We start from the raw sequence: 72,089 nt of genomic DNA, 5'->3' as shown, positions 1-72,089 counted from the left end.
TTTCAATGAACAAACAAAAAGTTTTTGGTTTCTGAGGCAAGAAAAGGTAGGGAAATGTTAAATTTACATCAGTTTTATATTTTCCCCACTATTTCGATAAAAATTTGTTGTGTTCATAATTTCTACTGGCAAAATGAATCACAAATTAACCAGTTGAAATTTAAATTCGTTCTTGTCCAAATATACGTATTCTCTAACTTTGAGAAGCTAAGGCTTTTTAATAGCTTAAAAATAATTTAGGAAATTTTACTCACTTTATAGGAATAACTTAATGAGATCAAATGACTGATTTAGAGAGAAAAAAAGTTATTTTTATTTGGTGTTTCATATGGTCTATAAAAGTGTTGGTCGCAACAGAGAAATATACACTGGGTTATGTTGTTTTTCTGCAATGATCACATCTTTTCAGGCCAAAGTAAATTATCTACAAGAGAATGCACCCTTTTGTTCAAACGAATGCATGTATATTTCACATGGGACTTTGCATTATTTTTAATTGTCATTTCATACCTATCAAACGAAATGAACATTAATACAGGTGATGAATAAAAAATACTTGATAATCGAATTTAGATCAGACAATGAACTTTAAAATCGGTGTTTGGCCTACTCTGTTTCAAATTAAGTTAATAACCTTTTGATGTAATCAAATACAAGCCATTTTGATAAATTAGTCCGATTCCTCATATTAATAAAGGATGTGTGACGCATGTCCATTTTTTCAGTTTTATCTGGAATATGATGGCTATGATCGAAAAAGGTATCTTTGAACGTGGTTTCTAGATTAATTTCCCTCATTTCATTACGGCTATATGGTTTATCTCGATCAAATGAAAACAGCTCAATATATTTTATACGTGGTTCGACCCATTTTTAAATTTACATAAGGAATTCTGTCACAAAGCAAATGGAACCACGTTTTCAATGCCAGTGCAAATTACTATTTAAAAAAGTACAGCTTCAATTAGTAAGCGCAGATGTGAAACCTGACAGAATACAACAGTGTACATTTCATTTGCGTATTATACAAAATAATTTCAATATGAGTTATATAAATATACGACAAAAATTAATAAATTCGTACTAGGAAACTGAGGAAACTATCCATGAGATAAATATTCTCCTTTCTTATAAATTGTGTTTCATCTTAAGAAAAATAGATGGTTGTTTTCGAAATAGAATGTTATTTTAATTAGTCCCCTACCTATGAAACCGGTGAGACAATTTAGTTTTTATTACGATTTTTTTCAGTTATTCTGTCTCCACTTCATTTTCCAGAGGGTTTTTTTTCGATAAGGATAGGGGAATCGTTTCAAACTTTCTGTGTAACTTCATAATGATGCGATACAGATAAAGTCTATATATTTTTTTACTTTAAATCAAAATGTATTCACCTAATTAAATTTAAGATATGTCTATATTTACGATCGGGTTTCATGAAGAAAGAGAAGACGGGACTTGTTATGCGAATCCTACTATACTATACCATATACATATATACCATATACATATACTATACTATCTATACTATACTATACCATATTCATATAGTATCTATACTATATCATCCAACAAAGAATTCATCACTCATCGAGTTCGATTTTTTGCGTTACCTTATATTCACTGGTTTTAATTAAAGTTATTGATTTTTTAAAACTCTCTAATTCATAATCGGGTTACTTATGTTATGTCGACGCGTCAATTACACCGAATGGACCCGGATGAACCAAATGATAATAAAGAAATGAATTTTAAACTACTCGTATTTTATTTTACCTTCTGTCCTTTAAGGGAAAAAACCTTTAAACGAGTTTTCTCCACACTTATTAAGCACGTAAATCGACGATTTTTTCAAAATTTAGTGAAGATATATTGATATGCACTACTCTCAGAAAGCTTGTTTTTATACATGTGTAAGAGAAAGAATTAAACTATGCTACATTTTTTAGTTCTTTCTACAATAATCATGTTTCATTGGGGTTTTTTTAACGATGACCATCCTTCACTTTTTATCTTTAACTTCACAATAGAAAGTCAAATTAACTATCAACATAAAAGAAATCGGTTTTATATATATAATTTTCTTTCATACAGCTAATGTATATCTGAGATCATTGACTTCATTGTTTTTAGTGATACTACTAAGTATTGTTCTTGATTCAATCAGCGAAACCTCTGACGTTAATTTGTGCTTTAAAAGTGTCATTATGGTAAAATTACGGTAATATACAAGTATGAATTTGGTTTGGTTAAGTTTTGATTAGTACTTAATCAAAAATGTACGTGTATATATAAGCTGAACTGCTATTCTATTAATTAACAACTGTTAAAGCAAGGTATGTACTGTGCTCTCCATGTAATTAAGTTTTCCTGTGCGAGTATTTTTAAACAGCTATGAAGACAGCACTCGCGTGACGATGTTAAACGGTACTCATTTGACGTGTTATCAAGTTATCAAAAAATAGTTATAGGTTTTTTTTAATATACATGAACATTTTTCAGGCTTAAGTACGAAAGCCCATTGAGCTCATGTTCGTAGGTAACAATTTTTTTTCGCGAATTAACACATTATTTTCGCGAATACCTGCGTAACTTTAGCGAATAAACGCGAAACTTTCGCGAATAAACGCATTACTTTAGCGAATAAACGCGAAATATTCGCGAATAAACGCGTTACTTTCGCGAATAAAAGCGAAACTTAAATATAGATATGTCATTTGATACAAGAACCATAATGAAAAACAATGACTGAAATCAGAAACATTTTAAGTTTAAAATCATGAAATACTTACTATTTTTATTATCATAATATCCGTGTAATGTTGATTTATGAAGACCAAATTAACTTTTTTTAAACTATACGTTAATTCATATAAAATTAATTTCAAATCTCATTTGAATGTAGATATCTTGATGTAGAATAATTTTTTTTCCACAAAAGTCATTCGAATTCGTTGCTCATAAAAATTACTCATACTTTTGTTGTTTCATTTTGATTGAGTATCTATTTTTTTCTTTATTAGAACTACACGTTTCTTCATTTTCCACAACGTTTTACATTCTCTTTTTAAAGCGCTAAGCATAGCTCAGCGCTTTATTGCCGTTAGACTTCTACTTCCGGTGCAACGAATAACCACCCCCTATGAGCAGAAGTTTACATCATTTAAACTGGTTAGGGAACCAGATTCAGGAGCTGCACGGGCTAGTACGGGCTACTGTGAATTTGATGTACAGGGCTTACATACATCATTGCAGGGGCTGCCACACAGTGATGAGGAAATATATTGCGTATACAGAAACTAAAATGTTATATACATATATCTTTTAAAAACAGAGGCTGGGTTAGTGCTTTTCAGTACTATCAGTACTTTGATTTATTATGCCACTAGGCAGTCGAGTAGGAACGTTCAATAAACTGAATGTAGGAAGGCAACAGGAACATGCAGTAGAGAGTTCTAAATCATAGTACTGAGAGTATTAATCGCCTGGTTCTTATAGCGTATGATTTGTTTATAAATTAATGTTAGAATTGGACTGGCAATCGAGTTTACATGTACTACATTTTTGAGCTGGCAAGAAGAGGGGCAGGGTTTCAGGCTCGTTCGACGGGTGATAAATGTCAAGAAAGTTTTGTTCTCCTATATTTTTTTTCTAGACAATTTCTCTTTTAACATACAATTTAACTAGCCAAATATAAATACACTGAATGTTAAAGGGGATTTTAAGTTTGCTTTTTCAAAACCACACAAAGAGGTGAGGCGTAGTAGATTACGATGAATATGTGGCATTTATGATTATAGATTGACCAACGCTTCTTCAAAAGCCGCTGCTCGAGGTCTACTAGGTAAGTACAATATCATAAATTGTCTTGTTATCTTACATATAGACAATGATAGGCAATAATCTCTTCCTTTCTATGAAGTACGAACGCTATGGTTTAATCATATTGAATTCCATACGCCATTGAATGTAATCAAATGGAACACATTTTGGCTGTTAAGTGAAAAATCAATAAAAAAAAAATAGTTCATCTTTCCTGATTCTCAAGCAAAAAAAACCCCAAAAGCCTAAGGTAAGTAATAGTTTATTATAGTAACATTGTGCATTATTTACATTGAAACCTATACTGTAAACAAAATTAACATTAAATTAAGCGGTCCCCGACCCATTGGACATAATTCACTTTATTCATTAAATCTTATAAATTTACACATGCAGAGGAATTGTTCTAGGGTTAAAGGTTGAACCTACAAATTTGGCTGATTTCATCTGGTATTCTTGGTGTAACACTTTGGACAAATAACCCGTACTAGTATTATCATTATTTTGGTGATCATTTATTTAAATAATCTATTGAAATATTTTTCCTTAGATTATCATACATTTGACAGTCAAATAAGAAAGGTTTTTCTTTTTCGACAAAGAGAGTTTGAACAGAAAACACACGTCCCTTCTCATAAAGGATCATTTTTATACCGACCAGCTTCCAGGAAGTATGCAAAATCTTAGCCGTGCCAGGGCTGAACGTTCTTGTTTTAAGATATCTGACGTAACATACGGTTCTTTTTCACAGTAACATTTGATGGAGATATTAAACTAGATAGATTATTAAAGGGACCTAGACACGATTTTGGATCAAAATTGATTTTTGTTATTTTTATGTATAAAATGGTTTGCTTTTTGCATTTTGAATGATTTGAAAGTTCAAAGTTTAACAACATTCAAGATATAGAGGAAAGAAGCCATTCTTATGTAAACAAAGCTCGAGTATTGTATTTGTTTACCAATAATGTACAGTAAAGAAATTATCATTTTTTTGAGAAAATAACTTCTGATAAACAAGATAAGCTGATTCAATGTATTTCTAAATAATTGTCTACAACAACAACAACAAAACAATGTAAGATTAGAACTGATACAAATAAAACATATATGTAAACAATAACAGGACTCGAACCTTGTTTAAAAAACAAAGAATTCTAACCTATATATCTATCTTGTTACTCGATATTTAACTTTTAAATTTTGAGAAAGCATTAAAAACAACATTACTGACCATTCTAAACATTAAGAATGGAAAAGTAAAATTTGAAAAATTTGAGCTCAAATCGTGTCCAAGTCCCTTTAAAGGTACATGTACATTTTAAATGGTGAATGTTTTGTTCCCTTTGACAGAAAATATGTCTTTTTATATCTATGTTATAATGTTAAAATTTATTAAGTAAGATTTTTTCCATTATCTCTATGTGATATTTCGCATGAGAAATGAAAAATGATTACCAAAATATAGGATTAACTTTTGCTATAATCATATTTTTGGTACATTGACAAAGCATTAAGTCCATCGACATATTTTATCCAAAATCAAATATTTAAAAAGAGTAGAAAATTAAACCTGAAAGGCAACTGAACAAATGTATGACTCAACAGACAATATAATTGAGCTAAAAATAATGAATATGCGAATGGATTTTTTTTACATTATCCGAGAGATTTTCAGCACCTTGATGTACATTTTAATCACATCGGGTGTGAGCTTCTCCTTTGGGAACAAGTTCTGTTTTTAATAATCTTTCATTAGCTGACCATTTATATTCCTAATAGTCCTGATATTATTGCCATCGTCGGTTAATGTACCAGATGCGATCGGTTTAATATGTTGAATCTTTTTGATGTAACGGTTAAAACTAACCAGGCCAAGGACTAGCATGGTATAATAGTTCTCTCTGCAACATTGGACTAACTTTTGTCGCTATTTTATTCATTATATTCTCCAAGGAAACCTATAGATAACAAACGACCAACTGTAGAAAAACATGCAGCGGTAGGAAAATTGCAGATTTTTTTTATATCAAGGATTCATGTTCTCAAATGCCGTGGGTTTAGGTGTCTGACATTTATATCTTTAGGCCACTTGCATTTTTCAATCAACTGTTAGTTGGCTTGGCCTCTGCAAAGAACATTTCCTTTTTAGATTACACCAGGAATGAATTAATTACTTTTCAAAAAATAATTAAATGATAAACAGATCGGTAAATGATTTATAACGTGAGCTGGAACAAACACTGGACAAGTCCCCCTCTTCGGGTGACTTAGTTTACTTTCTATATGCGTAGTCTACTTAAAGAATAGATAAACAATGGCAAACTTTAGCTGCTAATGTACAGCTCATTTTTCTTTACTTGTTATATTTAATTTAAATTTTCGTTATTTAAAATTTTTATGAAAACTTTTATGTTCATATTTTATTAAGGCAATCGTAACATTAATCTCGCAGCAACGCATGCACAAACGTCAAGATTTTAGTCAACTTGCAAGTGTCTAAAGAACGGTCGCAAACTTTTTGCTTTTGTGATCAAAATTAAAAAATGAAACCACTTTTATTCAAAATTAAAAAGGGTCAAGTTTTTGCATTCATTTACATAAAAAATCAGGACAAAGCTGTGTTCACATGTATGTCATTTTATCTGTGAATAGAATATCAAAGGATCCTAAAGCTAAAAGTTTGAGGAAGATTTATTTTTTAAAAATTGGAAATTAAATAAAATCAAATATTAAAACTAATGCTAATTACAAACTTCTTTGACGTAAGATGAACATAACAACATAACAGACATAATAACATTTTCCATATCAAACGCAAAGAAAAAATTTTTTAGTTGAAAATATTTTTGGTTAATGAAAAAAATTAATGAAATGCAGAGAAACACAAAACTATTAATTTCACCGTTAAATTTTTAGCTCACCTGAGCTGAAAGCCCAAGTGAGCTTTTCTGATCAAAATTTGGCCGTTGCTTGTCGTTGGCGTTGTCGTTGGTGTTGGTGTTGTCGTTGTAAACTTTTCACATTTTCTTCATCTTCCCTAGAACCACTGGGCAGATTTCAACCAAACTTGGCACAAAGCATCACTGGGTGAAGGGGATTCAAGTTTTTATTTTATTTATCTTATTTTTTTATTGTCTTGCACTTAAAAATACAAGAAAAACTTAGTTCATATAATGCAAAGATTGAATAAATTAGCTGATCAAACCTGTCTCTCCTAACAGTTATACTACAGTCCTTCCTAGGTCATTCCGACAAGCCCATTAAAAAAAGGATATCTTTTCAGAGCATGTCGGAAAGATAAGAAGCGATTGATATGATTAATGCAGTGCCACACTGATATAATTCTTTAATTTTTTTATTTTCCTTTTTTCTTTTGACGAAAAAGCACGATTGGTAAAAACTAAGAAACGACGTTCAAGCGGGAAAATTTTAGGTCAAAGCATTGTATCGTTCAACCAGACGCTAGGCTGTCTCCATAAATTTCCAAAATAATTTAGTTGATCTCGAACTTTCCACCTATCTTTTTTTTAAACGATAAGTTTTTACTTTCATATAATACATGTATAACCGAATGTCTTTTGGCGGCCGGGAATGAAACTTCAAATTCAATGCGCTTGCGTAGATTGTAATTCTGGAAAGGACAGACGGTGCTAGAGAAATTCGAATAAGTTATGATACTGGCCTGGTAAGTTTTAAGGTCAAATTGCGAATCGCCAGGAACACTTCTGTGTATATTTGGAAGGTGTCCACTGTCCCATTTGGGCGATTAGTCCCAACATGTTGAATGCAGTTGTTCAAAATTTGAATGTTAGAAGCCAAGTTAATAAGTGAAATACAGAGGTTAAAATCTCTCGTTGTCATGTAAAAAAAAAAAAGCTCGACTTTTTTAAAATACTGTAATATAAAGAATTTACAATTTCTCTGACATAATAACTCATTGCAAACAATATAAGTAAAACTGGAAAATTAAATTAGAAAAATGTGAGCCCAAACATCAAGGTCTCTTTAATTCAGTGAAGGTACAAGATTGGTTGTATTTTCTCACTTTTGTTTCTTTGTGAGGATTGGAGTACATACAAGCATAGAATATAACTACCAACACACTCTCCACCCAAATGCTTTTTATTGTCAATCATTAAGTTATTTCCTTTCAGGTAACTTACCTGTACATGAACCCACAGATTTTATTCAAGCATAATGATCAATCTGACAATGTGCATGCCTTACAGTACATTTCCCTGAGTTCTCGTTATAGTATAACACCCCTTCTCCATTAAATATAGTATTCATTATCAGGAATACTGTTCAAATCAGCAAATTCACCACCAGTTTTTTAATAAATAAGGTATTATACACGAAAGTATTGTAATAATTAAAATACATGTCCATGAAACCTTATAACGGCGAATTAAATTCAGACCAAGGGCATATTGTTTATCTTGTTTATCTAATTCAATGCAATTAGTAGTTCCATACTGCCAGGAACACTTCATTTTAAAAAAGCATCACATCAATGATATTGATTGGATATTTCCGAACATTGAAAAATGTACTTTGAATAAGAGTAAATCTGACACTAGCAGGAAGATATGGAAGCCGCTTCTGATATACAAGCCCGGAAACGAGGCCTCCCGCCAAGGTAAAGAACGGAAACGTCCATTTTAATCCGGTACTTCGATTATTTTATGTTGAATCCATGAACATTTTAAAATCTATTTCATTCCCAAATGAAAAAATTTTTCCGCAGTTATCGTGAATTGTTGTCATGATGTCTTGAGATATTTATTAAATGCGGTGTGCATTAAAATTGCATTGACATTTAATGCATGCGCACGTATTTAACGGTTTAATTCATTTGATAGCATAAAGTTATTTCAATCACTGATGTTAATTGATATAATATATTGCAATGCATCTTTTTGTAGCCAGTGACGTTAAGTTCGATATGCCCCCCCCCCCCCGAAAAAAATCAAACAAAAAAGACTGCAAAACCAAATAAACAAACGTTAACAAAACGTAATCGTAAACAAGTGTGAAATTTAGTCTACCGGCTTAAAACTGAAGTCTGATAAAAGATTTAATATTATGTAGCTGAATATTATCAATCAGAATTGTTCAGTACATAGATTTCGAATTTGTGGCTGTGTGAGAAACTTCCTTAACAAATTGTTTTCGGTGAATTTTATTGCTACTCAACCCTAGAATCTTACAAATGAGAAGTCAGCGTTAGACTGAAGTGCGTCTAGCCTTTAAGTTGTTATCACTTCGCATTAGAAATGTGGGAAAAGAATCCATAAGACTTGGAGACATTGTTGTCATCTCTTAATTGTTCTTTTTCTCTGCTATACAGTCTTTTGTATTTATTATTCTCGGCGAACTGATCTCTGGCCATAATCTGTCATCCAAAAGTTGGGTTAGTTAATTCCTTAATTGTCAGTCTTCGATTAATTGTACTTTAAAGGACTAAAAGTGCATCCCTTCTTTACCTCGACAGAGGGAATAAGGCTGATCCTTGCAACAAGAATAGCATCTGCAGCCAGACTTTACGAGATTTTGATTGATGTCAGTATTAACTAGTTCAATGACAATATGGAAAAGATTCTCCAGTTTTAAGCTCGTCTTAGTTCGAAATGTTTACGCGTTTGTTGTTATCATTCTTAATCCTTGATTGATTTTGGGAATGGTTTGAATCTGTTAACACTTTAAGTCCTGACATTCCAGTGCATGCATCAATGAAATAAATGGAGAATCGGGTGCTCTTTTACCTCAAGACGTTGGGATACAAAGGCATATATATCACATCATACTGGTTTAATTTTGAGATATAAATTTTGATCAAAGTTTGCTTTTTACTGTAAATAAACACAAGTCCCCCCCCCCCTTCTTAAAAAAATTATATGAACTATAGGTAATGTACAATATATTGCCTTGTTTTCTGTATTTGACGAATATGCGTTCAAAAAAGTACTCGATTGAGAAAGGTTTTTTAACATAATCCCACCGTCCTAAAACCAACAAAATAAATGATCAAATATAGAAGAATTCGGATGTCCTGCATACTGACTTGACGTTTACAGCTCGTATGCGTACAAATAACTACAAGTCACCAAAACAATAGTTTACTGACAAAGTGTGACGTCATTGCCTGCGGGCAGGTGCACGTCAATCATTAACGCTTAAGACAAGGTACACTTCCAAAATCCTCCATAACGATCCAACCCCCGTGTTTGAAGAGCCATGCAAGCAAGTTTCAAAGAAATTGTTTTAGCCGTCATATTTTGTTCCTTGTGTGTAAGCGTGGAATGCGTATTTGTTGAAACCACACACGGGTGGATCCAAGGGAATGTGACTCGGGATGCTATTGCATTCCTTGGAGTTCCGTTTGCGCAGCCTCCTAAACGGTATGTAAAATTGTTATTAAAAATCACGAACAGTTGCTCAACGGTAGGACTGGCTGGGGTGTTTTATTATTTAATACATTAAATCATTAAGTCTGATGCTTTTCCTTTAGTGGTTATCTAACTAGTGTACAAAATTCACTTGAATTTATTCTATTGCTAGAAAAAAAATGTTAATACCTATAATTCTATAATATCCTATGATTACCTTATGATTGGTAACAGACTTAACATCGGATCTGACGTAAGATTAATTGATTCAATTTCATGACGATCATGTCCGAGATGTAGACAAGATATGGAGAGAGAAAAAAACACAACAGGCATTTCCTAGAGATGTCCTTGGATAACGGGAAAAACACAATAAAGGGCAACATCTGCATCTCATCTCAACTGATTCAATAAATAAGCTTATATGATATGCAAAGTGCGGATTTAAAATGTTTTTGGGGTTATTTTTTATATTAAATGCGGATGTGATTTGTATAATAAACTGAACCTTGCAATAAGTTGGTATTGCAGAAGCAGTCTGCTTGAATCAGGACAAGGCGATATTCCTTTAAGATACCTAAGATAAATGTGACTATCTCCTTAAACCTATCGTTGTACTGGTATCCGTATAAACATACATATAATTTTTAAACAACTTGCCAACACAAACAATATTCATGTTTTAAACGCTCACGTGATAAATTAAATTGCAAACAGGATCAAGTAAGCTTTGTGTCTATAAATATATATCTTTGTTTTCACTGTCTTCTTTTCTTTTTTACTCTCTAAGTTTTTCAGTTGTTCTTGTCTTTATTTTGATCCCCCCCCCCCCTATTTTTTTCTTAGTTAAAAATCTTATCAACTTTTCATACATTTTTTCTTACATTATTTATACCATTGATCTCTGATAAAGAAATTGTATTGTATTGCAATATGCATGTATGTTTCTTGTGTCAAAAGCAATAATTACTTACTTTTGACTAAAGGAGAGAACAGAAATAAGCATAATGTCTGCTGCTAGGGTGGTATGGAACATTTCCATTTTGTGACGATCTATTTATCGATATAAACAATAAAGTCAGGTGCAATTTTATAAATAATTTCTTTCCCAGTTTCGCCATATAGTAGCGTAGCGTAGCGCCGTTGGTTAGAGGTTCACTACACCAATAATTTTTTTTTATAAAAGAAGAGGATTCACTAAATAGAAAAGATTTTAAAAAGAGAGGATTCACTGCGAATCTGTAAGTCTTGAGTTCGAATCCCGCGTTGGATATTAAAATTATCATCTTTTGAATTTTTTTAAACGTATTTTTTTTTTTGTTAAATAATTGTAACAACCGGTGAAATTTGTTTTTTATTATGATGTACTATAATCCACATAAATATTGACAGATGTCCCATGCCACCTTAAATCATATTCAGATGTATCTTTATATAGTTGAGAAAACGCTTCTTAAAAATATAAATCAGTGGTTCCTCTTTTTAATCTCTGAAGTCATGGATCCCGGGCTAAGTTTTTGATTATCATATTGCAACTATTAATTAATTTATTTATTTGTCTGTTTGTTTATTTTTGAATTACTTTTTTTTATTCTTCAATTTAAATTTTAAAATGTTTGTTTGTTGGTTTGTTTATTTGTTTTAAAATAAATTCTTGTTTTTACTCTTCAATTTAATTGTTTTAATACTATGGCGACTTTTTAACTTAGATGGGAGGATCCCAAGGTTCCCACTCGCTGGAACTTTATATGGGACGCACGACGCGTGCGCCCAATGTGTCTACAGCCGCAGACGCCATGCGGCACCAAGCAGTCGATCGGCCTATGTTTACCACAGGTATTTGAATAAATAATACACGTACATACACACACATTCATATATTTATAATTTTCATTGTAAGTGTCGTTAATCATTTCTAGTGATTTACATACGTGTAGAAAAATAAAAGTCTTCTATATCTAAAACATATACATGCTATCCTTGGCATTTTCATCCACTTCACTCTAAAATCATACTAAAAGGTTCTATTGTAAATAGATGGAAAAAGATGTTATTTTGAATGATCAGGAAATTCTATACCCATGTTCTACTCTCTGAAGAAAAAATGTACGGGAAAATGTCCCTGAGTCAAAACCAATGACCGCAACGTAATCTCTGATTCAATGCGATTTCTTTTACATGTAAATACAGATGTCTGAAGATTGTCTGTACCTGAATGTGTATATGCCCCTAAACACGTCCCCTCGGAGTGGTAAAGCGGTCATGGTATTCCTACACGGCGGCGGTTTCGAGTCTTATACAGCTGGCGCAGACATCTACAACTCGGAGATTTTTGCGAGCAAGGGTGATGTCATAGTTGTAACGGTGAATTATAGATTAGGTAAGTGACGAGCTTTATCAGAAAATTCACATAGTAATTTCTTCTTTTATCTCAAAGAAATCTCCATACCGTCATTTAGCTGTAAACCCCGTCAAAAACTGATCAGAATCAATACGCTAACCACATACATGTACGTGTAACATACTAGAAACCATTGCTTTTCCATCTATGTAGCATAGTGCAGTACATCTTCATACTTTATGTTACTTTATTTAAACAATAAAATGCTTTCTTTGATTATTCATGCGGGGTATGAAGGTGGCGACATTGCAGAAAAATACATAACCTGTGTTAGCCGGTTATGTAATTTTTTTCTGCAATGATCGCTACCTCCATAACCTGCATGAATCTTCAAAGAAGATTTGTCTAGCTGTAAACTTTTATTTAGTGAAGAAAAAATTCAAATATTTTATCTTTTTAATTTGGATATTTTTCTAAATCTTTAGATAGAGCTCTTCTTATAAAGGAGATCTGTACAGTCTAAAAATGGTCACGACTATCGATCCCTCTTAAACGTTGTATGTACATGGCCAAACAAAAAGGGATGAACTTCTTTTAAAATTGTTAAACGTAAAAATGACACGTTAGTTTGAGAGTTAATGTTTTTGAATTTCTCTTATAAATTGATTGATTTTTTGCCCAAATACAGAATCATATACTTTAGAACATATAGTTCTAATGGTATTATTTTTACTATATTCGCAAAAGGAGTACTGTCCATAACATAAATCATGGAGACTATTGTTTTGAAATGGTGCGTATATACAAATGATGATCAAAATGTTTAATGTTAAAATCGGCGTATGTACATATTTCTGAACACATTAAAATTAACATTTAATTAAATATGAACTGAGTAAAAGGAGTGCTACATGTACGTTTGGACGTTAACGTTACAATTATTAGCCAGACATCTTTGTGATCCGCGGCAGACTGTTGTTGACAAGTTTCTGTAAAAAAGAATATTGAACTTCTTCAAACTTTAATAAACATGTATTAGTATGTTCTTAAACTGTCTGCTTGGCAATTTCCAATTTCCACCTTTGTACAAATGATGAACTTTGTTTGAACCAACATATTTCACTCACCTGTAGTTGTTGCCTACATGTACCACTGCGAGACTTCTGTACGAGAATGCGCTAGACTTTAAACGAGACAGCGGGGGCGACTTATAATTACCTTTTCATTTTCTGGAATGATATTTTCGATGAAAGCACTGTGACAATTAAATATACAGTTTCTTACTTCTGACAAAGTTCAAGGAAAGTGGGATATCAATTTGTGAGTCATGCAGTTGTCTTCGATGTGCTGCCAAATTTTGCCATTGTGATGAACATTACATCTGCCAATTATTCTATATACATGCAAAATCAAGAGAAACCAGAGCAACAAGAGAGTACAACGGCATTTAATCAGAAAATGAAATTAAGATAAATTAGAGCTATATTCAGAGATTTTTCAAGATGCAATACACACAAAAATCTAACGTTTATAGGGTTATGCTTACTTCTGCTAAATAGGGATACCCCGGTCCATCCCCATCTAAAAAGCTAACAAATGGGGTAGGGGCCCTGAATACCGAGGTGTCATATTGTAATTGTGAGCTGTATTTGATGGTTTGGAATACAACAGCATGACAATATGTACTTGTACAATCTACCTGTAAATTTAAAAATATCACCGTTTGACAGACTTGACATGTAGAACTTTGACATATTGGTAAGTGGGGATTGTCAGGTGACGAAGAAGAGAGAGGCTTATTGTAACAAAGTGTCTGTCGATAATATTAAAATAATCGTGTTATTAAACTGTTGTTATGTTTATTACAATGATTGAGATCAGCGTAGGAAGTGACAAAAATGACTCATCTATTTCTCTGACGTGTTAATGAGAATCGATTCTATCTATCAATAACGAAACAGAGAGTAAAGGGGTATTATAGATAACATTTTACCAATATTAATATATTGACAGAACAATTCGTGAGTTCTAATAAGAATTACCGTGCCGGGTAAGCTATTATTATGATTTGTTAAGAATACTAGTGAAAAATGTCATTTGTGCGAAATTTGGATTTTGGTTGTAAATAGGTTAATTCAAATAAGATATATATCGAAGGGATGAGTCTCAGTCTCTCTCTCTCTCTCTCTCTCTCTCTCTCTCTCTCTCTCTCTCTCTCTCTCTCTCGGTAAAATTATTTTGTCGTTATTGTCAATTAGTGAGCTAAATAGAAGGAACAGAAAATTCTTCCATATATAAAGATTAATGCAGTCCATGCAGTGACAGTGCTCCGAATAAAGGTTTCGATCCACGCACTATCAACCTCATAAGTATAAAAAGGGTAAAAGGGTACCATTTCACAATGTAACCATTATCTGTTATAAGTAAAGGTTTTAATGTTGTCACTTGATGAACCGAACACAGCTAGGTAAAAATGTGTTTAAATGCAGTTTTAACAGATTCACGGAGTATACGTACATGTATTTTCAAAGTATGATATTTTTCCTTTTTTTAATGCAGGTTAGATCATAATTATGTTTGTCAGTTTCTGTATGAACATAATCGGATTTCTTATACTCCGTACAAATAAATATAAATAAATGTGATTTCTACAAATTGCAGTTGATGTACTCCGTATGTTTATCTTGTAATTCCCTTATTCCCTTCAAAATCACTTATTATACCACACTGCGTGATAATTCAGTATAAACTTCATTAATAAAAGACGAGTAATGGTTTTGTATCATATCGGAACAAATCCGTTATTCTATTTCCATTTCTGGCGATGAAGGTCATTCATATTAAATCCTTCTGATCGTTAGTTAAGATAGAAAATCCCCGAACTTCTCTCTTTAAATCATGTCTAACACAAAAGCCTTTGATTTTCTAAAATGACTTTTATGATTTTGATGATAAATTCAAGGCCATCCATAACACACACGATGACTGTCTTTCATAATGAATTAACTCTCAACTTTTTGAATTGATCATTCTTCGTGACCTATTTGTACTGTTATTTCGTTTGAACGTTTTAGAAATTTAACGTTTTATAGTGGGAAAACCATGTTGTATATTTTTGTACCAACGTATAGGTCTACTACAATTATTGTAGTACACGTGTATATACTAGTTACTGGGTGGGCCATACTCTTCACCACAATACTTAGATATAAGAGCTTAGTTGTGTAATCTATAACACAAGCATTGGCGGATCCAGGGGGTGGGGGGGGGGTTCCGGGGGTCGGACCCCCCCCCCCTTTCTCTGGGACATAAATTTTTTTTGAAAACTTGTAATGCCTATTTAAAGGCAATTGTCCCCATTTATAATATAGATACTGTAATTATTTCAAATAAATGCTTTTAAAATTGCTAATTTAAAGAATTTTTTACAACGCACCGTAATTTACATGTACATGTATTTCTGATATGAAAAAACCCTAACGATTTTTTTTTATCGTAAAAGGTACTTCCCATCAGCATCCGGTGCTCACATCTGTGACTAAACATGTGGAAAATGTTTAAAAAATTAACTAAGCAGTGTCGCTAAAACACAGATTTATAATAACATCTACAATGTATTGCATACTCTATTTTTTTAAAAAATCGATTATAGTTAATTTTATGCAAGTTATGCTATTTTTCTGGAATGCTAGCTATACCGTACCTTCATACCCACATGGAACACAAAAGAAAGCCCTTTTTGGTTTTGTTTCCAAGAATCGGAAATTATGTTACAAAATACCGTGTAAGGGGTTTATATATAAACCATTATGAAAATGCACAACTTTTCAAAACTTTCCTGAATAAGATCGCATCTGTACTAGTGCCGGGTGATGTGGCGCACCCATTATACAGAGGCCACATCAAGTTCCCTGGGACGACTATTGCTTGTACAATTGTATTTCACATGTTCCGTCTATTCAGCAGATAAACTATCCCCATGTTTGTCATATCTTATCATTTAGACCTTTATTTAAGAAGGCAACCGATAGAAATCAAAGTCAATAAATAGTTCAGAATTTAAACATCAAAGACATAATTTTTTTTTTACTAAAAATTCATTTTTATAATAGCTTGTCGTAATAAGTCTGAATTATTTTTGGTTTCTTAGTGTTTCTTTCTACTGGAGTATTAAGCATCGACGCACGTTCTCATTGCTGGAGACTTGGATTTTTTAAGGCTGGAAATTATGCAAATCTTCCTTACCTAAACCAAAACGCTCAATAATGCAGTGCACTCTGATATTAAAATAGATGTGAAATAGATATTGATGAGATAAATGTTCATTAAATTTACGCACGGAAAACGTTCAAAAGGCCTTGTTTATTGGCAAATAATGTATTTTGCACGTATTGATTTTCATCAATTGGAACCCCCCCCCCCCTTTTCAAAATTGCTGGATCCGCCTCTGACAAGTTATTTAAGGAATGTAAATGATTCACTGCAAGAAATCATAACTGCTTGAGCTGCCTTTGCGTTTTCGTTACCACTAGAATTTAATCATTTATACAATTATTTGAGTTAGAAAAAACGTATTTTGATTGTTTTTCACCCTTTTACTTAAGAACTATTCGTCGTTTCAGGGGCTCTGGGGTTTTTAGTCACGGGAACTGGCTCAAATTCAGCTACGGGAAATTACGGAATCAAAGACCAGCGTTTGGCCTTGGAGTGGGTGAATAAGAATATTGAAAAATTCGGAGGAAATCCTAAAAACGTACGTTGATCCAAAGTTTATAATTATCTCATGTATATTGCAGATTTATTAAAGAATATACACGATTGCGGTAGAGACAATCGGGGTTTTTTTTTCTTGTATGTTTTTAAATATATAACATTTTGCATGTACAATGCAAAATGGAAATACGTTTTGATTTAATTTTTACAGCTCTACTCTCTCTATTATCCGGTAAACTCATCTTTTTTGAAATTTCAATTAGGACACATAGATACTGTAAATACGTCAGCTCGAAGTTTTCTGAATGTGTGTAACTCTTTCAAATTACTTAGTATACTGTCTTAATTACAACATTTGTTAGTTCGTGGAAACGTGTAAAAAAAGTGTATTATTCAAAATCCAGGATTAAATTGACAGCATTTAGTGATGAGACTACATAGATCGTATATTAGACAAAGGAGGTTTTTCCGCAGTTTTATTTAGGGCTTGTCACAGAACTTGAACAAGAAAAGCCTGCTCGTTGATCTCTATTTAGACGTCATTTGCTCGCTAAGCAGATTAACACTAATTTACTGTTATTTATGTAATGAATGTTTCAGATAGTAGGAACCGAATTAGATTCCTTCTGGACATGGAATCGATCTTGTTAATGAACTGCATGCACTCAATCAAATACCCCTCGATTGTTACTTTATCAAACCTTCTGTACTCAACCGTGTATACTTAACGATTTTCGACATAGTGAACGTGTCAGTGATGTAATTTATTGCAGCAATTGATCAATTACACACACTGTTCGGATGATCTCAATTTTACGCCTCGTGATGCAAAATACCACATCCCGCGCCCTCAGTTATATTCTATATGGTTTTTATTAAATATTCGTATTACTAGATATATTGTCATTTCAAGTTCCTCTGTTGCAGGTTACGTTGTTTGGACAGAGTGCTGGCGCCTTATCAGCACTTATTCATTTGTCATCCCGAAAGGCAGACAACCTGTACCAAAGGGCCATCATCCAGAGTGGTCCATTCAGCATTCCATTCAAATCTTTCCGACAAGCATACTCTCAAGGAGCTGAGTTCAGTCGCAATCTCAACTGCCCTCCCGGAGACATTGTTTGCATGCGCTCCAGATCACCGAGGGAGATTCTCGATGCTCAGGCTTCAACAGGATCCTTCGGCAATGTGCTTCAGCAGTTTATGCCATGGTCGCCATATCATGACGGTGATGAAGTACCAGTAAGTCCCCTGAAAGCGATCGAAAAAGGGCTAATAGCAAATAAATCGCTGATTATTGGAACAACCGCTGATGAAGGACTAACGTACGTGTACAATATGTTCCCGACACCCCTTAATATGATGACCTACTCGGGTCTCCTTTTGATGATCAATCAGAACGAGGCTTTCACTTGGCTCTCGAGATATTCTCCAAAGAATCCGCGAGATTCTCGTGCAGCTTTGTCTTCTCTCGCCACGGACTACCTCTTCACTTGCCCTACGAGACAGATCGCGTCTGACTTGGCCCTTTCAAGTCACAATCTCTGGTTGTATGTGTTCGATCAAGGAATGTCTTTTTTGAATGGTACTGGCATTCTGAACAACTGTCAAAACAATGCATGCCATGGAGCAGATATCCCGTATTTGTTTCAAAACGTGCGCAAAGTGTTTCCTCTGAAACCAGAAGAAATGAGTTTGGAAAACGACCTCCTTGTGTATTGGACAAACTTTGCCAAACATGGAAATCCAAATGGTGTCAGTACCAACAGTTCAGTTGCTGTGTGGCCCCAGTACCATATTACGTCATCAAGTCCAAACAGGGCAGTGATGCGCCTCCAAGCGCCAACGTCAAATGCAATAACAGATTACATGGGACCTTCTTGTGATAAATTCAAAAGAAGCGATTTTAAAATATAGTTCCCTTTTGCCTTACACTTTTGATTGATTCTTAATTTAAAATCGTATTTGGAACATGAGCGAAATATTTTTGACAGAAACAATTCGTTTTTGCCATTTAAGGTTTGTTCTGTTCAATAGAGAACGACTTGTGCCATAAGACAAATTTGAAATTACACGGGTCTGTTATAATGTTTATATATTGAATTTCTAATGAATTTTTAATGAGGAAAATATTCTCTGGTATGTACTAGTATTTTTGTAGTACTATACGAGCATATGTAAATGATTACGAATGTTCAAGACTCCATTTCATGTCTCAACATCACCCAACTTGTTTTCTCTACTCAAGACCTGTTGAGTGTGTATCTTTAACTTACACAATTTCGGACATAGAGCTCCAAATTTACTCATGCCATGACATGCATTTGTACTGAAATCGTTGTATACATTGTTAAATATTTTCCTGTCATTCACATATTAAATTCGATAAACAATTAAGTGTCTTGAGTGTTAAATTGTATAAGGTTGAAAAAAAATATACTTAATGAAACTTCAGAGGATGAGCGGTATTTCGCATCACGTAACATAGTTATAGATGACACTGCGTTCAGTTGAACATTTGGTGGTATGGCCTTCAATGTCAATTAGAAGCAATTCAAGGATGCGTTCGATACAACTGAAGTAGACCAGCTGCTCTGCTCTGATGTAACGATATTAAATGAATGACAGGACGGACCTGATTAGGTTTTTTTTTCCCATGAATAACACAATAAAACAGCAGATTCATAGATGAAATCTGCTCGTTATCCTGACGATAGCAAAAGAGAGCCGTTTTTGGTTTAAAGTCAATGACCAAAGATATGAATGTGAACTTCGTATAAGCACACTTTAACAGACATAGCGTTCGAGGGACACAATATTCAAATCAGTGGCGGATTTAAGGGAGCTCGGCCCGCGTACCTCGTCTGAAAGTTTTAAGAGGGCTGGATGGTCTTGGCCATTTTATTTTTACTTTTTAATCTCCTTTGAAAGAAGAGTGCTATAGAAAAATACCTAACTATAACATAAAAAATTTATGGATTTCCTCTTTAAAAAATAATAATTTATATTTTGTTAGATTGATGGTTAACTTGTTGACCATCAAGCCTCCTTGTGAAACATAGCTCTCACTCACAGATATGATAGACTGTTCGGATTATTTAATCTATCACCTGAAAGTAAAAAACTTTGACACCTTATGATATTTTGATCTGTGAGATGTCGTCAGTTTGTATGACGTTACTCACTTTTTTTTTCAATTTCAACTTGATCTAACATGTTTATTTAGTCTTCATTTATGAGCCTTGTAACTTTTATCACGAATTCTGTAGTTTTCGATTAGTCAATGTATTCTAATTTCACAAGTATACTTTGGAAAAAAAAAGTCCGTCACTGCTACACTGCATGAAACCGGATAAGATATTTATGGTTGCCGTGATACATAAATTTTGCTAAGTTAGCATCAATTTTTGAATTATATGAATGAATGGTTTTTCAGCCAATGACATTTCCTGCCTACCTTTGTAGCAGCAATGAACAGGTACATAGCAACAGTTTTGGAAGTGGTAAAGGGCAGACCTACCCGAAATCTTGACAAGCAAAAAAAACAACTTCTTCAATCTTCAACATCCTAACCCGTTTAGAGAGGGGGAGTAGTACCTTGAAATGTTGATATAATCTTAAGTTTCCATATAATTTTAAAAATTTTTAACAAGGTCTAAAATTTCGGTGGGAAGGAGACAGTTCCTTCACAATTTGTTTTTCTACATCTGAATCTACGACGACACCCCCCCCCCCCCAGCTCTTTATGCTATTTGGCTGGTGAGTAAATATGTTAAGATTCTTTGCATTGCAAATCTGTCGCCTTTTGTAGAACATTTTCACTTAGACTAATATAGAGGGATCAAAATAAAACACCCTGCTTCACTTCTTCAAGTTTTTTCCACAGACCTTATACGTTTCAAATTGTATTATCTCTAACTATTGATTATGAAAAAAAATAATTTTGAAAAAAGGCTACTTAAAAGACTATTTCTGGCGAACAAAATATCAAGAATCCAAAACCTCCGGGCTGCATCCATTGTTTTTCATCAGGGTTATTCTCCCCCCCCCCCCCCCCCCACCGGAGGGGGTGGGCTTAGGGCGACCCTCATGGGCCCCAACACGTGGTATGTAGCGCAAAAGAACTGTAACAAGAGCATCAGCATAATTATCTAAGAAAAAACACCCTGAAATCAATTATATTGTGGGGAGGGGTGCATTTGACATGAGTTAAAATAAGTACAAATTCTAAACATAATCAACATTTTGTTACGAATAGATGCGAGTCCAGCAGATGATCAGGACTCTTTAGAATAATTTATCATTTGACGAAATCCACACGGGCAAGTATTTTGGGCGAATCAGTCTCTCAAAACTTATCATCCAAGGTAAATGCCTGAAGATTCCACGATAGTTATAACTTTATATAGATCATTTAAAAGGTTGTACATGTATACATGCTTGTAAACTACAAATTAAGTAGCCATTTTAACAAAATAAATTGGAATAATTTGGCTTTTATTATATTAATTAATGTTCAAACTACAATTGCTACAGCGATTTTCCCATTATACTAGTACATGTATTTAAAAAATTATTAAAAGAAATTCTTAATCGGTTTACCGGTATTTTAGATTTCCAACTTCAGCAAATAAAGGTAGGTTTAAAGGGGGTATACTTCATAGTAATGAAGAAATCAAAGTACTATATAGTAAGACTTTTGTAATTCCATATTTCTTTGAACACCGTCAGAGCAATCTCTACCAATAAAGTCAGTATACAGCCAATATATCACAGTTGGTGAGTGAAATTTAGCAGCCATGTGTATCATAATACGCTAAATTTCATTTGTTGGGAATACTTATTAATCGATCCAAGTATGGTTTTCATATTTATTCGGATCCTGGCAGCATCTCAAATGAATTCAATGAAGCCACAAGCGGCGAGGACGATAATAACATAAGATGATCAATACGAAATTGATATGAGCAGATTGATAAATGTCCTCCTCTTTATACTCCGGTGATTATAGCAGGGAAAACAGTTTGCTGGATGCGTGTACTATGACATCAAAGTTAAACCCACTGGCTTCTACAAGCGTCTGAGAGAGACTATCATTGCTCATTTCCGGTGCAATTTTAAACTCATATTTTATAGTACCAGCATGAATATCACTACTATTTCATCTTCTTTTGTCATATTTCTTTTAGAATGACACCTTATTGTGTTTTTATGTTATCATTATGAATAGATTAACTACAATAAAATATAACTTGATGATTATTGTGCTTTGCAAAGTACCTCGTATAACATAGACTAAATTATGGTTCGATACAGACTAAATTCTCTTATGTTATCGACTAATTCTCTTATTTTATAGACTAAATTCTCTTAATTATACACTAAATTCTCATATTTTGTAAACTAAATTCTCTTATTTTGTAGACTAAATTCTCTAAGATTTAATTTTGACTCAGTCGTTCGTGGTTCTAGTTCCAACAAGCCAGTTGCACTTTTCCCATTAATTAATCGGTTAGGGTTGTTTATTACGTGGCTTTTTAACAAGTTTACGAGTGGAATTAAAAGTGGGTCTCTGTAGCAATCGATAAAAATTCACTTACAACTTTCTTTGTACAAGCATCGATTTCTTAGACAAATGCCAACAGTTCTTGCATACTTTTAAATGAACGTAATCTATTATAGACTTTTTTGTCTGCTTCATGCGCCCGTCTTGGATCCTTGACAGTTAATGCCATGAAGAGACACTTTCTATTGTACAGTGCTGTCCTTGCAACTGCTTTATCCCTTGGGTATGCGGCGCGACAGAAACCCAGAGGGCACCTGCAGTATTTTGGATCGCACCAACCAGCCGAGGGGGAGGTTGAAACACTCGACAAGTTCCCGACTTCTGAGGACTTCTACGAAATATATGTGGCTCCAAGAATTCCAGTCAAATTCCGCCAAGTTCTCACTCCCCAAAATATGCCAGCGTATGGTCTTTGGACAGACGCATATTTAAAGTAGGTTAATTATTAATTGTCATATAGGTGTATACAATCATTTTTTAAAAAGTTTATAAATGTTAACAGTTTTTGTAAGATTTTGTCTCTTCAAAGGTATAAAAAGATGGATCCCTATTTTTTTGGACAGCCGTGTTTTGTTGTCATACATTTATTCGAAAATATTCAGCATACATATATATCATCAAATTTCTTCGAGAACGACCCTTAACAAATCATCATTCAGGAAATGCACGGATATAAAATTACCGCAACTTAAGAATATATATGGGCAAGGAAAGATAACTTTTGAATAGATACATCTAATGTACTAAATCGATGTGTCATTTTGTCATTTCAACATTGTAAGGTGGCTTTTGGAAATTTAAAATTTAGACCCTTTCTAGCTTTAGTTACAAAACTAAAGTGGTAATGCGGATGCAATAAAATTTCTTCTAAAGAATTTCTACACGTTATGACGTATTTCTAAATTTCTGAATGGGTCAAAGGTGAATGGTGTATGGCAACAGCGGGTTCTTTTCTTTAACGAGACTCAAATCAATAAATTTAAAAGTCGACTCACTCAGTCACTAAGAATATTAGACTCATAGTCATTAACAAGAACTCTAAATAAGTATTTACATTTGCCAGTGTCTTTATCTGTACTAAAATTACGAGTCAAATGTTCGTCTAATTACATTATTGGCACATTGCCTAAAGTGGGCGGGTTCAACAGCGCTTTGCCCCGCGTGGTAATGTACTTGAAAAATAGGCACAAACGTGTTTGAATGAAAAAAATTAATGGATGAATGTCAATAATTTTACTGTACATACACTATTTGGAAATGATGTAAATATCAGTGATAATTAATCATTCTTTGACTTTCATGTTATTGATCATTACAGTAGATACATGTACATGTATCGTAAAGCCCTTCCGGCTTTATTTGATCACGGTTCCGACTGTAATGATTGGCCGATAAAAGTCGAAAAATGATTCCTTATTCCTATAATAAGTCAAATGTTCCATCATTCGGAAAATACTTGTTCAATTGCTTCGACAACAGACGCTTGAGAAGGAACAATTTTTAACATTTTGATTTTGCTTGGGTTTTCCTAATGGAAGATTAGAGACGGTTTACATATCCTGACTTAATACGAAACTGCAAGACGAGGTATTCGACCCTGCAACGTCGTGTGTTCGAACACTACCACAAGCCTGATTACGACGAAGCATTTTTCGTTTGTCTGACTGTTTAAACATGATAAACAATCCTTTATTCAAGTAAACAAAACTTCTACGAAAAACTATACAAAATATTACCAATGCAATATTTTACATGTTGATTATCAGAATTATTGGAGGGGACAAACACTCAATATTTACATGTATGTTAATAATGATTGTTATACTTTCATGTTAAATACTGAAATCTGATTGGTTAAGACGCAGTTAATAATATTTACTATTACCCTCAGCGTTAGCAACGCACTTGGCAACGGGTAACATTAAAAAATGTTACATGCGCGAAAATTATGCGCGTACGGTTCGCTGTAGAATTCACGTTATTCCTATATAAAAGCAGTAAAATTTTCTTAAAAATTTTAAAAAAGACATTCAGTATAACAAAATAAATAGTGCCTGTTTGGGAGGATAACAGTTGAAATTGACACCCCTCGAAAACCATTGTCAACCTCCGCTTCGCGTCGGTTGACAATAGTTTTCTCGGGGTGTCAATTTCAACTGTTACCCTCCCAAACAGGCACTATTTATATATTATTACTTATCTATGTAATACAGCACTACTTTTGCCCGAGAAATTATGTACGCCGAATATGGGAAGAAAGAGGATATGGACAACTCGTACCGTTATTACAGAATGGAGGACTTTATATACGACTACAATTTCAAAGATATCTACATGTTTCAAGATGTTCCAAAAAGCATGCAAGGTAAGCTTTTGTTTAACCTTTACAACAATAACAAAGGCAAAAAACAATACAATACAAAAAAACCACAATTTTGTTTGTATGACTTTACAAACTAGTGCATTTGTTGTCAATTTTTTTGTATAATAGCAGATGCTACATGCGTCAACCGACACAAGTTACATAATGTGCCTTTTTGATTCAGCTATATTGGCCATTGTTTGTAGTAACATTTCTGACAACTTTCACAAAAAGCATCAACGCTTGTCACTGATAACGCCTAAGCAACAAAGTTAAGAATAAGTCCCTAACGAATTCAACACGGAATGGATTTGAATTTCAGAGGAATTGAACAATGTTCGAATGCTAAGGTCAAAATTAAAGTATTCTTCATTGTACATGGTTGTAAAAGGAAGCTTTGCACATGCTGCATGCTCTGTTTTATTTGTACGTTTCGTTTTCACGTCTTTTTCTAGGAAACGTTAGCATTCCGTTTTGTTTGCGGTGTACGTTTGAGCGCGTGCTCCAGCGCGTGATTCTGTGGATGAGCAGCGGTGGCATTCAGACTGTTCTCCACAAGGACGTCTTTGACAGCTTCTATTGTTTACTGGATGGGACCAAGGACTTTTATCTAATTGACAGTGTAAGATGTCGACAGCTTAACTTTAATCAATATTTTTTTCATTAAAAACCTTCTGTATTTGATATTTTATTATTTCAGTGAAAATATTCAATTTGATTTTTTTTAAATTGCTAGAAACATTTTCAAAGAATATATGCCAAGGATGTTGTTTCAACAAGACTGAAATAGGAAAGTTTGGGGTTTTTTTTTTTTTTTGCTGAATTAACGATATTGATTCGGTTATTCGAACAGAGCCAGTCTGGATTGGTGGAGAAGCGACATTGGAACAAGGCCGGGGCGTACAGTGAAGTGGATGTGGAGCAGGTGGACATGTTCCGGTTCCCAGAGTTCCAAAGTCTCCCGTGGTGGAAGTCCAGTCTAAAACCCGGTGACTGCGTCTACGTGCCCAAAGAGTAAATAATATACTTAGAAGATTCATCTTAAATGTGTACATGTATACATACATGTTTGTCAATATGCTGTGATGTTTGGTACTAATAGAATACTGGTAGTACCTTTGTTCATGATTCCGTAAATATTTTGGAGGGAATGGTTTTGAGGAAGATTAAATTTTGAACTTTTATCTTATGGTCAAACAACATTTATTTTACAATAAATTAACAACCATAAAACAATGTTATAAACAGCTGATAAAAAGAATAACGTCCGGTATTTTTAAAATATTTAATGTCATGGCGAGTACGATGCCGTAACGGCCTGTTTCTCTGCATTTCAATTGTGAATTGTTTTTCTCTTTGGGGAAAAATGTTTTTCACGATTGGAATTGGCTTTTACATGGACATGCAATAAAGGAAAACCCTAACTTAAAATGCGAAATATTAAGTTGATGGTATATTATAAGGTGTGAGAATAGTCGATCAATGCTCGTGTCATTAAGTCATATTATAAACGTACCGACAGGAGAGTTTGGTTTGGTCATTGTTCTATCGTTATCATACAATAGGTGGTACCACCACACAAGGAGCGGGAACCACAGAACGCTAGCCATCAGTTACCGCTTCCTCCACCCACCCTACTTCAATGTGTCGGGCTGTCCTCGGGTTCAGAGTATAGACAGAGTTCGAAACTTGTCATCAGTAACACTTCTAACCAAGCTGGAGACGGCCAGGTAACCATGGCAAATGACACGGCATTTGTTGGTCCACTTTGCGTATTGCTGCATTAGCTTGAATATCTTATTGTATAATACAAACGTTTTTAAAACTCTACTATTTCGTACTTTACTACGATATTTTGAAGGCTTCTTTGAAAGAATTTAATTGCCGTTCCCTGATTTGTGTGAAATTACTTCATTTTGTTTACACTCTTTTCAGTACCATTCGGATTTTGGTGCAAGCCTATCGGTATATCGCATCAGTCTAGCTTTGTATTTGAGCTACATGTATATATATATATAAGTGTATGCATATGCGTACATGTACTACGGAGTATATGTCTTCAAAATAATATTCCTGAATACTTTTCTTTTCTTGACCGATAGAATGAACATGCTTCAGAAGTTTGCGGGCCAGGACGAAGTGCTGGCGTCAGATATTGAAACACTGATCAAAGCTAATCCACGTCAGGACGGGGACTATGTCAGGGTGGGTAAGCTGAGAGAACCACTGAAATAATATATACCATATCAAGAAATTACGCTTTTCAATCTGAAAAATAGATTAGAACACCCCTCTCCCAAAGTAATTAATATTGCTCGATGCCAAATCTATAATGAAAGTTTTTTGTCTGTACACAGTTTTTCAGGCTAGTGGACAGGAACCGAGACCGAGTCCTGAGCTGGGAAGAACTGTACAGTTTTGACATGAAAACCGCTATGAAAGTCGCAAATTCGCTGTTTGGCGCGGAGAGACGCGTGAAGGAGAAACCCAGTTATAAAGTCCAACTCAGTTTCGCCAGTCCCAAGATAGAGAAAATGTACCAGCAAATGCACGGACACATTCACGACGAGCTGTAGCAGACACTTACATGTAACGTGTAATATTGGGTCTAATTCTCTCATGCTGAACCACTATGTCACTTTGCTAACGCAGAACAGAACAGAGCGTCTGTGAAAAAGATGTTGACATGACACGTTTGCCATTCTTCCTTATTCATTTTCTTGTAATTTTTTGGGATATAATAACGGAATAAATCACGACTTTGCTAAATGTAATAATTAATAAAGAACAGTGTGAATACTTAAGTGCATGTCGCTGATATTGTAGAAAACGTTGGTTTTATTTTACTACTTAATTGTATGAAAAATATTTTATGGGGAATCAACCAATAACGTAATACTTGTATAACTATGTCTAACTATGTAAGGTGTCAGAAAAATGTAAATGTAAATACATGTATATACTCTTTAGAAATATCCACGATGCCATAGGCTAGCTTTCTAATGACTCGTGTCTTGTATATATGCATTATACATTTTCTGTTGTGCGACATCAATACAAGTTATGTCTCCTTGAAAAATCAAATTCTCTTGAACATGCATATATTAACATAGCATGCACTGTAGACAAATGTATGTTGTCTAAGAAATATCTCAACAAATTATTAATTTTGTCTGTCTTTAATATATCTAAGTAATAAAACATATTGACATAAATGCATTTTAGAATGCATACAAAGTGATACATAAAGTTGTATAGTGGTACAAAAAATGACAGGGTCAAATCTTCTTACATCGTTTGTTATTTTAAAAGCAACAATCACTTGCATACAAAAAAAAAATGAACTTCAAAAAGAGAAGTACGCCAGATAAATACACTTGTGAAATAGTTATGCAGTCAAAACAGGGTTATTCCTCCACACTTTTCCGACGAGCTAGCATTTCTGATAGTTTATAACCTTGGTAAACAGCACCTGCAAAACAACCTGAAAAACAAAAAGGAAATTTATAATCTTACCACAAAATGAATCCAGAAGCATTTGTACTGGCAATGTACACATGAGCAGACCTAGCGGGGGGATTCGGCCTTATCAAATTCACAATTAACATAACGTTAGGCCTAGAAACCCCCTTCCCTCCAAACAAAATTATCCATATCGGGACACTCCCTCCCCCGGTACGCAAAATTGAATCCCCTGAAAAAAAATTCTGGAACCGCACATGCACATTGGCAAATATGCATTGAATTGCCACTTACCACTTCCAACGAAAGAATGAACTGCAAATATCAACAGTACATAGTTTTTGTTTGCAAGGTATTTTTTCATGCTTTGTTTGTATTTCTCAGTGGTGGGAATAAGTATGATGGCAGTCCCATACATCATCAAGGTAGAGATGGCGATGACTTTACAGGTGAGGCATTCTTCCTCCTCCTTTCGAGACAGCTCCTCTGAGGTTGCCTCGTCTCGCTGAGTCAATACTGCAGGGGTCGCTCTGTTTCCCTGATTGACCGCCAGCGCATCTGTTGGTGGTCTGCCCTCTCTTAATGCCACCTCCCTCTGTGAACGTCTTTTTTCGACAATGTTTACGAAAGGTTCTATTAGCAAATCATATATCTTCCCCATTTTAGACCCTACAAAAAGCACAAAACAGCAACATCAATTCACAACTGAAAAAGGTCAACATGATCAGATATTTATATTTTAACCATTTGAAAGTCTTTACATTGGGATTGTTTACATAAAATTTCAGGAACAAAATGTTGGAGGAACGATCTTAATTTTACCAAAAACATTAATAAAAATCTGAATTTATCGATAAGATAGTTCAAAACAAATCAAGTGGTGAGTTTTTAACAACTCTTTGAAAAATGTTGGTTTTCATGAAATATATAATCAAAAGGGGAAAAACAATGATATTGTATACATATACAGTGCGCCGGAAACTATGGGGATCTAGCACATGTCGTCAAATAGTATGTGTAAAATAACAGTGCGTTATATTGTGACAATATACCCAAGGTATATTGTAATTATGATATTACTCGAAAATCATATTCAATGAAAAACTTTCAGAAATGCGAGGAAATTCGAAATGACAAACGTGATAGTAGTAAAACTCGTACTTCAAGTCTTAAGACTGATTATCTGTATTATTGTTATTTTTCTGTTTGAGAAGATTTTCAGTCGGAAACAATTTACCCGTATGATAAATATTATACACAATTTTAATTAATATTCAAAGAAAAATAAAATTTACCTATAAAGGCAATAGTCGGGCTCGGAGTACAAATTTAGAGGAAATTCGAGTAGATGTGACATTTCAACTATTGATAACTACTTCCAACTTCTCACCGGTACTGATTTGCGATGGATTTTAATAAGCCAAGCCAAACGTAACATATCGGTAAGCAATAGAAATCCTTTTTATTTGTTTCCAAAATGATTATCAAATGATCGTGGTAAAATTATGGTTGGTTTTAATTTTAAAATTAAACATATAACGTTATATTCTAAATGACTTAAACTAGAAAGTCCAAAACTGGCGCACATGGTTTGAGTTTGATTGAATTTAGAAATTATGAATCTGCACAATAGAGCCCATAGGTCCCTAGCCCCAAAAGAATTACACCATGCTAAGAAGGTGATAAAAAATAAATGGTGATTATTGCATCTTTCATAACCATGATAACAGTGGTATATTTAAGAGCAGATGTTTTAGTTAACCTATCAGTCTAAAAGATTTTTAGATTTCATGTTGGCAGATACATAAAAAAATTAATCTTCATTTCAGATAGATGGTGTAGTATCAAATAATTGAAAAATGAATGCCATCTACAGACTGTTTAATATTAAGTGTGCTGCATGTGAATCACAAAAAAAGACCTCAACCAATCCCAAACCAGATGTCATTGACAGCAAAATAAAAGATCAAACTGAAGAAACAAAAACTCAGGATGAACTTGAAAAAGAAAAACAGCGCAAGAGACAGTTACACAGTATGACAATGCTTGTGACAGCCATAGGATGCTTCATATTTCCTCTCACAAACACATTTAAATCTCGCATTGTTGAGCATCGGGTCCGTTCTTCAATATCTTTAGGCATAGTAGGATTAGGTAAGTACAGATTTGACTAATGGATGTCTCCTCTAGAGAGAAGAATGACATTCTTTTAAAAGTTGTTTGATTTAAATGCTAGTTTCACTATTTCATATGCCAATTAAGTAGTTGGCAAGTACTACTGTACATACTATTTTAATAGTATGTCAAAATTAATTCCATCACTTATTCTAAGGATGAAATGTACTGGAGAAGTACAAAAGCAGTGAAAAGTCAAATTGATGTATATATGATGCAAAAAGAAATTTTTTTTTTTTTCATATGTTGACAATGTTTTGACATGACATATGCAAAGGTTTACATATTTTATGTTAATATGATTTTAACCAAACAATATTTTTATTTTTGTATATTATTTATTTTATGGTAGGGATTAATTTCTTTCTTCTATATGTACATGTATTATCTTATTTGCTGTATTATTTAAATTGCCATTGCTTAGATTTGTGTGTAGATTGAAGCAGTTTTATTTTTGTTTTCTTTCAGTGTTTTACACCCAGTCTCTGTATAGTTTTTATGGAATCAATCACCCACCTCTAAAACTTCTGTACGAAAATCCAAAAGAATACAACAGACTGGACAACGAGAATCTGAAAGTTTTAATGAAGGAATTGAAAAATACTTATGTAAACTTATATCAAGAAATGAAAAAGAAACTAAGTAAACTAACAGATGAAGCTGATGAAAAGAAATGATGTGTGTTACAGTTGTTGATGTGGCTTAGTATTTTTTATTAAAATTATCTTAAAATTGACATCAAATAAAAATGAAATCCATCTTTTTATTGTCAGATATGTGATGTTTTAAACCAATACATGTATTTTTGAGAACTGAATTGTAGGAGATGTTACCGAGTAACATAGTTACACTTTTAAAAAAAAGGTGGAGACTGTTTACTGATCATGTGGAGTAGTGTTAGTGGGTTCCTAGAAATTTTCGACTCATTAATTCATATGGTAACCTAAATGCATCCCCACTCCTAACAAACAAGTTTCTAGGTCCTCTGCAAAAATTTCCTGAATCCCCAAATTGAAACTGTGAATGTTATGCATGCTTATACTGGTATGTTGTATTGCGTTTTAATGGATTATATAGGTTATCATGACATTACATGGCTAATAAGTCTTATACTGAATCTCAGTTATTACAAAAAAAACGAAGTAAAATGTTTGTTGCCATGAATGATTGATTGCATGTAATGTAAAACAAAACAGTGGAAAAAGCTTAGATGCATTCGTTGTCTTGAAATAGGGAGTAATCTCCTGATTTTCATCCCCAGGGATTTATGGTGCGTCAGACAGCTCAGTTGTCGAGCCCCTGACTAGAGATCCAGGGGAACCAGGTTCAAATCCTGGTCTGGTCCATCATAAATTCTCCCATCCTGTTACATTTGGTGCCTTGACCAACCCCTGGAACTGACAGGTTAACTCCTGCCAGGGAAAGAGCCTGGGGTGATCTTCAAGGGTGAAGATCAATTAAGAGGGAGGAAAGTGATGATCAAACCGATTCGTATACAGGGGCCATATAGCTCCGTTGGTAGAGCACCAGATTAGAGGCTCAGGGGGCCCAGGTTTGAATTCAAGCCTGGTCCGTCATTATTTCTTCCATCTTGTTACATTTGGTGCCTTGACCACTGGAACTGACAGATTAATTAACTCCTGCTAGGGAAAGGGACTGGAGTGATTATCAAGGTCAAAAAAGGTGAGGAATGTGACGGTCAGACCGGTTCATATAGCGGCTTCAGATATCTCAGTTGGTAGAGCACCTGACTGAAAATTCAGGGTCAAATTCTAGTCTGGTTCCCTATTATTTCTCCCATCCAGTTACCATATATTAGAGGAACCAGCATGTAGCACTGTCTAGAAAGGATGGGCAAATAAAAGACAGCACCAGGAATCAGACCCTGTCAGGAGTTGTACCCCTGAAGTATCCAAGATAAATACACAAGTCCATGAACCCCAACTCTGCAACTACTTCAAATTATTTTAGAAGCATAAAATTTTAATCGCTTAGAATTGTTTAAAGAATTCAATCAAGAATATATACAGTAAAACAAGGTTATAACAAACACACTATATTAAATTGCTGCTTACAGCGAAGTCATTTTCATTCCCTGAGACCTCATAACATGTTGCAAACTTGATGGATATAACGAATTATGTTTGTAACGAAATTAAATCGCTGGCACTTCGTTATAAGCATATTTATAATCTCTTTATAGGCCATTCACATGGTAATCTGAATTGCAAAGTTAGAGGACCACTTAATTTTTAATCATTATCATCATAAATGTACAGATGTATGCATAGCTTTAGCTAGCGGTGTGGAAACTTGTTATTTAGTAATTGTGATTATAAATGTTACCTTTTGGGGGGGTGGGGGGGGGGGGGGTGTTGATTGATGGTTGTAGAGAGGACACTAATGAATCCCCTTCATATTTTTAAATCTTCAAAATAAGTCTGTACCTGCGCAGTTCGACTGCTGTTTTGAGTGATTAAAAAGGCATTGTCCTGTTCTTGTATGCATACTTTTCAAACAAAATGACATGTACGTAGGACTTCATATTTATTGCTTTTATATATTTTGGCAGAAACAAGCCAGTTCAAGAAATGTTTACTGTCCTCAAATGTACAAGATGGCTGCACATCCCCCTGAAACCCTGAATTTATATACCTTATCTTTATTATTTTCAAGATTTGTTCACCATGCTTCATTTTCATGTACAGACACATAATGGAAGGAGAAAAAAAACCTTTCATCATCTTTAAATTTATTATTACTTGGACCAATGCTAGACAAAACTTTGCATGCTGCCATACAGTGGAACATTAATGTCTTAAATTATAAAAATATTTAATGTGAACGATGTTGATGTCTATCAAAATTTCAACCAATGCTAATTTCATCCCCGTCTTCTTTAATTGTGTGAGAAAAAATTCAAAAGGCTCAGGTATAAATATTTCTTTATTAAATATAATTTATCTTGCATTTACACATTTACACAAAAACAGTCAAGTGTGAGGTTTTACACACTGGTAAGCTCTTATAGATGATCAAGATCTGATACTGATTGAGCCATTTTAAAATGAGCAAACATCTATCTGTCCTCTCGCACATTATGATGGAAAATACATCACTCTGTGACCATGCTGACATCTTTAAAAAACATGTACAATATGAACTAAAGAACTAATCAAAGCAACGATTGATGAAAACATACATATACATGTACCAAACAGTTATTCACCAATATACTAAATCACATTTGGACACCACCAGCAGTTATTCATGTATATACTATTACATTTCATATCAACCACAGTTATTCACTAAATTTTAAATATACTAAATTACATATAAAGTAAAACACGCTTATAGCGAAGTCCCAGGGACGGGCAATTGTACTTCGTTATAAGCGTAATTCATTATATCCGTCAAGTTTACAACATGAAATAAAGTCACAGGGAATGAAAATCACTTCGCTGTAAGCGACAATTCATTATTAGCATGTTCGCTATAACCGTGTTTTACTGTAGATACCGACCAGTTATTCACCAATATACTAAATTACATTTAGGTACCACCAGCAGTTAATCACTGATAAACTAATTTCAATTTGTTTAACAACAGCAGTAATTCATTCATTTACTAAAGAACATTCAAAGTATAGGATATTTTATATCATTTTGTGTTTTGAGTCAAATGTTTCACTTGTTCATTTGTTCATTTTTTATAATTGACATTACATGCAAATAGAGTATATATATATATATATATATATATGTACTGTTTGGCACTCTTTCTCTAATTCAGTCTTACTGATAAAATATTAAAAGTAACAGCATAATCTTCTATCAAAATCAATAGATTTTATGGTGAATATAAAACTGTATGAATTGAAAATATAAAGCAAGTTATGTGTAGCAAGTCCTGAATTATAATTTTGTGTGTACTTTGTACTATGAAAGGAATGCAATTAAACACAAATACAGTTCAGTTCATTAATCAATAATTTGTAATTGGTATCTTAAATACATGTATATACAAATACAAGTATACGTATATATATATATCATTAATTTATTGGTAACTCCCCCTCCCCCCCCCCAAAAAAAAAACCACAAACAAACAAACAAATAATACAATATAAATTGATCTTAAAATTTTAAGAGAGGCCTACACCTGTTTTAATGGTATTCCTGATTGTATATCCAGCAAGTATACTTCACTAATGGGCATGGCTTTGATAACAAAGAACACTTAAAAAGTGAACTGGACAAGATGGATGTAGATGATCACCAGCTGAGCTCAGTCACTGCTGCCTCTTGATAACAAACACTCGTAACACTGTTAGCACTTGAAAAATTACAAAAACTAATTATGCCAACTGTATGGTAAAACATGCTCCCAAAAATAGTCTTATCAAATTCACATGTAAATTTTGAATCTCCACTTGCATTAATGTACATATACCAGGAAAAGTGAGATAACATGTAGACAAAGCCAGTTAAACTAAAATACTTTACAGGCTGATAAGTTTAATTGATAAAACTGATATAAAATGAATAAGTGTGGGTCCAGAAAACTTTTCCAGGGGTTTTCGAACGGTTATTTGACTTTGTCAGGGGTGGTCCGAAGCCCAATTAAAATTATTATTAATTTTATAATGTAATTTTTATATTTTAAATTTAAATTTTGCAAGGAGGGAGAGTGTGGACCCCCTGACACCCCCCCCCCCCCCCAGATCCCCGCATGACGAACACTAAGTAGTGTTGAGATCACAGAAACAATATATACCAGTAGGTAAAAGAACGTGATTGAGGTCAAAGTTATCCGTGAAATGATAACTAGTTGTCCTTGCATACAGGGAAACAATATACATAAATAATTATATGGAAATTGGTACATTTTGAGTTTGTTATTAATTTCTTTGGCTTTAACCAATAGTTGATCCTTTGTCAGTTGAGTGGGTTTTTAAAGAACTATATATGATAAGAGTTAAATTTTGCCCCCATAATTCGCCATTTTTTAAGTGTTTCGGGTACAATAAAATGTTAACTAATTTTTTAGAAGAGTTGATATAAAATATATTTTTCATATATTTATTTGATTTATTTGCACTCACTGGTAGTATATGACGTCAAAAGTGACGCCATTTCTACAATTCAATCAAAATCAGCCAAAAATAGGCATTTTTCTTATCTATTTACGAATGGGAAATATAGAGCGCATGCTTGAACAAGGAAAAATTTTTTGTCACTTATTAGTCTTGGCTAGATACATCTCTGATTAAAATATTTTATTTGTTCAAGAATGCACTCTATGTTTTCAGACTGAAAAACTGCTTGAAAACAAGCTGTTTTACGCTAAAAATGCAAAAATGGCGGGAAAAGGTTGTCTTTACAATGTCATATTTCTAAATTGTGGGCACTTGAACCAAAATGAATATTATGTAAACACATCACATACATATCTGTACTAATAAAACAAAGAATGATAGTAAAATGATGATGTTCATTTTAGGGGGCCATTTTAGGCCCTTATCATATATAGTCCTTTACAATAAATGTTTAAAAGTAAGAATTAAACAAAAACTTTATAAAAAAAAAAAATTCCTGTGCAACAAGCAATAAACAATTCCTCATGATTGTTGTCCACATTATTATAAAAATTACTATCTTTACAATGTATATATTGTAAAGCAAAACAAGTTAAAAATACTCTATTTAAGATTATGTAAAAGAAGCAATGAACTTCATGAATCTTAACTTTATAACTAAAAACAATGTTACATCCAATAAAATTTGATTTATAAATCTAACAAATATAATTTATGTTTGATACATTACATGCATGTACACCTAACATAAACTCAACTCCACTGAAGAAGAACGTTTTGTCAAATTATTAGAAAGTTAACTTTTCTAAACAATTTCAAAACATGTATTCTGTGAAACAAAATACAAGTACAGCCAAGTCTTCTTATCCCGAACTCAATGTGACCATGAAAAAAAAAAACTTAGATGTCTGAAGGTTCGAAATACAGAGTTTATGACTTTTTAATGAATGGCTGGGACTTCCAACTCACTTCACTATATCTATGGTATCAGAGATATCGATGTCCAAGATACCAAACATAAACTCACTTGTTACCTAAAAGACAACCTCAAAGTTAAAACAACCTTACAGTTTATAAGATTGAATCTTGGACTAGTGTTGGAATAAGTCATCAGCTAGTTCATGTAAAGAATGGTCGATAAGCAGGGAGCGAACTTTTTCCATGGAGATTCCCAACTCGACCAACAGATATGCACGATCCTTTGTCTCTTTGTCGTGGTTATTCCGGTAGTTGTAGTACAACTTGGGATGTCCCCTAAGCAACATGCCTATCACCTGAGGTTTGTCTTTGATTACTATGAGAGGGGACCCAGAGGCACCGTGGGCAGTGCTCTTTGAACAATGGAAGAGGATATGGTCTGGAGAAAGTATACAGGGGGCGTAATCCTCTTTGACTTTGCTCTCCGCATAACCTTGATTGGTGAAAAATGATATGCCTTGTTCTACAAGTTCATCTAATTCTTCCTCATCCTTAATGATTATACACCCAGGATCATGCTGTAGTTCCACACCATTTGGATGTCCAAGCACATGAAGCTTTGCACTTGGTATATTTGTGTCTTTGAGGTGAATTGGATCGGGTAATTTGTTATCCTGTATCAGTTCAAGAATGACAACATCATGAGACGGAGAGGCAAATGCTACTTCATAGGAAAAATTGGAGTTAATACTGTCTGGGTTGTCTCTCACAAATCCAAATTTAATTTGAAATTCATCAGTTATTGATTCTGTACCTATATGTACCAATTTATCTGGAAAAAGAAATAATTGTAGAGGCTTTACCAAATGTATAAGTTGCAGATACATGTATTAATAAAATACAATGTTAAATTTGTCACATATATATTCTATTCTCCAATATTAGTCCATGGGTCACAATGTAGATTAGAATAAAATAAAAATGAAGATTTTCCCAATTTATTTTTGTATTTTTGAATCCCCAAGTGATAAAAAAGTTAGATATTTTTATGCTACTCTTTGGCTGAAGATAAATGGAGTGATGTGGATTCTGGTTTTCAGTACATATATTATAAGTTTTATACTTACTCATTTTGTCAGGCTCCAATGATGATAATAGTGTAGACAATTTCCAGACCCCGTCCTCTGGCAAACAATCTCTTGTCCACCTCACGCGCTCTCTTTCTTCAACTGATAGTCTCCTATAAACCTCTTTCCAAAATTGGCCTGCAAGACATAACAAATGTTTACCATGATCTCGATTCAACATCATCTGTAAAATGAGGAGCCAAGATCTGTCTGAGATAGCCTGGCATATTTGAGAGATCTCACTTTACCATATTGACTGATTTTGTGAAGCCTTTAATCGGCCTGACAATTATTAACAATAAACAATGATATGCCCCATCAAGTACATCTAAAATAGTGTTTTCCATTCATTTGTCTATCATCACCTAGTTTTTGTTTTTCAATAATAAACAAGATTAATGCCCAATTGCATTCACTAACAATAGATATATTTATTTTACTAGTTTATGGTTAAGGCAACATCATCTCTGCAAAACAAGGGTTTCTTTAAATCACAGAGTACAGAACAGGTTGGACACCCCTTGGATTGCAGAGATGTGGCAATATGAATATATAATCTTTATCTAAAATGTTAATTAGAGAAAACCAAATACTTTTCAGTCCCAACACTTACTTAGAGCATCCTCCATTACATGGAAGGCTGTCATGACGTATTTGGTTCCCACCCTGAATCCTGTTCCGTAATTTTTTCTACCACTAAGGGTCTCTATACAACCTATCCGGTTTAAGAGTTTCTGAACGTACATTATCTCCCCTTCCTTGTAAGGATAGGTACTATCAAATATCTTCCTGTGGGGTTCACCCTGCTGAAAACTTGCTATTGAAAGAAATAAAAAAAGAAAACATTACCAGGTAATTAAATTCCATTGATAATAATTCTGTACCTTTATTACAAATGTAATATAACATGTAATACTAACCTGGCTGTTCAAAACTTTTTTCTTCGAGAGGTTTTAATGCCACAAAATGGGTTCCAATTCCATTGACACTCAGATGCCCCATGTAAATGACAGGATTCAAGGCTGTTTTTGGAGTATGATTGAAACGGATTTCATTCAGTCTGGATTGATCTGGATCTATTGTTAAGACTGTAACTGGGACATTATACAGCTGGGAGAGGGCCCGGATCTCCAAGCTCCCTCCCCACTCACCGTCCTGGATCTTTTTCAAAAATCTCTGCCACCTAAGCTCCTTTTGGTCATCCGCATTTTTCACAGTTGTCTCAATTGCCTTATCCTCTGGCTGCAAAACGCCATGGTCTGGATCTAGTGGAAGGCACAGAAAGTCCTTGTATGACATTCCATCTGAAGTGTCTGGATTGGCTTCCAAATATTTGACAAGTTGCCTTCTGAGTTCTTTGGGACTATCTGGAAGCCCATGGATATGACGATTCCGAATGAAAGTATGATACAGACAGTCTCCGTCACCGGGTACATCCTCCACTCGAAGGTCATTATGGCTTGATCTCCTTAATAATTCTTCCAGCTTTTTCAACTCATCATCAAGGCTATTTGGTTTCTGTAGAATATGATGAAAAAAATCTCTCAATCAGTTCTAACACCAGAGTATGTAATTATTTACAAGAAAACATAACTTGAACATGAAATTGATCAATCTGTTGTTTTCAATGTTGCTAAACCTATGTTGATCAATCTCTTAATATTCTGTAAAGAATAAACTTTAAAGGTAATAAATATGACACTATTCAACAATATTAACATTATTTCTTAAACATCTTTGAAAAAAATAACAATTTATACTGTAACAAATTTATTTTTTAAATTACACTGAAAATTGTCATCAATCATCTCGGTTTCTTGAAAAAAAGAGATTTTAAAGCATATTTCTCTAATATAGAGAAAATACTCAAAGGATGTTGATATACATGTACCGTATTAGTTTCTTGTCCAATGACTACAGGAATATACATGTACATGTAGTAACATGTGACATCGGCATCCACTTAATAAATTCTGCATAGAATAGGTTTCAAATATACCAAAGCCCTATTTCAGGTGATAAAATGATGATATCATCACATATTTATTTCAAACATGCCGCGGAACTACCTCAACAGATGCAACATAGTCATATTGCATCCTCATGAAAAAGATTATGCAATATCATTATGTAACGTTCACCTGTTCTTCCCAAAATTGTTTCAGAAAATATTTATTAATAACTTACTTGTTTTGGTGAACTCTTGGGTAAGAGAGGTTCTTCTTCACTGGTAACTGATGAACTGCTATCCTGTAGAAATGCAGTAAAATACTTATAAAAAAAAACCAAATCAACAGCTCAGCCACAGGAAACAGTTGATGTTCAGGGGCAATTTTGCATTTTTTTTCCTCATAAGCCAGTGAATAGGCATAAAATATACCCTTTACATATCAATGAATCAGCCCTTGGCCACTTGGCCACTATCAGCCCTTGGGCCCTCTGATCTATTTCTGACTGATATCAATGTCTTGGGTTGATTCAGAGTGTGATATGTAAAAGGGTATGTACTAAGTGTATTCTCTTGATATTGTACATTTATTGCATAATTGTGAGGGGAAAAATGAAGATTTATTCCCCCATGAAAAATAATTTTTCCCAAGGGATATATGATTTTTCATGGGGGAATAAATCTTAATAATTCCTAAATGTCATGCAATAAATTGTTTGTTATACCGAACGACGCGATAATTTAGAATACATCGGTTTCTAATTGTTTTTCAATTATAGTAAAGCAAACATGTAGTTTGTTTACCGGTTTCTTTCTATGAAAGCTTTCTTATATATTAAAATGATTAAAAACGATTCATTAATAGAATTAATCGTTTAATTACATTGTATGCTCATTCTGAGGATTTTTCATTTGTATGGAATGAAAATTTGAAGGGGAGGGATATAATAAAAAAATAAGACAATGACAGGGAAATACCCGGTATGAAGTTTTATTGCCCTTGCACATGATTGTCTTGAACCAATCAGATGTGACTTTATATTGGATAATCATATTGAGGTATAATAATATAGATTTTCTATTTACCTTTCTATGTGCCTTCGAGTAATGGTGGACAATATTTGTATTTCCATAAGTGACATTTTCTGCCTTATCTATGTAAATTACGGTTTGCCCTGGATGTAAAGAAGCAGGTATACCTGTATAAAAAAGAAAAGAACAAATATAGAACAAAAATAAAGGACACAGGATTTATGCAGAATAAAAGTCCCAAAATGACATTCGAACATCAGGTCATAATTATATACTGATTTCTAATAAATATTACTAGTACTTGAAAAGAAAATTAAAACCTATGTGACTGCAAAATTTTGAAAACTACTGAATCTTTCAAGAGGGGAAAATGATAAGAGAGGCCATGTGACAAAGTACCGGTAGTTATGGGGATGAAACTTAGATATGATTTCACGAACCTTACAACATGCAGAATAATGAACCTTAAAAAAACCTGGTAAATAAAATATTGCTCACTATAAAAAAATGTGATTGCTTAATGAAGAAAGACCATAATGCAGACCCTGTTGCCATTTTCTTTAATTCTTATGTACTGTTAGGGGTTTCTCAGACTCCCATTACAAAAAGCAGACATTTTACAATTTCTTCCAAAGAGAATAGAAGGAACAGAAAATCAAAATCAAGAATGTAAATAAATCATAGGAGAATTGTAAACCATATCTTCATGAAATGAAAAAACTGTCTGACTCAATAAATACAACTACTATAGCCCAATCCTAACACTATGCAGTAGCCCTGACCCAAAGGCAAGAAATGTTATAATTCTCATAGAAGCATTTCACCTACCAATTGTTTGCTATTTGTACTCAGTTGGTGTGCTAGTTTTTCAGGAGTAAAGATATTATTGTTAAGAAATTATTGCATGTTCAGTATATATATAACCTATAAAGCTCAGCTATGACACCAGAACCCCTGACCATGGGGCCATGGATTTTTTATATTTTGATCAATGCACATCTCACTCTCAATGTGCTCGGGTAGAATCTTTAAAATAACACTTTTGAATAAAATTATTTTTTCAAATAAATCTATGCCAATTTGGCACATGTAGAATTTCATGATTTATATCCCTCTCCTTTACAAGTGCTACTTATCAAATTTGGTCTAGATTGGTTTAGTAGTTTCTAGGTGAATATTTTCAATTGTTTTACATGCTACATAATGATGGACAAAAAATGATATTAAAAGGTAGCCTTATTAAGGTGGCTCGACACACCAATACATTATTTGATGGATCGATGAAGAATTGTCTTTGAGAAATGATTATTCAAAAATGACACCTATATCGGCCTCTGATTATTTTATATGAATTTTTTTGTATTTTTTTATAGAAACCGGAAACATCGTTTTAGCTGCGAACAAGATATATTAGAGCTAAAAATTTGTTATCAATTAATGCACAATACAATTATCTATAAATACATATCAAAAACGGCTAGATAAATTTTGAAATATTTTTGTAAAAAAAATATTTATGAAAATGAAAAAAAAGAATTGTAGATATTTTTTAAATCTATGGATAAAAACTACAGATAAACTGTTACTCGCATTTAACAATTGCTGTACAATCATATTTCAACAAGAAATTGAAACCAAATAGTGAAATTAAAGTATAAATGGAAAATTTTAAAATCGAACCGATCCCGATTGTAATTAAACTGATCCCGAACGAAATCACATAAAGATAGAATAAATCAGAATTTTGCAAAAATTTCAGGTTGTTTAGCTGTAAAATGGTTTCGTCATTTACTAACTTTATAATTTATATCAATTACTTAGAAAAAAAACTGCAGTTTATTTGTAAATTTCAATTTTAAAATAATTCTGATCGGGATCGTTTTTTTTTCAATCGGGATCGGTTCAAATTTGATAAATAGCAATTTTTCCAAAATTTCGCATTTTCATTTCAATTTCTTTGTAAATTATCATTGTTTAGTAAATAGTTTATGTGACTATCTGATATTTTTAAAATTTTATCCATAGATTAAAAAGATATTAAAGAAATACAATTTTGATTTTTAGAAATATTTTTTTTATTAAAAAATTAAACACTTGACCAAACGATCTTTGGCATGAATTTATTTATAATTATATTACACATTAATTGACAACAAGTTTTAAGCTCTAATATATTCTGTTTGTCTGCAAAACAGTTTTTCCTATTTCACTGAAAAAATACAAAAAAATTCGTATAAAATAACTGAAAGCCGATATTGATCTCTGTTTTGTGGAATCATGTTTCAAAAAAGATTCTCTATCGATCCATAAAATAAAATTTTGGTGTGTCGAGGAACCTTAAACATATGACTATTGCCTTGAAATATTTTGTCAGCAATTTTTAAATGGGTGAGGGTAAGAAAACTTTAAATAAATTCCTCATTATAATTAAGACTAATTAAGACAATTATTGCTCTTATTTCAAGTAAGCAGTAAAGAACTGGTATTTTGTTTATCCTGCAACATAGTTTTACATTATTTTCAACTCCTGAACCAACCATTTAAAAAAAAGCAAAATTTTGATTACGGTAGGTAAGCAGATTATAATGACAACAGTGTATACCTGCACTTGAAGAATGTGACATCACAATGCTGCTGAAAGTTAATAACATAGGCTATGCAAGGACATCAAATAGATATAGCTCTGGTTCATTCGGTTATCTTAGTTTGGTTAATGCAGGATAAACTTGTAGACATACCGGTATATACTAAATCCAACATAATACATACCTTGTTTATGTGGAGGAGCACTATTATTTATATTCTTGCTTTCTTCTTTCCGTGGTTGAATAGGGGTATTAAAGTCACCTGAAAAATAATCATTATTTGAATTGAATTCAACTAATTAATTTATCTATAACAAGATGTAATTATAATCGGGGCGATTATAAAGTCTCCCAAATGAACAAGGCCATCATTGGGAGTAGGGATGACCCACATGGGTCAAACTTTACAGACAAAAAGATTTAGAACTTGATTATTTTTATTTCTTAAGTTTCATGACATTCCTCAGGGTTCCTTTACTATACATCATGTGAAACAACATGACCCAAGGAACAAGAATATATATGGTTAAGGGGTGGTGATCTAAACTGTTTTAAAGTTATTTGTGCACTTCCTGTTTGAGGGGGTCAGGACCATCCCTGGGGCCCATGACCTATATACCATGTGATTCCCCTTAACACATGGAACAACAATATATACGGTTTGGGGGTGGGGTTCTTAACCATTTTCAAGATATTCGGGCACTTCTTGTTTGAAGGGGGTCAGGACCACCCCTGGGGCTTATGACCTACATACCATTTGATGCCCCTTAACATATGGAACAAGAATATAAATGGTTTAGGGGTCAGGATTCTAACAGTTTCTGAGATATATAGTCATTTCCAATTCCTGGGGGGTGGGGATGACCCCAGGGGTCAGATCTAATAAACCCTATATATTGCCTGTAACAGTCAATACATGTACCGGGTATATGATTCTGAAAACCCTATATTATTATCTTTGTCCGTTTTCAAGTTATAACCATTTACAATAGAGTCTAAGATTTTTCCCATAAGGTTCAATGTTAGACCCCACGACCTTTTGTCCCCCTAGAAAAGTGATTGGCCAACCCCAAATGAGAGAAATCAAACCAGCGTGCACATCTAGATATGCAGGCCTATCGTATCCTAGAGTTTTGTACAATTCTGTACAGCCATCTCTGAGAAACGCGACGGACAAGTTCAGAGCGGGGAAGAAGAAAATGAAGAAGAAACCGTACAAAAACAATGTCTTTAAACTTCGTTTGGGAGACTTAATTACTAGCATTCCATCCCTCATCAAGTTTAGTTGCGCCCGCCAACCTCTCAAATTATAGTTTATGACTACAACAAGGCCAAATGTTAGTATGATACAGACTAATTTCAAAGGATGAAAGGTGTAAAAGCTCCTTCATTATGTAACATTTAAATCAATCATTTTTGGTTCATATACTCACTTTATACAAACATGAAATAAACATTTTAACGTAAGCAATTAATATGGGTTAAGTATGCAATGATCTCAACTGTTATACTCCATATTTACAGCATGTTTAGTTACCTCCGATAACTACCAGTGTTGTTTCTGATTTGTCAGCTATTCTTCTCCAGCGTTTTAAGTTTGCTAAGCAGATATAGTGCCCTTCATCCTGACTTTCCACATGTTCTATTGTCAGGGAAGACGAACTTCCATCACTCTCTATCCGATAACGCCTATCATTAGTTAGATCCATTTCTTCCTCATCACCATCCACTTTCTTACACCATTGGAATTGAATATCAGAGCAGCAGAATCCTGATATACTTGCTTTCAAGTACATTCTCTGACTACAAGAAACTTTGAGGACGGATGGATGATTCATGTGGATTTTGAATTCTAAAAAAAACATGAGCTATCATCAATGAAGGAATAGATGTACTAGAAATGTCTAACAGAACATATCAATGTTTGACTCCAAAATGGTCACAAACATTCCTCATAAAAACCTTAACCTGTTTCAGACCTGAAAAGCTAAAAGAAAATTGTTAATGTTAAGGATGAGGGACATCAAATATGAATCATACATCTTGGTAGAAAGCATTTGATATTAATGAGATACAACATTATCCAGTGGTAGATTGACTGTTGATAAGACTATATGTTGTGACGTAAAATTTTATGATTATACGGTAGATGTATATTACCATTCCATTTATAATTTGTATTAAAAGTGTGTGGAAAGCTGCACATTCAAAACACAACATAAAATACAGGGTAATCAAAGGTTAATTTATGAGTTTAATAATAATGACATAAACTTTGAATGCTGTTCAACTGCAAAATCGTAAGCGAAAAATAAAATTCATGGTTATGGCTGTTGCCACATCTTTTCTATCAATTCAAATTTACTCCTTATGGTAACTAAGAGATTTAAAACACATGAAACTGAAGAAAAAAATATAAGCACTGAATCATTATATTTTGAAAGATATAGCAACAGCATGTGCAAACAAACCAATGCACATTACTCAATTTGTTAATACACACTGTTGCAGTTATGAGACTACATTTAAAAAAGAAAATGTTTCAATGCTTAAATAGCATGTAAATATAACTTCATTTGTCATAAAAAAAGAATTTTACTTACGTTTTTCCATCATGAAATAAACACCTGCAATTAAAATATCTAGTGCAAATATATTGGTGGATAATGTATATCATCATGCTTTGGGCATTTACCAAAAAAGAAATGCAAAATCATGTAACGTTAATTTTTTAGTTTTAACATTCAATTTCCAATATATACAGGTATTAATAAATGCATCAGATACCGGTATATCAATAGAATATCTTAGTAAACATTACTTTACAAAAATAAAATAACTATCTTCTTGTCCATACAAGCTAAAAAGTTGGAAAACAGAATACAGTAACTCTGATATTTACCTAAAAAAAGTAAAATGACTACCATAGAGGTAATGATAAACCCTGCAACGGCATAAACATCAACTCCTGACATTTTATCCGAAGGCGTCACACGAGGCTTGGTGGGAGCTAAGCAGAAAATCACAAAAGTTTGTAAAAAATACATGTATCAGCATATTTCAAATATTTTTTATTGAGTTGACATTTCTTTAATTCTATTTCAATTATTGATATTGAACATATCTAAATATCCCCGACTGGAGAAAGATCTCTTACAGTTCCTTGATGTGTAAGATTTTACACAATTACATCTTCATAAATATACCTACATTTACTAGCATGTCTAGCAACTTGTAATTGCAATTAAAATCCTGATCATAAATCAGAACAGATTTACTTGAATTTACCCAATGTTACAATTAAGAATGTCTAAAATGTAAAACAGAAGAGGCCCATGCATGGATAACAATCCTCAACAGAGCACCAATGTGTTATTTCAAATAGGTGCCCTGTCTGATCCCAATGGGTTATGGTACACATTAACTTAGTTCTTTAAAGCAGCTTGTTACTGGGTACTTTTTTTATTTATCTGAATTTTCCTAAATGTTAAAATTCTTAATTGAATCTCTTTTCTATCCCAATTAAAATATGACCATTAATATTATTCATCAAATAATTTTAGAGTTGTTTTTTTTTTATATACACTATTTTTTCACTACTATTGTTCAATTTCAAACCTAGCTGGAACAAAGGGAAAAAAATTATTATTCTTGTGACATGGTTTTTAAACAGAGATTATTTGACCTTGACATTTGACCTATAAAATCAATTCAACTCACTGTACACCCTTCACCAATTGACACTGTACGGTGAAGATTTTGATTAACTGTACCACAAGCTTTCTACAGGTGTCAATTAAGTGTTGTTTGAGCCCAACTTGGTCAAAGGGAAACAATATATGCTTCAAACACATAAAAATGGACAGACAAATAGACAAAGGAACAAACTGACTAAAAAGCATCCACAAAATGGAAATCTAACAAGATATCTGTGAGCCAATGCTCACTAGTGATACCCCCACTCTGATGTGAATATGCAAAATAAGCAAAGTCGACATTTAACAGAAAGCTGGCATCCGATTGGTACAGAAATATATCCCACAATATGGCATGCCTAAACAAATAGTGTGGTAAAATTTCAAGCATCTGCGATAAAAAGCTGCTGAGAAATCTTTGAGGAAAATTTGTTAGAAAATTTAGGCTAAAATAAACAAAGTACTCATTTAACAGGAAGTTGACGTCAGATTGGTACAAAAATATATCCCACGATATAGCATGCCTTAACAAACACTGTGTAAAAATTTCAAGCATCTGCGATAAATAGCTCCTGAGAAATCTTTGATGAAAATTTGTTTGAAAATTTTGGCTAAAAATAAACAAAGTCATTATTTAACAGGAAGTTGACGTCCGCTTGATACAAAAATATATCCCACAATATGGCATGCCAAAAAATATAGTGTGTTAAAATTTCAAGCATCTGCCATAAATAGTTGCTGGGAAATCTTTGACGGAAATTTGTTTGAAAATTTTGGCTAAAAATAAACAAAGTACTCAATAAACAGGAAGTTAACGTCCGATTGGTACAAAAATACATCCCACGATATAGCATGCCTATACAAATACTGTGTACAAATTTCAAGCAACTGCGATAAACAGTTGCTGAGAAATCTTTGACGAAAATTTGTTTGAAAATTTTGGCTAAAAATAAACAAAGTCATTATTTAACAGGAAGTTGAAGTCTGATTGGTACAAAAATATATCCCACGATATGGCATGCCTAAACAAATAGTGTGGTAAAATTTCAAGCATCTGCGATAAACAGTTGCTGAGAAATCTTTGACGAAAATTTGTTTGAAAATTTTGGCTAAAAATAAACAGTCGTCATTTAACAGGAAGTTGACATCCGATTGGTACAAAAATACATCCCACCATATGGCATGCCTATACAAACACTGTGTAAAAATTTCAAGCATCTGCGATAAATAGTTGCTGAGATAAACACGACAGAAATTTTTGTTACGGACGGACAGAGAGACAGACACACAAGGGTAAAACAGTATACCCCCTCTCCTTTGGAGCGGGGGTATAATTACACATATAAATGAAAGATAATCAATGAAAAACACATCTGTTTTACCTCAGACTAAAATGTCACAATGCCATTGGATAAACTCTGTCATGTGATTGCCATCCAACATTTCTGTAGTTGGCAAGTATTAACAAATAATAGATGATAACATGGCTGGTGTAATGTCTTTGTTTTACTGTGTCCTTTTTAATTTATTCAATACACAAAAAGTTTGTGTCCTCAACCAAACAAAACACTTATTTGGTTTGTTACTGACAGCACACGAAAATATTTCAGATTACTCAGGTTGTTAAAGAGTATAGAAGACTGAATTTCATCTTGCCTTCTATAACCTGACATATTTCCCTAGACAGTCAGTAAGAAACCTAATACTGGTAAGGCACAGTGTTCAACACCTTGAATGTGTACCCTCGCTACCTACCTCCAGGACGGGGTGCCTGGGATGTACCGGGTAATGCTGTAGGAGGGGTGATGGGATCTGTGATGATTGGCCTACAATAAATAAACAGTCATAATTTTAATTCTCTCTAAGGTTTTAAAAAGAGTACAAATATCCTGATACTTAAGAGGGTTGTTCAGAAATTATTGAGACAACCCATATATTTTCCATCCAATGTGTTATATCTTTGTGAAACTTATTATTGATATTGAACAAACCCTAACAAAAAATTAAGCAAAATAATATGTAAAAATATTGAGTATTTTCTTTTTGACGGTACATAAACTTGGGGTACACGGCACAGACAAATAACTCAGAGATTGGAAAAATTCAACTTCTACTCACAAAGTGTCTATAGACCTAAAGTTGCATTCAAGTTGGTGTAAAGAGATGGTATAAATATATTTACCAAGCCATATAAATCTGACTACTACGGCTTATCAAATTATTTTTAAAAAAACTGCTTAAACAAACATAGGTAATCACAGATTGAAAAGCTCACCGAGACGAGGCATTACCTTTATGAGGCATCACCTTGATGAGACCACCTTTATCATATTATATGAAAATCGCATTTAATGATCATAGCTATTCATGGATGTTGTTTTGATACAATATCGTATATCAAATGTTAAAAAATTGTATGATAATCATATATTCATTTCATACGGTATTATAAGATAGCATCTTTGATCAATACAATAATACAAAATACAATATTGCACCCTATCAAACTTACAATATATATCATATAATACAATAATATACTGTTAGATAATGGTGAGATATGATATTGTAACACATGATATGACATTGTATTGTGTTTTACATTTTTGTATTTGATCACATAATAAAATATCATTATACATAATATATGATACAATATAGTCTTAAATGATAAAATATTACATCACAATATTGTACATCATGATATCATATCGTAAAATATAGTATGATATTGTATTGTATAATACTGTATCATATTTGATACATAATATGATATTGTATCATATAATACAATATAATTTGATACACCATTGTATCATATCATATGATATAATATCATGTGATATAGTTAAATATTATAAAAATAATACAATATCATATTATACATATTGTATCATATGATATCATATGATACAATGTTATATATTACAATATCATATAATACAATTTCATATGATATTATAATATATTATATAAACCAATATCATATTTTACAATAATGTATGATACAATAGTATATAATATACAATTTTGTATCATATGATACAATATAACATATTGCAATATCATATGTAACAGTATCATGTGATAGAATATCAAATTAATGATACAATTTCATATTATACAACATTGTATCATAATATAAATACTATACATAACAAAATAAAAGTTGATACAATTTCATATGGTATCATATAACTTTTCACAATATAACATATGATATAGTATTGTATCATATTAAGCAATATTGTATTACATCATACAATACTATATCATAGGAATTTTGTTCCTTAATATATCATTTAACAATAAGCATATCTATCAAGCAGGTTTGAATGAGGTAGAAGATTTTTTTTAGCATTTTGATAATGGAGATCAGGCTCTGCATCTGAAGTTACTTCTACGAATCATTATTTCATAGTTAAATCAACTATGCAAGCTATTATCTACAAAACATGTGACCTGTTTTAAAAAACTAAACCTCCTCCAGCATCCGAAACCTATGGCTTATATTCAGCATTCAATCCTGTCTGGTGCATCAGTATCATAAGACACACCATCCATGCAAGTTTGGTGAAGTTAGGACCAATTATAACTAAGACATATTTTTAAGCATCCTTGATCAGGCTTTGCATCTGGGGCTACCTCTGCGATTCATTTGTATTATAGTTTCATCAACTATGCAAGTTTAAAATAGTACTATTATCTATTAAACATGTGACCTGTTCCAAAAAACTTAACCTTATTCAGCATCCGAAACCTATGGCTAAGATTCAGCATTCAAGCCTGTCTGGTGCATCAGTATAACAAGACACACCATTCATGCAAGTTTCGTGAAGTTAGGACCAGCAATAACCAAGATATCATCATCATCAGAGGGCACCTGTTTCAAAAACTTTAACCAGCTCTTAAAACCTTGACCTCCTCCAGCATCAAAAACCTTTGGCTCAGAATCAGCATTCAATCCTGTCTGGTGCATCAGTATCACAAGACGCACCATTCATGCAAGTTTGGTGAGCCTAGGACCAGTAGTAACTAAGATTTAATCATCAGAGGGCACCTGCTCCAAAAACTTTAACCAGCTCTAAAAACCTTATCCTCTTCCAGCATCAGAAACCTTTGGCTTAGATTCAGCATTCAATCCTGTCTGGTGCATCAGTATCATAAGATGCACTATTCATGCAAGTTTAGTGAAGTTAGGACCAGTAGTAACTTAGATATTGCTATCATAGGGCACCTGCTTCAAAAACCTTAACCTCCTCCAGCATCTGAAATTCAGGTTTCAGATTCAGCATTCAAGTCTTTCAAGTCCATAAGTAGGTCCAGATGCATCATCCATTCAAGTTTGGTGAAGATAGGAAAGTAATAACTTAGATACATGACATGCAACAAAAACTTTAACCAGGTCCGGATGCCGACGCCAGGGGTATATAGCATAAGCTCCCCCAACTTCGTCTCGGTGAGTTAAAAACTATACAATGGTAATGGGTCAAGAACTTCAATCAATAAAATTTTTGACTGACCATTTTGCTAGAATAAAAACAGAGGGACTTAATAAGAAGTAATTATAACAGCCCAGCTGATGTCAACCATTGTAAAATACACGTATGTACAGAATGAGCGTAAGAGGAATTTCACAGTAATTTGACTTTCAAGTAGCAATAACTAAAATTTTGTTCGCAAAAAATCAAGAATGGAGAGAAAATGTAAATGCTGACTTCCTAAAGTAAAAGTAATAAATGAGAAATAAAGAATTCTTCTTTTTTATTGGATTGTAATGCATTTAAAATATAGAAGTAACGGAACACGTTAAAATGTTGTCACGATGAGTTTGTGGTTGCTTCAGGTCACTGAACTTGGGCAAGTTTGTCAGCATCAAATAATGTCATTAACTAGAAGTTTTCACATTAATAAATTTAATTTTGGTTTACTTTTGAGTGAATTTTCAAGGGTTTATCTATTTTTCCAAAAGAAATAAGATTAATCGTCCCAATAATTTCCGAACAGCCCTTGTATACACACATATTTGTATTATGGTTTTACGAAGCAATACTTACATCCTGGTTGTCTGGTTTGATATGCAATTAAACTGGTTTGGTGGGCGGTAGTACCCTGGATCACACGTGTTGACACACTTATAAGCTACAAAACAGTTTGCATAATCTGACTATAATAACATTCTTTATAAACAATTTGGTAAAATACTTTATTTTACACTATCAATTCTTCTTTCTCAATGCTCTTTTAAAGAGTGTGATTCGATATTACGGATCACCACACTATCCATATCACCTCTCACTGAAATTGAAGATATGGTACACAATAAATAACGTCTGTTTTTTAGCACGTTTTAAAAGAGTTTGTCTAAAAATTGCTCTGTTAAATACTGGCTGGTAAACTTTGTACAATAATGGCTAAAAGAAGATATTTTTGTAATTTTATCTTTATATGAACACAATTGTATAATTAATTTATCATCATAACAGTAACTTGGTCCAAAAAGCCAATCTTGTTGCCAGGCCATATCATCAGATTACCCAATATTGGCGTTTTGCATCTCGTTTGATCTGATGATCCTCTCCTGGCAACTCGACACGATCAGACCCTTTGGAACAAGTAACTGTTACAATAATACATATGTATGTCTGGGTAGGAGGTTTTTTTTCAGCAAGGTGCAAAAAAACAAATATTCCAATATTATTTTTGGAAGTTGTTTTTTGTGATCGTTAATAAAAATTATGTAGATTACATTAACAAATACTGATACATATTAATCCCCTTCTTTTAGATTATGCAAAGGAATGAAAAATAAAGAAGATTTTTTCATGTATATTAATGAATGATATCATAATCTTATAATGAAAAATAACATGAAACTGTTATAGGTCACAAATCAACATACCGGGTATTTTACACCCATAAATATTTTTGATTCTATCAATACATAACATGATTATCTCTAGTCATCTTAAAACATACACTTTAAAATTCTATTAGTTTTTTAAAAATAACATAGATATGTATAAATTTTACCTGGATTTAGTTCCATGCCATTTTCACAAATCCACATGTAACATCTAGCCCCATGTGTTTTATTGTAACATGTCTGATTCTTGGGGTTTTCTATGAGGTACTCCGAAGCACGGTAGCCTTTCAGATAGTCACATTTACATTGTACATCACTAGTTGTACTACCCCTGCTGCAATACGATTCCCCTAATTCATCACATTTATTCTTCTTGTATTCACAAGAAACCTTTTGGAACTTGTTTGACATTGCCCCCTCTGGTTGGTAAGTATCATCTGGACATAACTCTGTATAAAGTTTGTCGTACTGTTCCGATATTCTTGGAAAGTGACCTACAAAAGAAAAATTAAGACTGCAGACTTTGTGAAAATAGCTAACAAACAGACCAAAGCATTCATCAATTGTTTCCTTTTTGGCCTGGGCTCATTAGCAGAGCAATCTACATTTCATTCTCATGATTTGAATGTACAATGACAGCCATTTGAACATGTATATACGGTAGATAAAGCTATCAAGGAGGTTGATCTGGGGGGTTTTTTGCGGAAAAACTACAACAGCAAAACTCTTTATTTTTTAATCATATGTCATTAATATTTTTGCGAGGTTCCAAGAAAATCGACCATCTGGTTCTTTTTAAGGACCATCTCAAAATATAGGTATATTTACTATAGGAATATATAGGAAACTGTCATTTTCCGCACTTGGAAGCAGATTTAAAAAACATGCACTACAATAGCTTTTTTTCTCAATTGTTTCATATGGTTAGTTATATCATTTCCTACCTTATTTGTAAAAAATACTAAAATCTTCCATCTGGTTTTTAGTGGGAGTCATCTCCAAATATCAAAATGCACAAAATTTTGCTAGTATATATTTGGAGCATTACGATTGCATCATTCTGTGTATAAAATTTCAACGGCGTACAATTTTTACCTTTTCTTTTATGTTATTTCTAATAGCGTACTCCTTCAAAGCTTCATTTTATCATAATTTCATAAAAGTGCAATGGCAACGCTTCCCTGCAGCACAATGGAAAAATCGTTTAAAAAATAAAATTTCCTTAAACAAATTATTTTTATCTGTATTTTGTTAATTGTGTTCAATTTTATAAATGATATCGAAAAATTTCAAACCAAGAATAAATCCACTGTATTATACTAGAATGCGCATAAACATGCGGAATGAAAACTAAAGTCAGCCTCCTTTAACAAAATGTACTTTTCAACCAGTATGCATAACAAGTCCTAAGTTCAAACATAACAAAAGTACTCAATACAGCTAGAATCAACAACTGTCCAAAAACTAATTTCTCTCAAGGAAAATTAAGGAAATAAAAAGAGTTTTTGTTAATATTCTTATAAATAAGAATTTCATTATTTGGTATAAAAATTTCAAAATTCATGTATTTTCCCCAAAATTGCTACTTTTTTCTATCCTTTTTTATTCGTACACATTCTAGGATATAAAGAATATTTATGAAGAATTGGTCAATTTGTGCTGGTTGACGAAATTTATCCAAAAGGTGTGTAGGACCCTTAGACTTTTAAAGGGGCATGGTCATGATTTTGGTCAAAAATTATTTTTTTCCAATTTCAACAGGCAATCAAAATTTGAGTGTCATTCATTGAGTAATAATTAAGCCATTTACAGAGCTTACGATTCTTTGATATGCAAATTAACCTTTTGTTTACATTTTGAATGTTGAAGTGAAAACTGCAGTTTTAGATATCAAATGAATATGTAAAATGTTGGGAACTGTTTATTTATGGTTAAAATGAATAAGGAGATAGATTAATCAGCTTTAAAAAGACTTTTCACTGGTATATTGAACCTATGTAAACAAAAATAGGGCACGAGCCTTGTTTACATGACAAAGGATTGTAAGCTCTCACGGTATCTTGCTTATAACTCAGCAACTGACTCTCAAATTTCATTTGATTATAAAAAAAAAAATGCATTACTTAAGCACTGTAAATAAAAAAAAAACAAAAAAAACCAAGAAAAATAGAATTTGACCAAATCGTGACCATGCCCCTTTAAGGGTAGCATTCCATCTTAACGAGGCCGGGTGTAATTTGTTCTGCCCTAGATTTTTTAATGAAGTTTCTTACACAAATTTCTACTGAAATAATTATCATTTTCAAACATTAAAATCAGACATTTACCACATCGTTTGTTTAGGGGGTCATCTAAAAGTTTGTGAATATTTAACATAGGACCTTATTGAATTTTGCTTGAAATGTATCAATTTTGCACATTTTTTTCTTTTTATTCAAACTTCTGCCCTTGGGATTTTTTTTCCTGTTCTATATATGAACGTTATCGCTAAAAGGCATCAAATGGTCAAATAAAAAAAAACTTTTAGCTCCTGGTTTTTTCCAGTGGTCTAATCAAAGTTTTATTTGTATGCCAAATTTCTCAGAAGTTGTCGGATAACGGCTATTTTTTATTTGACAAACGCCGAAATGGTGATCTTTATAGTGTTTTTTAAACATTCAGACATATTTAAGCAATAAAAAAATATATAAAATCACATATTAAATTAAGGTTCATAAATACAAAATACATGGATACTGTCTTGAAATACATGTATTTATCTATATTTAGTCGGGGCAAGATAACGTGACAGAGGGCTAGACTTGCTGAATCCTCTCCTCCTTACGACCTGAGCCCAAATATAGTTTATACTTCAAGACATTTATGTTTATTATACAATATAATATCAGTTTTATGCCTCAGATGAGCTATTTTCGACAAATTTTGCTGAATATCTGCAGTTGAAACCATACCGCCATTGCGTCAACCAAGAAAAGATGACGTCACAATGCAAATAAATCTGCACGAAAACGGGCATACTCCAACTGTACTTGGCCTCGTTAATTACCTGGAGGTACTTTGATGGGTTGAGTGCAGACTTCAAGGTAGTAGTCATCTCTGGTCAGTAGACAGTGGTACAATTTTGGGTCTTCGTGACACAAATTTTGTGATTCTAACTCCCATCCCGACAAACTAGGACATATGCTAGTCTCACTTCTTTTGCCTGTTCTTATTATATTCGTACTTTGTGTTAAAGCAGGGAATACCTAAATGATAATAACAGGCATTGATAAAATAAATGTAAACAAATGGCACAAATTAATAGTGCTAAACAAACAACTTTTAAAGAACATTTTTTCTAAACACTTAATATCATTTTTTGATGGAAAGGACTTTGTTAGACAGAAAACACAAGACATAAACAAAATGTGTTACTTTAACATTCAAGACAAACTTACAGCATTATCAAGATTTGAGTATAATTTTCCTAAAGAAATATACTTGAAGAAATATACTGATCAATATATATACACAAAGAAATGTGTATAACATGTACATAATTGCATGCATGCTCTCCCTTAGAATTAACTTCAGCAATTTTAATTGACATAAATGCAGATTACAAACAACATGTAATACACAAACACCAATCAACATACTGTTACTGTTAATACATGATACTCAATGCAAGGCATTAAATTCCTTAAATAGAAAACTTAAAAGATAAGCATGCTTGTTGTCTTAGAACATATTTAACAAGACTGTGCATGGGCTTTCTGTCTGATGGAACCATATGCCTTTTGCAAAACAAAGTTGAAAATGATACTGGTCTCAAGCAAAAAATTCACAGCTTTCGAATAGGGCAAATTTTGTTGATTTCAAAGAGCCATAACTGGACAATGAAACATACAGGCCTCTGTCACGTTAAAGCACGTTGCTTTTTGATTCAACTACTCCAAGTCAATGGTCTTGTAAAATCGGTTCTAAGTCTGAAGATATATTCATTACAGAAGGAAAAAGTCTCAGAAATTGTATTGTACATCATTTATTTACGAGGGATGAATATATCAATTTTCTCATCCAAAGAAGTCCATTTATTGCATAGCAGGTGTCAGGGAATATTGTCCTTCTTTAAGATAGCAAAATCAATACATTTCACCCAAGTAAGTAAATATTTGCTTTATGTTATATGAATAAGTGGTATTCGGTCTTAATAAGGTAAGCAAAATGATAAAATCCTGCTTAATCACTCATTAATAATAAACACAGTAAAAAATACAGAAATTAATACCTCATCATTTTTAGAAAATTCATTTAATAATATTGAGCTTTTTATTTCAGAAGTAGCTAAAATTTCTGTTTAGAATTTACCAGTAGCTACTATTAATCAAAAAGATTGCAGATATATTTTGGTGACCATATCATTTATTCATAACATAATACATGTACTGAATATTAAAGTCAAATAATATATATACAATAATCACAAATGATTTTGATCTGTGTAGCAAACATAAGATAGACAGTCAACCATGACTAGTACAATAAGATAGGAAACCAATAAGTACAAGGAGGCAAGACAGGGAATGATAAATATTACCAGATCTGATACAAAAGCCTTGTGGATAAAGCAAGTGTTTCTGCAATAAGACAATTGGTAAATGTGTATAATGGGATAGAGCAGTCAAATCCAGTGGATTGATATGATGATACTTGTTTAGTTTATTACAAAAGGCCCATGGGCCTTAAAGATCACCTGAGTAATAATACAACCTTATTAAGACACTTGAATATTATATGCAAAATGAACAGATAAAAGAAAATGTAACAAAACAACTTGATCATTACATTACATATCATAAAGAGGGTCTTCCATTAATCTAAAATAATGTTTTAAATTACACATAATCAAGACTTTTGTCAACGAGTTTTCATAAACGTTATTACTACATAATAAATTGGCCACTGCAGAAATTTTTCCTAATGATTCAGAGATGATTTATTCACCAAATGCCTTCTTATCCTACAGTATTAAACAAAATCTGGGCTATGTCAGTGCTAGGTAAGAATATGGAGTGGTTATATGTGGGATACATGTATGGGTTGTGCATTTGATTTCCATGGTTCGCAGATCAAGACAGATATTGGCAGACATGGTTGACTTTAAATACAAATTTTACAAGGATATACTTACTAGCATAACTAAATCAACAAATGTCAGATTTTTGAGCATAAAAAAGTTATGAGCCCTTAAATTAATTTTTAAGTTGTATATATTTAGTAGTTTGAGTCTGATAGGGCAAAATATTCATGTTTATTGTATTTACATTTGAAAGGTTGCTCTGATTCTAAGCAAACCTGCAAGCTTTTCACCAGTGGGGTGCTTTATACCAATTTTGATGAAAAGAAAATAATTTTTTTAAAAGTTAACAACTATGCTGACACCGAACATACAAATGATAGGAGACAATGGACAAACTTGATCAGAAAAGCTCACTTGAGCCTCTGGCTCACATGAACTGTAATAAGAAGAAATGCAATTAATGATGTTCAATCTTGACTAGATTTGAGTGTGATACACATATATATATATATGATGGTAAAGTTTTACTGCATACACAGAAATCAAGTGGAGGATAAGCAGCTGATCTACTGTATAATGACATGATGTAAAAGCATCAGATATATAGCAAAAAACTAAATAATAGTAAATAATTTAAATATGATGCATATGAATACTGAATACATGCATATCATTATGTTTACAGTATCATGGAGCAAAATGGCAAAACAATGTAACGATGCTCTTTATTGGTAAACAAAAATGTAATTGATATGCCTCAAATTGACAAATAAGCTAACATAATTTAACCTTAATTCACACTGCAAATAGAGCATTATGAAAAGCATATACTCAACAATACCATTTTCAAAAATAAACAAACTAAACTGCAGATAAAATATTGATTTCAACTACCTGCCAATCAGACTGCTGTACATGTACTTAAAAAACATCAATAAACTTTAAAACTCTATCACATATTTTCATCATAACTGGATGAAAGACTTATGTTATACATATCATTTAACTTCTCATTTTAAGGAAACAAACATATTAAGCATTTTCATACATGTATACTTACAATGAATGCTCCAATGATGACACATATAATATTCAAATAATTTATTCCCTGCTTCATTCTCCTGCTTCATTCTTCACTAATAATCAATCTGAAAAAATTCAATTTTTCGTTGTTACTATTCAGTTTGCAATAAACAAGATGAATTTGTGAAATGGTGACAAAGTTCCATGTAGGTGTCTATCAATGACAACTGAAAAACTGAACTTTATTTATTTTACAACGATTGATAAACAAGTTCTACAACTTATATTAATATCTCTCCTTGGCACTAATGTTAGCGCGAGGGGGTCATTGTTGTGGGAAGAAGCCGGAGTACCCAAAGAGAACCCATGTGTCCAAGCGGGCAACCGCCATACCCTATTAATTCAACCACTGTCGATCACAGGGATCAAACTCGGGTCAAAAGTGGTGAAAAGCGAGTGCACTGTCCACTACTCTTCTTGGACACCTTTTCATTCATTTATCAATGACGTTGACTTGGAGTCACTTTGCTGACAGAAACTCCGGCGCTCATCTTTTTCTCAACTTTTTTTTGTCATTCATAAGTTCTTAGAATACTTTTCACAGTTTTTCAACATAATCATTCAAGATACTTTCATATAGTTTGCAATTTAAAATCCCAGTAGAGTGTTTATCTGTATTTGTGTATTAAAATATGACAAGCTAGAGGTGGTGTAATGGTGTTTCAATTAAAAGAGAAATCTTGGAATTTTTCCACATTATTGAATGAACATCATTGGAATCTAAGGATATCAATAAATATCAAATAATAAAGCAAAATGTGATTAAAAAATATCTTAGGACAGAGTATAAGGAGAGAATATCTTTTGAAGCCTGAGGTATTCATAAAAATTTTAAACTGTGATCCCACAATATTTTATATACGAATAATTTTTCGCACTAAAGACCACAAAGAGTCTAGGATTGTTAAGATTACTCCATAGCTTAATAATAACACAAGGTATCTTACTGAAAACTACTGAGAGTGCATCCCTCACATATCTGCAACCTACTTTGCTTTCGGAGGCTAAGCAGACAAATTATCATACTGCGCTAACGCGCGGTATTCAATTTGTCTGTACAGCCTTAGTGTGTTAAAGGAAATCAGAAACATAAATAACAGAGATTGGCAACTGATCAAAATCACGTGAAATCTCACGGTCCCTATTGTACAGTATTCCCAGTTTAAATCAGTAACGTGCAAGTACCCATCATTGCCAAAAAATACACAATTTTTCTCTTTATTCTCTTCATGTAACCTGTCATGTAAAAATTTCTAGGCAAATCTCTGCACTGTTCATTTACCCGGTATTTAATTTGAGGAATAATTTTTATTTTAGTTTCATCAATATCGACTTACTTCTGGCAAAAATTAAACCCTGTCCATGACCTTCGATTTACAGGAAGTTCGAGTACCCATTATTGCAGGTCATATCTTTTCGTTATTTTCCAGTAATTAATCAGTAAAAAGGTCAAAATTTTAAAATAATCTATCAAAATAAGATAAAATGTAAGAATATAACATAAAAAATAATATCAAAAACAAAATTCAATCATATTATAAGCAATATTCTTTTCAATGTCCCTGCGGCCACATGCACACAATGTGCTTTACATGACTTGGGACAAATGATTAAAAATTGAAGAAATGCATTGTTTATCTACCGGTATTTAAAGCTTTTTAAAAATAAGTTTTAGTGTGTCCAGTAAAAGAAATAATGTGTGTAAAAGTTAAAAGCAACGCCTCTTATTTACAATGCAAGTGCCTGTGGATAAATCTTTGATTCGCCTTGTATCTTGCTTATTTTTGTCAAATATCATAACTCGGAAGTAATTATTCTTCGAATTTGGACCTAAACAAAAAATGCCTTGTCATCAAAGTAGATTACAAGTCAAAGATTCAGTGGCATGTGTCATCGCACAGATACAACTGAGATACGTTTTCGTAGGCTTACCTTTGTTAAGGTGAGTTCCGAACTGTTTGAAGTAGATTTTCTTCATTCCCAACTCTTATAGTGTCTTAACAATTCTATTATTTATTTATTTTGGTTTGTAGCCGAAAACTACGAAAAGATAGCAGAAATCTTGCTGTTTATATAACAATTGGCAATAATGGGTACTCGGCAATAATGGGTACTCGCGTTTTATATCTTTCTAATGAACAAATATATCAAATAAAAACAGCTAAATCCTATTGCAAAAACATTCAGAATATTATATTATTATTGTCTTATAAACAATATTAAAAGAGGAGTTTCAAGTGGCAGTTGGCTACCCACTGTCAGAGTTTTTGCCAGATACATAAATAACAGAGATTGGCAACCCCGCCATTGGTGTGTCTTGTAGTTGAAAAATGTTATGGGACCAACCTTACTTTGAGAACTATTTATTAGTAAACTGAGATAATGATCTTAAACCAAAAGATTACTGTTTTTATGAAAAATAGGCATAGGTTTTAGACATATTAGTTTACTACATATTAGTAAATTGAAATATTAATCTTTAAACCAAAAGTATATTGTTTTATGAAATATTTATAGGATTTAGCTGTTTAAAAGTTCTTGAAACAATAAATTGAAAAATAAGATTAATATACAGAAAATATATTGGCCAGCTATAAAACAGCCTACTGCCTCCTAAAACTTCTATTTTAATATTTTTTATGAGACATAATCTCATGGAAATATAATATTTTGAATGTTTTGGTAATAAGTTTTAGCTGTATGAATTTCGATATAATTGTTTTTTAGAAAAATATACTGATTTAAACTGGGAATACTTTACAATAGGGACCACGAGATTTTGATCAGTTGCCAATCACTGTTATTTATGTCTCTGATTTCACCAACTTTTTATAGCTGGCCTTTATATTTTCTATATATTAATCTTATTTTTCAATTTATTGTTTCAAGAACTTTTAAACAGCTAAATCCTATAACTATTTCATAAAAACAATATACTTTTGGTTTAAAGACTAATATTTCAATTTACTAATATGTAGTTCTCAAAGTAATGTTGGTCCCTTAACATTTTTCGACAACAATACATGCTAATGGCGGAGTTGCCAATCTCTGTTATTTAAATCAAAATCATGAACATCATGCATCTTCAATATATTCAGCAGTGAAAATATACAATACCTTTGACAAACACTCAGTGCACATCTTCACATAGTGGAAAATAAACAGGATATGGACTGGATTATGTTTTGGTGAAAATTAAAAAGGGTTATCTTCAGATCCTCAGTGTGACATGATTTAATCATACTTATTACAACAGTGAAACGAAAGTATGTTATGAGGTAAGCAAACGATCGAATGTCAGACACCTCGGCCCCAGGACACCTCGGCCCCAGGACTCCTCGGCCAAGACGGGTCGGCCCAAATTTTGAGACACCCCGGCTCAAGCAAAATACATCTCGGCTCAAGCAAAAGACACCTCGGCTCAAGCAGAATTAAAATAAAATTTCAATGTTTTCATGTTTTATTTTTATTTTATTATAAATATAAATTATATGATATATATAATTTGTGACTAAAATATTATTTATCGATAACAGTTGTAAGTTGTTGTTGTTGGGTTTTTTTTCAGCCACATTAAGGTGTGACCTGATGTCCGAGGGGCATGCGCCTATCGATGTAATTTCTATTGCTGTCGACGACAAGTTTTAAAAAAATTGAGACGCGTGACCATCCAATTAAACAGATACACATATTGATATTTTAAGAATCATTGTTGATATAAGATACATATATAACCTGATGAACATTTAACAATGGAGTTTTCCAATATAATATATGATACATTTCATAAAGATAAAAATATTTCTTAATGAACTTCTATATTTATGTCATTTTGTAAATTTCAAAATTTACAACATACATTTAGCTAAATTGAATCAAGACACAAACCGTTATTATTTTAATACAAATATCATTATGTACGACATAAATGACTAGATATAGTAACACACACACACACTGCCCCTGTTTATAATTTAAAATGCTAACTCGTAAAGTTTTTTGGGCCGATGAGTCTTGTACATATTTTTAACTGAAAATTTCTGTGGGTCGAGGTGTCTTGTACATGGGCCGAGGTGTCAATAGTTTTGGGCCGACCCGTCTGGGCCGAGGTGTCAACCGCCCTGGGCCGAGGTGTCGTTGGGCCGAGACGTCCGTCTACCAAGCAGAACACTTCCGGTTGATAGGTGGTAAATAGTTCGTACATCATGTATTCTCATTTCGACATGTAGAGTTGTTTTATCAGGTACATTAAACGATAATGTAACTCTACATTCAAAAATAATGTTCAATCCTTTTATGATTTATTGTATTTATCAAATGCTTCCTAATTTAATTAAAGCAAATATATAACTCTAAAGAATGAAAAATCATAAAAATGTGCTCAGAAAAAGTTATCGATAAAGATATTTTTGTAAGAACTTTTTGAAGAACTTTATAAAAACCATCAATATTCTGACATACATGCCAAAGTATCAACGATAAGATCATGCATGAATATCGTAATTTTCAGGCAGGAAACATATTTAAATAATAAGTATCTATGAAGTAACACTTTTGCCCCCCCCCCCCCCCCCCCCCCAATACAGTGAAAGGATATGAAAGATGTCAATTATAAAAGTTTCAGGTCCGTTTGGTTTTTTGTGGGTTTTTTATGGGGTTTTTTTTTCTTAATCTGAATAATTTAATTCTGGTTGTAATGCGCTTTCTGATTGGCTAAAAAATTATTTTATATCGTATAAAGAATGTTGTCTACGTCATAGTAAGATTAACGTCAAAAACGTACGCCCGACGTTACGTTTGAACTTTGTACAATTTTACGTCATTTCAAAGGTCAAATGACCGTTTTTATCTACAATGAAGAGTAAAAAAATTAAATTATAAACAATGAATTCAATATTTATAAGTTTTATACAATATAAAATGGTTTGAAACAGCTTATGCTTTTTTTTATAAAACCCTTCGCGGTTTATAAAGCGTAAACTGTCCCAAACCATTTTATATCGTATAAAACAAATAAATATTGAATTCATTCCTTAATTAAAATACAGCTCTCGCAATAGCACAAAGTTGTAGTTTCATCTAATTGGGATGTTCTATTGAAACTTGATACTGTAACTACTGAATTAATTTTAATCAAATTTACATTGCTGTTTATTGTGAAATATCATAATGATCGTAATAAGCATCTTTAATTGTTGCGGAGAGGGACATTTGAGAAAGTTTCATCAAACTCTATATAAAAAGTGTTTTATTTTGGAATATCATGAACGATTTTACAGTCACAAATTATCTTCAATACAAAATTGAAAGAAAAGATAATATTCTTCAGGCATTAGCAAACAATAAACAAAAATGAACCGCAATGAAGTACAATGAACCACTTGTCAGTTTAAATGTTGCACTGTGTCTTGCCAGTTTAAATGTTGCACCGTTCTCAATTAAAACTGAAAATACGGTGGTGCGTGTATGCCAGGGGCGTTCAATGTCGATCTATGTTAATAACATACATTTTTAAATAACATAAAGATATGGATTTCTAGCATGTGAATGACAGCAAAAAAATCAATTGGGGAGATCATTTTTTTAATTGTACTACTATTCATGAAAATAGTAGTTCTTGTGGTATTCGAACTCGTAACCTGCAAATTAGTAGATTGAAGCTACATCCATTGCACCACAGAAATTTTTCATAACCAATTTATTAATTAGCTAAAAGAAAAATGTTAATATAAACAATAAAATGCTTTCTTTGTTGATTCATGTGGGTTATGAAGGCAGCTATCAATGCAGAAAAAATTTACATAACCGCTATCGCGGGTTATGTATTTTTTCTACAATGTCGCTACCTTCATATCCCGAATGAATCACCAAAGAAAGCTTTTTATTGTTTATGTATTGCAACAAATAAATATTCCCTGAAAATCCCTGTTTTAATCCTGTTAAAAAAGTGTATTCAATGTACGTGTGCATTGAAAAAGTAAAGGGACGACACTAGCCATCTTGGATTTATATGGGGTCCTCGGTTCACCATGTTCACGCTATGTTTTAAACAAGTTCTCCAATTTGTCCAACGATATAGGACGAAATCTACGTTGGAAAATGATCAATTGACCTGTCCCTATCGTCTGACTACATCTGTACATCGCATAATAAACACATCGTTCCGAAATGTACTAGATACTAACGTAACAAACTGTTTTAAAGTACAACTTGATGTACTTTCTGTTCTGTACTGTGAAGTACAATGAACTGTCTGTATATTATTATAGTCTGTCCCAAGATATCTTGGATTCACATTTTGCTTAATTGCTTGATATTTATAAATACCTCAGGGTTCAAACGATGTTCATTCAAAAGTACAAATAATTTCCAAGATTTCTCAGTCGAAACGCCCCTGTTAGCTTATCAGGTTTTAATACAATGCTAAAAAAATGTGATGTCTACGGAGATTTTGTATTGCAGCAAGCCCGGGTGATAACGTTGAAAAATTGCGCGATGTATTCCGAGTGTATTCCGAATGGAGTAAAGATGTAAACATTCCCCATTATAAATCTCCGTAAGGAATCTGTTTTCGTTCCTGTGAATTTTTCTGAGTGCCAGTTGATAATGTGTCAATGAAATTATCTTGGAAATTATCCCTTTCAACAATTACAATTGCACTTCTTTCACAGGTATGTGTATATTTTTTTTAAAAATCGTCCAAATGTGCTGCATAAATATCTTGGGACAGACTATAGTTTTGAGTGTCCTAGACTTGATTTAATATCTTTGATATCATATACGACATAAAAAATATCATCCCTATGATATAAGTGATTATCACGAGTTATCGAATACGTTTCGGTACTCCCGTTGAGAAACGAAATTTAACAATACTTTCAGTACTCTGATTTCGGGAGGATAGGCTATAATCGGAAGTGACGTCACACATCGGGAACGCAAAAACACGGCCACATTTACGAGTAAACAGGCAGAGAGTCTTGTGGTATTTTCCGCATTTTTGCTGCCTTTTACGAATTAAGGCTTAATTCTTTTGTGTTTGTGGTAAGTGTCCGTTCTAGGATAACATAATGAGTTCTCCAGAACAGAAAATAGATGTTCCCGAGATCAGGGAAGAGCTGACTGGGGAACAATCTGTTGGAAACAACGGTGTGACAGAGGCAAGAAGCACGACCCCAGTCCTTCTCAAGGTGGAGCGACTTAGGGTAGACGATGATGGGAACAGTAGTGTGTACACTAGCGAGGACGAGGGAGGGAGCCATGATGAGCATAGAACCGCCGAGGAACCAGAGTTTGTTGCTCCAGACGATGAACTTAAAAATCGAATTATAAAACAGGTGGAGTTTTACTTTTCTGATGCTAACATTCTAAAGGACGCGTTTTTGTTGAAACATGTGCGCAGGAACAAGCAAGGTTTTGTGAGTATTAAACTCATAACTTCTTTTAAGAAAGTGAAATCTCTAACTAAAGATTATCGTGTGGTTGCCTACAGTTTAAGACACTCTGATAAACTTGAAGTGAATGAGGAGGGAAGAAAAGTTCGTCGAAAAGACCCTCTTCCAGACTGGGATGAAACAACTCCGTCTCGTTCCGTTGTGGTGGTCAATTTACCAATGGAAAACCCATCGATTGAAAATGTGGCAGAAATGTTTTCCAAATGTGGTGAAGTGTCGCTCATAAGAATTCTAAGACCGGGAAAGTCAGTGCCACAAGATGTGAAGAAGCATGCCACGAAGCATCCTGAAATTGGTACAACAACCTGTGCTGTGGTTGAATTTGAAAAGCATGAGGCAGCTAAAACAGCTTGTGAAACAATGAATGATTCTGAAGATTGGCGACAGGGCATGCGTGTTGTCTTACTCGCTGCTCAGAAGAAGAAAGAAAACAAGAAGAAAGACAAAGATGATGATTCAGGCAAGGAGGATGACAATGAAGGTCATGATAAGAAAAAGAAGAGAAGAGAACGTAGAAAGAAAAACAGAATTAATGAACTAGCTGACAATGATTCATCTTGTTACTATAGCAGTGGATCAGAAGCTGAATTTGGTGTACCACAATCTGGCAATTACAGAACACACCAAATCTTAAAGAAAACACTAAGTCCAAATCATATGGAGCATCCTGTGCTGAAGAAAACCTTGAGCCCAAATCATATGGGCCACCCAATGCTGAAGAAGACATTGAGCCCAAACCATATGGAACACCCAAAACTCAAAAGAACTATGAGTCCAAATCAAGATCATGCAATGCTGAAAAGAACACTAAGTCCAAATAATTATGACTCAAATCGATTGAGTCCAAATTCTTCCCCAAGGTCAAGTCCAAAGTCTAGTCCAAAAACCAGCCCAAGAACACAAAGGAGGAGGAATTTTCATGGAATATCCCCACTGGCTGATGACAAGAGGAGTCCAAGTACTAGTCCTAAGTTGAGTCCCCAGGGGAGCCCAGATATGGGGAGGAAAAGGTATGACAACTCTTCAGATGGAACACCTTCTAGCCCTTGGGTGCAGCGAAGACTGAAGTTGGCTGGTCAGGACAAAAGCCCTCTAACAGGTGGTCAAGTCAATGGAAAGGGTCCTGAAAAACACAAGATGCTGGGAATGGAAGGAGTTATCCGACAACCCAGAGGCCCTGATGGCACCAATGGTTTCCATTTGGGAAGAGGAAAACCTAGAAGCAGTACCTTTTCATAAACTGCTGGTGTTTTGCTAGATGCGATAAATCTTGCTCTGTTTTGTGTATATTCAAACTAGGAATGTAAGTATGCATCAATATATTGTTTTACTCACAAAGGCCTTTGTGAAGGTGGAGGTTTCTGTGATAGTATGTAAACAGTAAATGTACATGTGTCTTGGTCTTGATAATGTTTGTACTTTTTTGTACATTTGTTGAAATCGATTTACTTGTAGTAAGAATTGAGCACTTAAGGTGCCTCACTACACCATGAAATAGTTTCTCAAATCAGCAGAAAATTACTTGATATTGATAGAAAGCATGATGGATAAAAAGTATGTAAATCAAATAGGCGAAAAAATGTGCAATTCTAGATAAAAATTGGATTTTCAAAAATTTCATTCAGAAAACATAAACAAAAACCCCAGATGGATTCGAACTCATGACCTGCGGTTCACAAGTCTGATACTTTAACCACTGAGCTATGACGATATACATCTGAATCGATTGATACAAACAGTTTAACAAAACATTTAAATCGCCATCTTGTGACGTAGTGTCTTAAAAAGTATAAGTCTCGGTGTAGTGAAGTACCTTAAATCAAGTCAGAAAATACTTTTTTTTTTTTTAATTTCTGAATGTGCATTCCAAAAGTATTTCAAATGCACTGTTTTAACTCCATTTTTCGTTTATTTCGAAACAAAATGTGCAAATCTGTATAATATCTTACTTTTTCAAGTATCTTTTTAATTGTTATTATCAATCTGTTACTTCCTTAACATATTGGTTATTTCAAATTGCGTTTCTTTTAAATGTAAATGAGACTTGTCATCTTATGACAAAAGGTGTGCATTAATTTATTATGATTGTAGCTAATCATTTCAACCTTGCTACTCTGTGATGAACTCTCATTGTTATAAGTGTAAGTGCACTAGTACAGTATATCTAGGTTTTCATATGATCATGTAGAAGACATGTTCGATTTATGGAAAGAAAAAATGGTTGTATAGATTAAGTTATTTAAATTTGTCAAACATCTCAAGTGCTGAATTGTACAAGTCTCAGAGATATTGGTACCAACAGTCTTTAATGAACACATTTTATTGAAAGCTTGGATAGCTCAATTTCATGAAAAAAATGATATGTAATTAAAAAGTCAAACAATCATGAATGTTTGCCAAACAACAGATAATGTAAATTATGTGTAAAGTCTATTGAGGTAAACCTTCAGAACTTGCTCCGAATTGTCACTGAATCTTGATAAATGAGGACATGCTATTCTAACAATGCCAGGAAATATGTCAATGTTGGTTTTGAATCCCAAAAGTGCTTAAATAGCTACCGGTAGCTTCTTCTTACTGGAAGGGGCCAGGGGGCTTGATTTTCTGTTGATAAATAGAAATTGAAAAAAATTTAACCCTGAAAATATCAAATCTTTCTTGCAGTGTTGTATAATTTACTATGCATGATTCGGAGTGTAAAAATCAAGTTTAGATTACTGCAAGCTTCTATATTTCATTGGAATGTAAATGAATTTTAAATATTCATGCAAGAAAAGGTCTTAACTTCAATGTTTGGTTGGTTTTACTGAGAGGATATTTTTCTAAGTTTTAATATCATGATTAAATTTTTCCAAAGTTTATTATAGTTCTAAAATCTATAAAGTGTTCACTATATTATAAACTTGTTTTATGAAAATATATTTGTTCACCAAACAATTATCGTACACAAGCTAAACATAGTTTATTGTTTGGCTTATATAAAAACAATACTCATGAGCTATTATCACATATTAGGTGATATTGTGAAAATTGTTTTTTGACAACATCATACTTGTTAAATAAGTGAATACTGGTAAAATTAATGTTTTATTCTTTTGGCAGTACTTAAAGGTTTTATAGATGTAAAATAAATGGAGTTGCAGATTTGAATTTATGTTAGGACAACAGAGAAAATTATTTTCGCTAATTGTTTTTGGTTTCCCTTTAATTTCATGTACAGTGTATACAAGTGCTGGTTGAACTAGCTAGCATCAGAAATGTTTTCCTGAACATCTTGCCAGACTTCATGTCAATTGTTGTGTTTTAATCACAACAGGAGATTTGTTTGATGTATGCTCTGTTAAGTTTAATTTACACATAGTGTAGAAATGTGGCATTGCTCATTGGAGCTTTCTGTGTGGTGGGGTTGTAGCAAGAACTTGTAAATCTTCATTTTGTTGTATATTTTTGTAACAATAATGAGAAGAGATCTGAAATGTGCAATACCTGCATTTTATAAAACAAATTTAACAGGGAAGCATTCACAAGTAATGATCATGTTTATTCATCAGTGACACAGCAGTGAGCGTCTCTTTTTTTTGCATCATTTGTCATCTTTTCTTACTATCTTTTCAAGACTTAATCCATGTAATATGTAGATTTTCACATCGTTTGGTTTTATTATTTTATTATGTATATTCTTTTTCTAATGTTGAATTTTATATATTTTAATATTCTATTTGGATATTCTGAATTATAATTTTTTTATTTGTTTAAAAAGACACATATAGAAAAAGTATTTGAATCATTCAGGGAGTTTTCTACACAGCACTGAGATGTTTATATTGAGTTCATATATGCTATAAATGTCCATCAACAATTTGTTTTGGTAGTCATATTTTTGTTGACTGTCTTGGTTGAAAGTCCATGCTGTGTTAAGTATTTTGTAGAGTCTGTTTGGGGTGATGCTGTTTGTCTGAGTGATAGAGTACTTGTTAACTATTGCATGACTGGTGAACTTTGTTTTGAAAGACATTTTATACAGGTTCTATAAAACTTTTAAAAATTTTAAAACCAAATCTACCCGCAATCCTGTTCTGTCTCCAAAGAATCGTTACTACCGTAACTCTCTCAATGTAGCAATTATTATGCCTTATCTTTGGATAAATTGATTACTATCTATATCTGTTGTCATTTTGAAGTAGGAACCAAAATAAACTGTCTGTTGTTCATGATACAGATGTGTGTATATGTGAGAATGCAAACATATCTTTATTTATTGATAGTATTGTTGGAGAACATTCCAAAGCTTGTTTATTTTTTACATTGTATGTAATGTTTGGATGCGATTTTGTCAGCATTTGTCTTGCTGCACAGGGGGCAGACACACAAAACAGAAAACCTTGCTGTTGTTTAGATCTCTTGAAACAAATTTATGGCAATCCAAAAAGATATTTTACTGTATATTTTTGTGCAAGTATTGTAGCGCATAAAAAACTGGGATCACCTTGTCGTCATGAATTTGTAAAGGAAAAAACACCAACAATTGAACTGCTTTTATTAGGTACTGCAAAATCTGATCTGCTGATAATTTTTGTTACTTACTCTCTCATGAATTTTGTTTAATTTTTTGTTGTGCATTTAGATGCAATATTTCCCACCTTTTAAAAATTGTATTTTCATTTGTACAATACAATGGCATTGATGTCAACTTGGGTGCTGACGAAAGTCTCCTATGCGTTTTACAGATGACTGTGTTCTATTACAATATTTCAGATGTATCTGTCTGAAGTTTTGTTGTGGCTATAAATAAAAATTGCAAACGTGTTTCAAAGAACAACCATGACTTGTGTAATATTTCAGAAGACTTGTACATTATTTCAGTAGGAGATTCTTTACGAACCATGCTGCCTTCTGACCGTTTCGGTCATTTCATGGTCCAATGGTTTGCCCTTGTTTACAAAGTTCTTGAAGGGCGGTTTGTTTTCCTGAATACTTAATAAGGGAAAAATTAAATAAATTGCAATTGATTTGGTAACAGGACAAATAGAAATTATTAGATGAAAACAAGATTATATCGTGGGATCTCTGAGGTCAATTTAATTGGGCTTTTTACGCCACGTGGCAAACTCGGTAGACATGTACCTTGATCGAGCTTGTTGAACTACTAAGCCGGGGCATTGTGTTTTGGTGCTACAATATAACCATGACCATGACGTCAAGATGTGGTAAGGAAGAACCAGATTTACGTACATGCTTAGTACAAACTTTTTTGGGTTTTTTCACCTGCGATCAACATATAATAAACGAAAATATTATACTGTTTGTACACCTTTGTGTTGTAGTAAACAATTCGTCAATCAAATAATGTTACGTTGAAGTACATTAATATATCAAAAATATTTG

General features: G+C 33.1%; 5 protein-coding genes and 1 long non-coding RNA gene across 10 annotated transcripts; 4 read left to right on the top strand and 2 right to left on the bottom strand.

The window, feature by feature from the left end:
- The first annotated feature begins 10,016 nt into the window (after positions 1–10,016).
- Positions 10,017–19,655, top strand: LOC105317825 (crystal protein). Its single transcript, XM_011414577.4, has 5 exons — positions 10,017–10,226; positions 11,924–12,050; positions 12,405–12,594; positions 17,178–17,308; positions 18,196–19,655. Exons 1-5 carry the CDS (start codon positions 10,063–10,065, stop codon positions 19,183–19,185), a joined length of 1,602 nt encoding a protein of 533 aa, XP_011412879.3. The 5' UTR covers positions 10,017–10,062; the 3' UTR covers positions 19,186–19,655.
- Positions 19,656–22,921: 3,266 nt separating this feature from the next.
- On the top strand, positions 22,922–28,581 carry LOC105317821 (bifunctional peptidase and (3S)-lysyl hydroxylase JMJD7). Its single transcript, XM_011414574.4, has 7 exons — positions 22,922–23,267; positions 25,048–25,199; positions 25,652–25,818; positions 26,050–26,210; positions 26,762–26,926; positions 27,299–27,401; positions 27,554–28,581. Exons 1-7 carry the CDS (start codon positions 23,002–23,004, stop codon positions 27,770–27,772), a joined length of 1,233 nt encoding a protein of 410 aa, XP_011412876.3. The 5' UTR covers positions 22,922–23,001; the 3' UTR covers positions 27,773–28,581.
- Positions 28,360–30,018, bottom strand: LOC117688955 (uncharacterized). Its single transcript, XM_034468150.2, has 3 exons — positions 29,954–30,018; positions 28,953–29,327; positions 28,360–28,680 (listed from the first exon to the last, which is right to left on the bottom strand). Exons 2-3 carry the CDS (start codon positions 29,317–29,319, stop codon positions 28,604–28,606), a joined length of 444 nt encoding a protein of 147 aa, XP_034324041.2. The 5' UTR covers positions 29,320–29,327; positions 29,954–30,018; the 3' UTR covers positions 28,360–28,603.
- On the top strand, positions 29,967–31,595 carry LOC105317823 (uncharacterized). Its single transcript, XR_010714979.1, has 3 exons — positions 29,967–30,100; positions 30,488–30,812; positions 31,302–31,595. It is a non-coding gene; the product is annotated as an uncharacterized lncRNA (long non-coding RNA).
- A 2,395-nt stretch (positions 31,596–33,990) lies between these two features.
- Positions 33,991–62,542, bottom strand: LOC105317820 (uncharacterized). 5 transcript variants are annotated; one of them, XM_066088666.1, is made up of 18 exons: positions 62,368–62,542; positions 61,183–61,290; positions 59,228–59,315; positions 59,062–59,087; positions 56,152–56,350; positions 53,273–53,599; positions 52,297–52,381; positions 48,995–49,065; positions 46,447–46,554; positions 46,148–46,171; positions 45,082–45,396; positions 43,729–43,806; positions 41,014–41,126; positions 40,167–40,229; positions 38,900–39,497; positions 38,593–38,796; positions 37,980–38,117; positions 33,991–37,684 (listed from the first exon to the last, which is right to left on the bottom strand). In XM_066088666.1, exons 3-18 carry the CDS (start codon positions 59,295–59,297, stop codon positions 37,026–37,028), a joined length of 3,078 nt encoding a protein of 1,025 aa, XP_065944738.1. In that variant the 5' UTR covers positions 59,298–59,315; positions 61,183–61,290; positions 62,368–62,542; the 3' UTR covers positions 33,991–37,025. The 5 variants fall into 5 exon arrangements, with proteins under 5 accessions (XP_065944738.1, XP_065944737.1, XP_065944740.1 ...); XM_066088665.1 differs by lacking the exon at positions 61,183–61,290; XM_066088668.1 differs by lacking the exon at positions 59,062–59,087 and having other exon boundaries at positions 62,368–62,541.
- A 3,638-nt stretch (positions 62,543–66,180) lies between these two features.
- Positions 66,181–68,088, top strand: LOC105317819 (la-related protein 6). Its single transcript, XM_011414570.4, has one exon. The coding sequence runs from the start codon at positions 66,321–66,323 to the stop codon at positions 67,941–67,943; it is 1,623 nt and encodes a 540-aa protein (XP_011412872.2). The 5' UTR covers positions 66,181–66,320; the 3' UTR covers positions 67,944–68,088.
- The last annotated feature ends 4,001 nt before the right edge of the window (positions 68,089–72,089 follow it).

This window comes from Magallana gigas, chromosome 6 (genome assembly GCF_963853765.1).
Source record: "Magallana gigas chromosome 6, xbMagGiga1.1, whole genome shotgun sequence".
Classification (NCBI taxonomy): Eukaryota; Metazoa; Mollusca; class Bivalvia; order Ostreida; family Ostreidae; genus Magallana; species Magallana gigas.
This window is presented reverse-complemented; position numbering and strand designations above follow the sequence as displayed.

Coding starts and splice junctions, on each gene's coding strand:
- LOC105317820 (XM_066088666.1), bottom strand. CDS start 59,297: ATGAAGCAGGAGAATGAAGCAGGGAATAAATTATTTGAATATTATATG. Junction 49,066..52,296: donor TCAAACCAGACAACCAGGAT/GTAAGTATTGCT, acceptor TATTTATTGTAG/GCCAATCATCACAGATCCCA. Junction 45,397..46,147: donor TTATTTCATGATGGAAAAAC/GTAAGTAAAATT, acceptor TGTTTTTTTTAG/AATTCAAAATCCACATGAAT.
- LOC117688955 (XM_034468150.2), bottom strand. CDS start 29,319: ATGGGGAAGATATATGATTTGCTAATAGAACCTTTCGTAAACATTGTC. Junction 28,681..28,952: donor TCATTCTTTCGTTGGAAGTG/GTAAGTGGCAAT, acceptor TTTGTTTTTCAG/GTTGTTTTGCAGGTGCTGTT.
- LOC105317825 (XM_011414577.4), top strand. CDS start 10,063: ATGCAAGCAAGTTTCAAAGAAATTGTTTTAGCCGTCATATTTTGTTCC. Junction 10,227..11,923: donor TTTGCGCAGCCTCCTAAACG/GTATGTAAAATT, acceptor TTTTTAACTTAG/ATGGGAGGATCCCAAGGTTC. Junction 12,051..12,404: donor TCGGCCTATGTTTACCACAG/GTATTTGAATAA, acceptor ATGTAAATACAG/ATGTCTGAAGATTGTCTGTA.
- LOC105317821 (XM_011414574.4), top strand. CDS start 23,002: ATGAAGAGACACTTTCTATTGTACAGTGCTGTCCTTGCAACTGCTTTA. Junction 26,211..26,761: donor TGCGTCTACGTGCCCAAAGA/GTAAATAATATA, acceptor ATCATACAATAG/GTGGTACCACCACACAAGGA. Junction 27,402..27,553: donor AGGACGGGGACTATGTCAGG/GTGGGTAAGCTG, acceptor GTCTGTACACAG/TTTTTCAGGCTAGTGGACAG.
- LOC105317819 (XM_011414570.4), top strand. CDS start 66,321: ATGAGTTCTCCAGAACAGAAAATAGATGTTCCCGAGATCAGGGAAGAG.